At 38.0% G+C, this 72,089-nt stretch overlaps 2 protein-coding genes across 16 annotated transcripts in view; one reads left to right on the top strand and one right to left on the bottom strand.

Annotated features, from left to right (window-relative positions):
* ABLIM2 (actin binding LIM protein family member 2) overlaps window positions 1-345 on the bottom strand; it is a 142,343-nt gene extending 141,998 nt beyond the window's left edge. For all 13 annotated transcript variants that reach the window (XM_027686346.1, XM_027686351.1, XM_027686348.1 and 10 more), the window contains exon 1: window positions 255-345. In XM_027686346.1, coding sequence (XP_027542147.1) covers window positions 255-270 — 16 coding nt within the window. In that variant the 5' untranslated portion in view covers window positions 271-345. The remainder of the gene's footprint in view (window positions 1-254) is intronic.
* Window positions 346-15,586: 15,241 nt separating this feature from the next.
* On the top strand, window positions 15,587-47,385 carry SH3TC1 (SH3 domain and tetratricopeptide repeats 1). 3 transcript variants are annotated; one of them, XM_027686637.1, is made up of 18 exons: window positions 15,587-15,687; window positions 21,322-21,573; window positions 23,995-24,069; window positions 26,324-26,451; window positions 28,965-29,070; window positions 30,735-30,878; window positions 31,521-31,698; window positions 32,438-32,511; window positions 33,367-33,562; window positions 34,460-34,587; window positions 36,866-36,907; window positions 38,454-40,142; window positions 40,513-40,693; window positions 42,961-43,111; window positions 45,062-45,184; window positions 45,480-45,630; window positions 46,461-46,657; window positions 46,890-47,385. In XM_027686637.1, exons 2-18 carry the CDS (start codon window positions 21,366-21,368, stop codon window positions 47,118-47,120), a joined length of 4,002 nt encoding a protein of 1,333 aa, XP_027542438.1. In that variant the 5' UTR covers window positions 15,587-15,687; window positions 21,322-21,365; the 3' UTR covers window positions 47,121-47,385. The 3 variants fall into 3 exon arrangements, with proteins under 3 accessions (XP_027542438.1, XP_027542439.1, XP_027542440.1); XM_027686638.1 differs by lacking the exons at window positions 15,587-15,687; window positions 21,322-21,573; window positions 23,995-24,069 and adding an exon at window positions 24,408-24,496; XM_027686639.1 differs by lacking the exons at window positions 15,587-15,687; window positions 21,322-21,573; window positions 23,995-24,069; window positions 28,965-29,070 and having other exon boundaries at window positions 26,385-26,451.
* Window positions 47,386-72,089: the final 24,704 nt, after the last annotated feature.

Genomic DNA, 72,089 nt, shown 5'->3' with positions numbered 1-72,089 from the left:
CGCGGCAGCCGCAGCCCCTCCCGCCGGGCAGCGCCCGAGGCTGCCGCAGCGGCAGCTCCCCCCAGCCACACACACACATATTCGCATATTTTCGGGATTTTTTTTATTTTTAGGTGAGTAATTCCCGCCCGGCTGCCCCTGCCCGCGCCCCGGCGCGCAGCCGCGCGGCAACGTGACGGACCCCAGCCGGGCAGCGGCCACGACCCCTTCCCAAACACCGGGGGGTCTCGGCTGTTTCCCCCGCGCCCGCCTACCTGTGCCGGTGCTCATGGCGCGCAGGAGGGGCCGCTCCACGCCGCTGCCGCCGCCGCCGCCCGTCCCCGCCGCCCGTCACGGCGCCCCCGCGGGCGGCACCGGCACCGTCCCCGCCCGCCGCGCAGCGGGGCCCGCACCGCGCTCCGCCCCCGCCGGCAGGTGCCGGCACCCGCAGTCCCGCCGCGGCTCGGCTCGGCCCGGCTCGGCGGGCACCTTGGGAAGTGTAGGCAGCCCCGCGCCGCCGCCCGCGGACTACATCCCCCTCCGTGCCTTGCTGCGGCCGGGGGCGGCTCCCGCCCCGCCGCTTCTGCGGGCAGAGCTGCGGCAGCACCCCCACCCACCCAGCCGAAATTCCCCCCACCCGTTCTCACTTGCCGGCCGCCGCCGCTCCGTTCACCCTGCGGGTGAGACCTTCCGCTGTGTTTTCCTGTCCCGCTTGCGCTCGGTCCGTGAGATGCCCGAGCAAAGCAATGAGGTGCACAGGTGCTTCAGCACGTCCCCGAAGCGCCCGGGGAGTGACGATGAAGGTGTTTGCTCGTGAGGCTGCACCGCACGGAAGGTGTTGGCATCAAGTCTCGGCTTTCAGGAGGGGAAGGGCAGTGCTGTCTGGAGCAGGTGAACTCTTGCTGATCCTTCGGATTTGAAAGCGCAAGGGCACACAGTTATTATTAAAGCCATTTATTTATTAAATACTGATTTATTCAGTATGTCATCAATCTGAAAATCTATTATAGTTCTGCGAGAATATTTTAAAAAACACAAACATCTGTTTTAGCAAACACAAAAGCAGCTAGTGTAGTTGCATAAGCATGTTTTACTGCACAGCTCCTCTGAGGCTGATTTCAGACTGGGTTCAGGGCATCTTGGAGTTACAGTAATAATGTGAGGAAACGGGTGAAGACTCATTTTGTATTTTGATCAGTGTGCTGATTACACTCTGTTCCACTGACAGTTGTCTGAAGGTTAAAATTTAACTAACAGTTGTAACCATAAAAACCTACACAGCTTTCCCATCCTACACCAGTAATTGATGTGAGAAATTCTACTCTGCTGCTCTGTAGCAGTGCTTACATGTCCTGATTTGATAGGGTATCAAGAGCCTTGACCCTGTGTAAGTGTAGCAGTACCTATGGCTCTCATGTCATTTATCTGATAAGAATGGGGAACCCTTGAAGATAATCGCTGCCATCGGGAAGAATGTGGACCAGCACTCAGAGCAGCCATACAGGAACAGACAATCCAAACCAGTATCCCATTCCTGACAGCCATCAGCAGTGGGTATCTGCTGAGGGGACTTCCTGAGCCAGATGTGTGTTCTTTGTTTTGAAGAACCTTCTATGGATTTTCTTCTGTTACCTTGTCCAGTTGTAGTTTGAACCCAGGCATGCTTCAAACAGCCTCCTGTGCAGGGAATTTTTCAGCTGAATTATGTCTGGTGCAAAGAATTATCTGCCGTTGTTTTGAACCTGCTGTTTGCATTCTTTACTTGATACCCACTCATTCTTGTAGTAGAGGAGATAGCAAACATCTAATTCCCTATTCACTTTCTCTGTGTCACTCATGAATTCATACTGTTCAGATTCCACCCTTCACTCCTACTCTAGTTAGTCATTCCTTAAAACAGGTGACTCGTAACTTCAGTACCATGCTACTTTCTGTCACTTTCTGTCATTTGTTTTGGAGTTTGATTGTTTCATTGTTTGACATCAATTCCTGTTTTTAATCATGAACTGTCTTTGCATAGAATAACCATCTGAGTGATGTTAGCAACCCTGTTGCTATGTATAAGTGTTGCTCTAAAAGCTAAATTAGACTTAACTTGTATTGAAGGTGGTGGGTGTACAATTCATATCAGATGTAATGAAGAGGAAACTGCCTTGGGCTTTAAGGCTGCTAAAAGACAGTTTGACCCTTCTGCTGGGCAGCAGTGTGAAAGGAGAATGAATGTGTATTAAAGCCTATGCAAATTCATTGCAGTGAGAACCCCCAGGGCCACAAGAGGATTTTGGAAGTTCTCTCTACCAGTCATAGAGACAACTGAAAGGTCCAGGTTGCTACACAAATGCTCTAAGTGCCTACATGGTGCCAGACTTTGGGGAACACTGTGAGAAACAGATCATGGACTTCAAAGTTCTCCTTGTTTAGGGCAATGCCATCTGCCACAAACTTGATTAGGAACTCCCATGACCCAATGGAAAAGTCATGGTCTTGCACAGATAAGACCCCATAACTCCAACCAATGTACCAGGAAGTAATTGCTGCTTTCAAGGTCTATCATGTAAAAAAGATCTTCAAGCTTATCCAGGAGACAACAGGTAAGAAAAGCCCTACCTCAATGACTTTTGAAGATAGTTCAGTATCATGGATGGCACAGATGACACAAGAATTACTTGGGAAGAGGTCACAATTAGGTGTATGAGTGGTCTATGGCAAAAATAGTTGCCAGAGTTTATTCTTAACTCTGTTGGATTTGATGTTATCCTTGCTCTACAGAAAGACATTGTCTTTTTTGCTAAGGACGTTGGCTTTGAAAGAGTTGATAGCAAAAGTGTGGTGGAATTGTTGGCTTTGTGGTCAAAGGGGAATCATCCAGAAAGGGTTGGCAAGAAGGCTTATACTAAATTTAAAGTTAGCATCCAGTCTCACAGATGAAATAGCTGAGATATTTCAGGACAGTGGTCCATCCTGAGAACGGGCAGATAGACTCTTTGGGGCACTGTAACATTCAATCTCTTGTTACCAGTCTCAGGATAGTGGGCAGTCATAGAATCATAGAATCAGCCGAGTTGGAAGGGACCTCTGAGATCATCAGGTCCAACCCTTGATCCACTACCACCATGGTTACTAGACCATGGCAGTAAGTGCCACATCCAGTCTCATCTTAAAAACCTCCAGGGACGGAGAATCCACCACTTCCCTGGGCAGCCCATTCCAATGCCTGATTACCCTCTCTGTAAACAATTTCTTCCTGATATCTAACCTAAACCTCCCCTGGCAGAGCTTAAGACCATGCCCTCTTGTCTTACTGATCGCTGCCTGGGAGAAGAGACCAACACCCACCTGGCTACGACCTCCTTTCAGGAAATTGTAGAGAGTGATGAGGTCTCCCCTGAGCCTCCTCTTCTTCAGGCTAAACAACCCCAGCTCCCTCAGCCTCTCCTCAGAGGACTTGTGCTCGAGTCCCTTCACCAGCCTCGTTGCTCTTCTCTGGACCTGCTCCAGCACCTCAACATCCTTCCTGAACTGAGGGTCCCAGAACTGGACACAGTACTCCAGGTACTGAGTCCAGGGGAAGAATCACTTCCTTGGACTTGTTGACTACACTGTTCCTGATCCAGGCCAGGATGCCATTGGCCTTCTTGGCCACCTGGGCACACTGCTGGCTCATGTTCAGCTTTCTGTCAATCCAAACTCCCAGGTCCCTCTCTGCCTTGCTGCTCTCAGCCTGTCCCCAGCCTGTAGCACTGCAGGGGTTGTTGTGGCCAAAGTGCAGGACCCGACACTTGGCCTTGTTGAACCTCATCCTGTTGGAATCAGCCCAACTCTCCAGACTGTCCAGGTCCCTCTGAAGAGCCCTCCTGCCCTCCAGCTGATCAACACTCCCCCCCAACTTAGTGTCATCTGCAAATTTGCTGATGATGGACTCAATCCCCTCATCTAAATCATCGATAAAGATATTAAACAGAATTGGGCCCAACACTGATCCTTGGGGGACACCACTAGTGATTGGCCGCCAACTGGATACAGCCCCGTTCACTGCCACCAGCTCTCCAGCCAGTTCCTAACCCAGCACAGAGTTCCCCTGTCCAAGCTGTGGGCTGCCAACTTTTCCAGGAATATGCTGTGGGAGACGGTGTCAAAGGCTTTGCTGAAGTCCAGATGGACCACATCCACAGCCTTCCCCTCATCCACCAGGTGGGTCACCTGATCATAAAAGGAGATCAGGTTGGTCAGACAGGACCTGCCCTTCCTAAACCCGTGCTGGCTGGGTCTGATCCCTTGTCCATCCTGTAGGTGCTGTGTGATTGCACTTAGGATAATCTGCTCCATAACCTTGCCAGGCACTGAGGTCAGGCTGACAGGCCTGTAGTTTCCCGACTCCTCCTTCCAGCCCTTTTTGTGGATTGGCGTGACATTCGCCAACTTCCAGTCATCTGGGACCTCCCCAGTGAGCCAGGACTGTTTGTAGATGATGGAGAGTGGCTTGGGAAGCTCTTCTACCAGCTCCCTCATCACCCTTGGGTGGATCCCATCTGGTCCCATAGACTTGTGGGGATCCAAGTGGCTCAGCAGCTCACTGACTGTTTCCTCCTGAATTACAGGGTGGCTATTCAGATTCTTATCTCTTTCTACAAGCTCTGGAAGCCAGCTGTCCTCAGGACAACCTGTCTTACTGTTGAAAACTGAGGTAAAGAAGGTGTTAAATACCTCAGCCTTTTCCTCATCTTTGATAACTATATTCCTGCCCATGTCCAACAAAGTATGGAGGTTTTCCTTGCCTCTCCTTTTGCGATTGATGTATCTGTAGAAGGACTTTTTGTTATCCTTCACAGAAGTGGCGAGATTAAGTTCAAGTTGTGCCTTCGTCTCTCTAATTTTCTTTCTACATGACCTAACTATATTCCTAAACTCTTCCTGAGTAGCCAGCCCTTTTTTCCATAATGGATAGGCTTTCTTTTTTACCCTAGTTTCCTTCAAAATCTCCCTGTTCAGCCAGACCGGTCGTCTTCCCTGCCGGCTTGCCTTTCGGCACAGTGGGACAGCCTGCTCCTGTGCTTTCAAGACTGCCTTCTTGAAGCGTGTCCATCCCTCCTGGACCCCTTTGTTTTCAAGGGTTGTTTCCCAGGGTAAACTCAGAACTAGTCTTCTGAATAGGCCGAAATCTGCCCTCTGGAAGTCCAGCATAGAGGTTTTATTGATGGCCCTCCTTGCATCCCTGAGTATTGAAAACTCTATTATTTCATGGTCACTGTGCCCCAGACAGCCTCCAACCACCACATCTCTTGATTTTCATTTTTAAAAGCAATCAGCTTGTCCAGCTACTTCAAAGAAGGCTGAAAAGTCATCCTCTAACCTGTCAGCACTTTGCACCATTTCTGTCATTACTGAGAATTGAATTGGCACTTGGCAAACCTGATGATCCACATCCTCAGTCATCCTGAATTCTTTTAAGAGCTTTTATTTTTTTTTTTTTTGAAAGAGCTTAAAAAACACTATATGAGGCAAAAGAATTTTGCTTTTTAGTATACAAATGTTTTGTAGTATTTCTCCACTAATATTATTTGGACAGTGTTATGGAAGAACTTATATTGCATTTCACTGTCCCTGTGTGTTTAAACTGTTGGTGTTTCTGAAGTACATTCACAAATCTTGCTCTATTTTATTAGCTGTATTAGAAAAAAATCTTCACTATCAATTGAATTCCTAATCATCCCGGCTATCAGAAATGCATCCTCATCAAGGAAGGGAATGTATCTATATGTGTCTTCCCTCAGAAAGTCTTCATGTGAAGGAAAAAAGAGTAAGCATTGTAAATGTAAACCAAAACAGAGTAATCAATATAGTGTATTTTCATTAATAGATACTAGCATTACATTTGACTTTGTGCTTCTCTGCAGATTTATGGACTGACAAAATACACATTCTTGCAGAAGCTGGTATAGCTCAAGCAGACGGAAATTTTTTTTTTTTAATCCCCTATGAAGTAAGTTTAATCATATCACAAAGTATTTCACTTTCTTAATTTTTTTTTCCTTTTATTACCTTCACAATTCAGGGAATCCAATTGGGGTAATATTCAATTAATAATAATGGTATTTTAAAATTCAGTTTCACAGCAAAGTTGTGAAACATACAATATTTTTATATAGTACTTTTCTTAAAAAAAGGTCCAGAAGAAGCAAGGGGAAAGGATTGCTTCTAATATTTATGAACTTTCCAACAATGGGATGGTCATGGGCTTCCAGGACAATAAAATTATTACTTTTATTTGATTATTTGTCTGCAAAATTTTTTAGGTCACTGCCATATGAAAGGGGTCATATTTTAAAAGTATCTCAGTGACAGAGGTTCCAGCAAGAGGGAGAGGAACTAGAACTTCTGCACTGGGAGTGAAGCAGAACATTTGTCTCTTCAGAAAAAAAAACAAACAAACCCGAAAAAAACCAAAAACCCAAACAAAACCAAACCCAAACAAAACAAAACAAAAACTTGTGAAAAAAACATTATCCAGCCAGTTGCCAGAAGTGATTTAGATGCTAATCCAGACCATAAAAGACCACAAATCCAAGTAGCTGTTTAACCTGATTAAGTTTACCCTTGGCTTCATGTTCAAAGCTGACATAGTATCACAAGATTTTCAGGTCAAATAGCAACTGGGAGTGAAACTTAAAAGAACAATTAGTTTGTGCCAGCTATACTATTAGTTGTTCAAACTCTTCTGAAAATGTCCTAAATGGATATCACATGGGGGAAAAAAAATCAGAAAAAACCCCACATAAATTAGACCTCCTGTTGTAAATTTTACTGTACAGTTCTGTATTTCATGCCATTAAATTCTATTAGATAGTTCTGGAAACTAAGCTTAAGCTCCTAAGAAACTTTGGTATTTTTTACTTTTCAACCTGCAATCTACTTTTTAGGCTGATTTTCACTCCAAGGTGCTGTCTTTTGACAGCTATTATATCTTCTGGAAGACAAAATGGAATCTTACAATTTATAGTAATGTATTTTGAAGTGCTTATGTTTTAAATGACAAATTATCCCTCAAATGCGTTCTATAAATTTCCAGAAATGTGTCATTTTCCTATTAATTTAAAAATAGCAATTCTATTGTATGACAGAAGATTAAGAACCTGACATGACATGCTGTCATGACCACTCTTTTGCTTTTTACTGATTCTTTTTTGTGTGAAGAGAGCTCCCTAAACATCTGTGTGTTCAAAACATTTCCACTTTTATTTGTCCTGTGTCGTATGTCTCTCGGAAATTTGGGGCTGGACTAGTTTGCCTGGGTTACAGTCATGGAACTAGACTTGAACTACTCTAATTTTAAGACTAATCCCAAATCTAAGTTATGCATTTTTTGTCATTAAAACTACTGTATCAGGGAATTACAGGTGCTGGGGCAGTTGCCAAAATAAGCCACACTTGTGTTTGTAACCTGCTTGTATCAGTGACAGTAGTTGCCTCTCTATCACCTTACTGTGTTAGTTGTATTGAAATGACATTGATAGTAAATAAAATGTAAGGCAAGTCTGAAGTTTCAGAAGAGTAACAGACTGGGATCTTAAAATGAGATTCTGAGTATGGAAATAAATTGCCAACTACTCACTGAGCCATAAGCACACGTGTTTATAAATAATGAATTAGCATGAAGCAGCTGTAATGAAATAATAACATAGCATTATATTAAGATGTCTCCATTGAACTATCAAGATGTCAGTAATAACTTTTGTACAAAGCTCCTCGCACACCGTGGGCAGAATATAAACACTGCATCAGCAGTTATAACTTAGACATCAATTACCCATTGCAAACCTAAATGCATTATGATCAGATAATCAGTGGGTCAAATAAAACTCCCAGGCAAACTTTGAAAACAGAAAGCATGAAATAACATCAAAGGGAACAATGGCTGAGGATGAAAGAAATCTTTGTTACAGTGAGACAATCAAGGACTGTTCTCTCATGTCAGCAGTCAGCTTTTGGAAAGTTGTTCGGAACAAATAACTTTTAGTATGGCAGGGTGCTGCACATGACAGGAAGCCTGGCAGGTAATGATGAGTATCAATATAGAATTCATACACGAGAAAGACAAACAGCCAGGTTACAGCAATGAAATGTGCAGAAACAAAAATGCAGAGGAGGCTTTGGGGACGAGCCAAAACAAAGCATGAATAATATAAAAGTCACTAAACTTGCAAAAAACATTGGCAAAAATTTAATTTTAATTTCAGAACAGCAGATGAAGCTTGCAAGGATTTCAGTGCTATGTTACACAGCGTGTAACCACTGATATCAGTGCTCCTGACTGTAAACATGTAAATAATGTTGTGCTTTTGTAGTAAACAATGAGAAGCATAGTATGGTCCATTTTGTGCCTGATGCAGAGAGGTTAACGCTTATTAAGCATATTGTGATCCCTTGCAAATGTGACTCCTTGGAAAACTTTATGTGAAGCTACAGCTTGTCACTTGAAGTAGATAATATTACAATCCATTGGCCCTGAGTCAGTTTAACTCTGTTTTGCAGTCCAGGCTGATGCATGCTGATTTCCTGTCCCTTATCCTACGTTGCATATCTAACACTGTTCTTATGTTAAAAAAAAACCCAAACAAGCCAGCGTCGTGGTAGCAGAATATAGACTCTTCCTATGTGATAAAATTCTCATGTAGCACTGTCTGTAAGTGAGGCTTTGCCTGGTAAGATGTGTGACAGTTTATGGGAACTTTCAGCACACGCTGGCAGTGAACATACCCGGACTGGCAGATACCAGAGCCTAGAAAAAAGCAGCTGTGATCGATACTTCTGTCTGTGTCCTCAGCTGCATCAAAGCTGTCCTGTACTATCAGTGTTGCTTTCCGGGCTTCATGTTACCAGGTGAAGGTCCCAGTCTATATGAAATAGCTAGGACCAAGTGTACCCAAAAGAGAACTGAAAATGTAGATGAGGTTTGTGGATAGCATATGCACAGATGTCAACTAGAAAATAAAAAGGAATGGAAATATAATTTTTTTTTTTTCAAACATGAGAAAAATTGAAAAAAATACTACTGAATATAAATGAATGAACATGACATATACTGTGCATTTAATGGAGTGAGTCCAGATTGTGTTAATGCTTATAATTTTGGGGTTTAGCTGCATACCCTTAAACTCAATAAGAATCTTTTTATAGCATGCCCCAAACATTCACACTTTAACATCATTATTGCCTGTGATGGCAAGTGAAAGTATATTTGATTTAATCAAAAGTCCATAAATGGAAATGTAAGATGGTTCCAAGGCCAGACTGAAGACTGGAAGCACCTAGAGTTTTGATGATTTTCAGATCCATATTGACAAAAGCTGCTTTGCTTCTGATCTTCTCTTATAAATAGAACATCTCATATTCCTCATATTTTTCAAGACTGTTGGTTGCATTATACCATTTAAAGATTTTATTCTTCTTCTAAGAAATACTGCCTCAAGCATGCAAGGCTGGATACTTAAGCAGAAAGTGTTGTACTTGTTATGTTTATAACCACCTTTGAATATATTCAGTTGGGGTGGCTGTGGCCAAATGGTCCAAAACAATTAACATAAGAGGATAGAAGTTACTGGAAGTTATAACTTAGATCTACATATAAAGCTGCAAAAAAAATGGACTCCTTTTTGCACATTTGAGCCTTTCTTCAGGTCTCAACTAGAGGGCAGCAGTAATTGGAAAAATTCCAAATATTTTGCTAGTGTTACACAGAGGCAGACTTTTATAGCTGTTTGAAGTCAAAATTATCACTATAGGATTTTCTATACTGTAGACATTTTGGTGGCTGGAGATGTTAATCCCAAACTATGGGAAGATCATATTTTGAGCCATGTTGCAGCTAGTGAATGGAACAGATCTTATAGGATGATAAACCAAAATTCTGTGATTGTTTCTAGCCTGGTGGCTATCTATTTTTTGCGTCTTCCAGGTATTCCTTCAGGCATGTTCTTCCACAGAGCAGCAGCAGAGGCAAAAGCGGGCCTTCATTTATACTGAATCCATATGGAAATATCTTTCCTTCACTTTGGATGCCTCAGGAAGTAAAAATTTACTTTCTCAATGCCAAAACTAGCTCACAAGAAATCTGTATTCCATGTACATTCAAGCTCCCATAAATAAATTTCCCTCGCCTGCATTTTCTAGCACTAAGCAGAATCACCAAGCAGATGGGTAAAATTTCAGTTCTGCAAATTAAGTGTTTCAGTGTACAGCTAAGGGTTGTAAATGCTTCTGTCTTGAAAGTCTTTTTATCCATCCCAGAAGTGCTCTAGCATGCTAGTAAAAAAAAAAAAGAGTGTGAATATGTATATAGAAATATAAAAATACATTTCAAATAGTATACATTTATGCAAATCCTCAGAAGAAAGAAGGATTGAAGCAGAGCTAAATATTCATTGCCACTGCTCCTCCCCCTTCTTTTTTAAGATCAAGGAGCTATGGCTTTCTACTCCACTCCTCACAATAAACAATTTTAGATATACTGACATAGTTTTCTCTGCTTTAAAAAATGGCAGAAAAGCTGCGACAACCTAAGTGAGAAATCTCATTTGGGGAAAAAACTTTGATTAGTGCCCTTTTCTAAATGCTTAACGTGGGACTAGATGATCCTGAAGGTCTCTTCCAACCTTGATGATCATGTGATTTTGTGAAAAGATTTCTCTGAAGGAAAAGAGATATCAAATCTATTTGAACAACATAATAAATAATAATAAATAATTATAAATAATCTCTACTCAAAATATCATCTATGAGAAGGTTCCCTTAAGAATATACTCTTATTTCTAGCTGTAAACTTCAAGCACCTGAAAATAGTTAACCTTTAATTAAAAATCAGTTCACCTGATTATAAAAGGAAGTACCTATTTTTCATTTAAATGTTTGCAATGCTGTAAAAGATGGGGATTTAGCCTGCTGAAGGGTAAATTTTTTTTTTTTTTTAAAAAAGGTGTTCTATGGGAGTTTAAGGTTAACTTGAATGGCATGTGTTTTCTTTTTTTTTTTTTCCTTTTAAGATTTGGAGGTTTGTAGAAGACTAGAATTACTGCTTCCATGTCAACATGTATTTCCTAAATTCTTGAGGCCTGGTTGAATGATTTAGAGGCCCTATTTACCAAGTGGTTTGTTAATCCTAGTAGACAATCCTAGTTTTTTAATCCTTGTAGACAAGACAAGATATAAGGACTTTAATTCTACTTTCAAAATGAAAGAAAAATAGGGAAAACTCATTTCCTATGCTGAAGCTTGTGAGTACAAACTCTCTAAATGTATTTGGTTTGGGGTCATTGAGAAGTAAAAGCTTTCAGTGCTGTATGCAACTCAAAAGTTCGTGTTTAATTTAGAGAGGCTGTTATCCTTGTAGGGCAGAAAATTAATCCTGCTGAACTAGAGAATAGGGGAATGACATGATTAATCTAAGTGGTAAGTGTTAATTGCAATTTTTTTTCTGAGCTGATGAAACTGTTTTAGAAGGTTTATCTTTCTCTAACATGTGAAGCCCTATGATCCATGTCATGCCTGAGATGGAACCGTGAATCCAGCCATGATTGCATCTCTTCTTGTCTGCTGGCATTTGGAGTCCAGCCCAAATTGCTTCCTTGGTAGGAACATGTTGGCTTTTTGGTCCACAGCTAAAAATGTCCTCAAGTGACTAACAGTGTTTCTTGGGAGCTGCTGAATTTAGGAGGAAGTTCTGTTAGGTGTGTACCATGTTTTTGCTTGTACTGAGGAATAACAAGCTCAGTAACATCTATTATTAGCATTTGTAAGTCAACTTAGCTATTATGTAGTGGGCTGTGTAAATAACTTAGGAACTGTGTAAGTGGTGTAACAGCTGGATGTTTTGACTCAGCATTTTCCTGCAGACTACAAGGCGACAGCATTTCCGTGCAGATGGATGGCAGTGTATTTTTCTTTTCATGTTTTCTGTTTTTCCTTTCTGAACCAGGCTATGGAGCTGGGGTGGTGTTTTTTCAAGACCTGGGGGAAGTAAAGCTATCTGGGTTCCAAGCAGGCAGATGCAAAGATGACAGGACTCCACAAGAAAACACTTTAACTCTCTAGCTAATTCTGTATGCAGTTACTGTGGAAAGATAACACCCTAATCAAAAGGAAACATATGGCTAAACCTATTTCTGTGGAAGTTGTGTGTAAGTATAGCGTGAACATGATAACACAACTAATATCCATGCATGCTTATAATCCAGCTAAAGTTAATATAATTATTTGCGTAAGTTTGCTAAGTAAAAGGTTGCCACTGTGAATTAGCACTTCAAGCTGAATGGATTTCACATCTAGGGGCTCAATTTATATTTCTTTGTGAACTTTGCAGTACAGATTGTATTACATTACATTTCTTTCTAAGTGGGTGTGCCTCCATCACTGGATGAAAGAGGAACCAATAGAGACTAATTTAGCCAAGAAAGCAGTATCTTATGTGATTTCAAATTTGTCATGTTAGCTGTAAATAGTGAAGAATACTAATTTCAGCAAAACATGGAACAAGGAGTATCTTTTTATGATAGGTTCCAGCAAGGGGAATTAAGCTTTGTAACATTTCTTAGACTTGAGATGAAAGAGATCAGACAGGAATTTAGTAAAGTGGATAGGAATATCCCTTCCTGCCTAAATCTGTTATTTCTATCAGCTATCAGTGAATAGTCAAATGAGTTACACTTCAATCTGCTTACCCCTTAAAGTTAGTCCCTTTGGCAGTGGACTGTTCCTTCATAGGTATGTCTCCAGCTGTGATGGAATAATAGTTATACCGGAAGGTACAAGTTGGCCTTAATACTAAAATGTGCTGTTTTTCCTAAAACAAGCTGGTGTAGTGAAAAGCAGTCAGGCAAACATGCAGCTGCAGAAGAGCAGACAAACAGGATGATGAAAAGCAATGCCTGAGAGAGACAATCAGAGGAAGTGTCTTGTATCAACACACAATGTCCTCCCCAGCCTCCTGTCAGCTTCTTTTAATAATCCTGAAAAGATCAGGGACAATCCAACATAAAGAGGGCCATCAAATCTTCATGTAATTTTATAAGTTAAAGAATTATTTAGAATGAACAGTTTAGAACCCTATTTTTTTTTACCAAAAGGAAACCTGAAAAAGGTAACACAATTTACAGTTACTAAAATGTAATATAAGGGATGTAATTATTAATATGGAAACCAATCTGTGCTACCTCTGGTTTTTTCCTGTTTGCTGCAATATATTGGTCTCTGGAGTTATTTCATGAGAGCAGCTGTCCAATAATGTTATTCAATTATATTTCTGTAATGCAGGTTGGTACTGTTTCAATAAGACAATAGAAAGTCTGGGGCCAACTTTTTATGTCATTACCCTGAAGCTGGAAACTTTGTTTTCCTTGCTTCTGCTTAAACTACATGTCAATATACACCACCAAGAATTGAAGTACTGTGATGAAATACCATGGAGGATTACTCACTTCAGAGTAAAATCATGGAGGAAGCTGAAAATTCCTATCTAGTTGAAGATGCCCTGCTCATTGCAGGAGGGAGTTGGACTAGATGACTTTTAAATGTCCCTTCCGACCCAAACTATTCCATGAGGCTAAGCAGGTATGGAAAAGGGAGTTAAGGAGCCTTGGTGCTATTTTGTTACGTTTCCTGAAGTGAGTTGCATCTCTCCTAATTTCAGTGCTCTAAAATAAAAATTAGTTGAATCTTTTGAGATTTTAGGGACACACTAATCAGTGGTAGATTCTACAATGATTGGGACCTAGAAATAGGGAATGAAATATTGGTATTCATTGGGAAAAATGTAGGCTTAGGTGGCGTTCTTGTTGGTTTGTTTTTTGGTTTGTTTGTTTGGGTTTTTGTTTGTTTGTTTTTTGTTTGTTTGGTTGGTTTTTTTGGTTTGGTTTTTTTGTTGTTTTTTTTTCCCCCCAAACTACCTTGAATACACATAAAAGAAGAGGAATACCATTGAAAAACTGAGGTTATAAAATTTAACCAAAGATTATCCTTAAGTATATGTATAAATAAATGTGATTTAAAAGATTTAGACTTTTATGGAAGTCATAGAAAATTAGCCAGTAAAATAGCGACAGAAATGTTGTATTTCATGCTGTTGTCATAGTTACTACATAAATCAGTGAAACCTGAAGTGGTATGCTTTGTGTACTGCATTACAGTGAAATATCAAATTATTTCCCCCTGGGATGATTGGTTAGTTGTGATTTATACAATTACTGGAATACTTTCAACTTCATGATTTCTGGAGACATGGAGAGTTCCCAAGCACACTGCGGGGACAGATTGGCCGATCAGCATGAAGTAGCATTTATAATTCATATTAACATGGTGTGATGGGATGAAGTAAGGTAAATGAGAGTATAATTTGTAATTAATACCTAATTTATAATGTTTAAAAACAGCTTTTAAGTGCATGTTCCTTGAGACGGATTGGCAGGAGTCATAACTAAGTTCTCAAAGGCATCTGAAGGGTCTGTTTTTCTATTCCCCCTGGCAAGAGGTATATGAGGGCAGCAGTGCAGCGTGGGACAGCCCATCACCTCAAACCCCATTCTCCAGGTGCTGCCCAATCCCACAGGCTCTCTCTGACTGTTTGCTGTGTTTTGGAACAGCACCCACCCTGCCAACACACAGGCAACTGGTCAATAGCCTGATATCCCAAACATTGTGATGTTGCCAACTGGAGATGCCTGAGGTAACTAACAGATGTGTGCATGGTTTTGGAGTGGACACTGTCTGTCTGTTCTGTTCCCATGTAGTCCCTGCTGCAATGCAGCCCACACTGATGGCATGTGAGGCACTTGATGTTTACCTGTAGGACTAGCATAACTGTGCCTAACTGTGTGTGAAATCTGTGGTGTGTTAGGGAGGAATAGAACATAAAAACATCTCAAGGTGTGAAGGACAAAACCCAAGCAGATTTGAAATAGGATGGATTATTTTCAGTTTTTCTCAGCCTTGCCTTTTTGGGTCATTAAGGATATGGCACCTGGATCAATGGTAGTTTTGTTACACAGAAGACAAGTTCTGCATTACGTTCCACAACAGTCTTGCTGAACTCCAAACTGCTGCATCTGATATTTAATGATGCATGGTGCATGATAGATCTGCTAAACCATACACTTGATTTAGACCTGAGCATATCACTCTAAATTTGCTGTCAAACAGTTTATCATCAGTGTTTTTTGTAGCTGGAATGATAGGAAGAAATCTAATTTTGTGATCAAAAGCAAAGAGGCACCAAAGCCCTGTACTCCACCTGAAGGACTCTTTGTTACTTTTGTCTGAACAATGCTCTCTTAGTACAATGGCCTGGATGTGTCCCTTGGAGCCTTCTAGCCACCAATGCAAAATGCCACAATGAATTATTGCTTTGAAAAGCAAGAGTGTGCGAATGAACCTTCCAGCACACTTGGTACATGTCTGGTTTGCATAATGAATTTTAGTAGCTCAGCTCCATGCTCAGGAATGTTTCTTTTTTTTTTTTTAAAAAAAAGCTTTTGAATTAACAGTATCTGTTAATAGACAACTTTTTTGTACTTGCCACATTCAAGCTGGGCTGTGCAATCAACAGGAAAGATAAGAAGGTCAAACAGGAAGAGCTGTGCTGGAGTCAGTTTTGAGCAGAGCTGAGGAAAGCACAGTTCTGCAGGCTCTTTACCAACATGTTATAGGGAATCAGACCTGGAAAAGGTAGGAGAAGTCCTGTGCTCTATGTTCCTCTTTTGCTCTGTTTTAGGTACTATTCATCTGGTATTTGACTGTAGGTTTATTGTCAATGTGTTAGTATTGCAGCCAGTTAAGCAGGGGTAATTTCAGTAGTGTTCAGTGCTTTGGTGTGTCCATAATGAAATGACTGGAAAATATGTGTAAATGTGATCTGTCACGGTTCTGACTTTGGAGTTCTGCTAGGAGTTCCTGTGCTGCTCTGTCTTCCCTCTTCCAGGTAGTGTTGTGTGAGCTGAGCTGCTGCTCAGTAGCAGCAGCTCCTACTTTATTCTTCTGCATTAGCTGCCACAGGCCAAATTCTGTCATATCTAGCACTCAAACAAGTGTTGAGGTTCACAGATACCTTTTTTAGTTTTATAACAGTGATCTGATTATTTTTTTTTTAAAGAACCCTAGAGTTTATGCTTGGTTTTAAGCAAATATAAGATTGTGGATTTTAGTATCCAGTTTTCCATATCTAAGATTGGAAATTTGGACTTATGGTGCTTTCATAGCTGGATTGAGGGTACAAGGTATATTTCAGTGCTACTGAGATATGAAGAAAATTAATTGTAAGGGAGGGTTAAAACTTTTAAAGGAATCTGTTATATCTCTGAAGCTTGCAGGGCTTTTTTGTTTATAGACTAGCCTGAACAATGATACTGCTTGCAACATTGTTTACTGAGGTTTGCTAACTAACCTAAAGCTACTTCAGTGATAAAGGAGTCAATCTTCCATTTCCGGAGAGTACTCAGATTCCTAAGTCTCTATACTCTAACTATAGATTTGCTGTACCTTTCTGTGTAATACATAAAAATTGTTTTCTATACAGAATCTAATATGATTTTTTTTAATATATTCATGCCTGTGACTGAATTTCATAGAGATCAAGGCTGTGATTTACTCTCTCTGAGGACAAAGTTTATCATGATCTTGGCTTTAAGATGTTTGTAGAAAAGGTGCAAAACAAATGTGAGTTGAAACTGGGAAGAAGGAATAATAAAATAACTAATCTAGCATCAGTTTGGAAAAATGACCTAGATTAACTGAGGGCAGTACAGTGGCAACATTGAGGTATTGTACAACATTTAGGATGTACAGGAGATGAGGCAGAGCAGATGATCAAGTATGTACACACAGCCAAATGTGCTTTACATGAAAACAATGCAGGATTCACTAGCTGTCTCTGGTGGTTTGGAACACTGGAGGAACATAATACACCACAAGAGATGAGTAAAAATTTGGGGGCTACCAGAGTGCAGATCCATCAGGAGCTCAGGTGAGATGAGGGGAGAAACAAACATTGTTACTGCTCATTTTCTCTGGGTAAGATAGAAACTGGTGTACACAGGGGCAGTAACATTGTACCATCCAGGATGTTTATAATGTGTGAATAATCCTCTTGGAGTAAATTATTTCAACCTTACATTCAGCTCTGAACTTCTCCAGCACTTGTGCATGACTGCAAATAATCTGTCTTGATTGCAACCTCTGTAAAACTGGAATAATTATAGTTGCCACTGCCATTGATTACTCGAAGCCAGTCATTAGTAAGTTGTCCTGAGCCTCCTAGAGGGAAGATGATGAATTAAAGAAATACTGTATTGCATGCAGGTTTTAGGCAACTGGTTCAAATATAGCCCATCTTTATATACGGGGTCCTAGTTTCGTACTTAGAAACATGCCTTTAAAGGGAGAGAGAGAATCTGTTCAGTGGATGTTATTGGTTTCCTCCTTCAACACCCCTTAAATGGAAAGGAATTGGTGGGAGAGTGTTCCTGTCATCCACAACACCTCTTAAAACAATAATAAAAGGCAAGGGGAAAAAACAACCCTCAACCTACAAAGTTAGGGAAATGGAAAATGTCAAGCTGTATGTGTTTTGGGTTTTTTTTTCCCTGCGTAGCTGTGCTTTGAAAGCATTCAGTAAAAAGGAAGCAACAACACAGGGAAAAGCATGATAGAGGAATTGTTCTATTCAACTTCCAATAGGAGAAAGTCTTATTTTCACCTCATGTTCAACAGCTGTTTAATACAGACCTTTCCTGCCTGCTGTGCCCTGTGAGAAGTGAAGGGGAAGGGAGAGGGACCTTCTGAGGTTCACAAACTTGGACAGGTGCTGCCAGTGGCTCTGTGTGGGGCAGCACACAGAGCCATTGGACACATTCCCTGTGTCCAGGGAGCTCACACCACAGGAAAGGAGGATACCTGTGCAGTGTCTGCCTCTCTTCTCTCTGCTCATCCCCAGTGCGAGTGCCTGCCTCAGAAACTGAGGGTCCCCCAGAGCAGTGGGGAGTGCCACATCCTGCCTGCATGGCTCTTATTTTGGAAGAACAGGGATATCATTAACTTTTATGGCCAACATCCTGCACCAAATAGGAATATCTTGGTCAAGTCTGAAAGAGCACAAGAAAAATAACTTTGTGTAAATTATAAATGAAGCGCTTAGTCAGTGCACATAAATGTAGATTGTAAGAACAGGTTATAGAAGACAAACTTTATATGGTGAGTGGAAGATCTGAAATCTTGAAGATCTTAATGTTGTATTTGTTGCTATCAACAAATGGTTAGTTGCTAACTTAGCATTATACTTACTAGCATTATAGGTTTATGAAAAAATCTCTAATAATGAGAATGACTCAAGCACTGCAGTTTAATATTCTGTAAAGCTGTTTTATATTGGAAGAATATTTTCTCTGGTTTTGTGCCATTGAATCTGCTTTAATTTGCGCTGGAACAGTTTAATAATTGATGAGAAAACATCAACATAATAAATAGGGTGATTATACTGTAGCATTGCTTATGTGTTATGGTTTTGCTCCTTGGGGTACATACATGATAAAGGTAAATAGTGAAAGTATAGAGATGTGTAAAGTTCTGTGAAATCTTTGTCACTTGGGATCAAATTAGTGTCATCTAGGATACATTTAGATGCTAAAAAAACATTCAAAAGAACCTAGGTAGGCTAGTGCCTAGCTACAGGGAAGTTATTTACTGTCTTGTTCTCAGTACTTACACAGAGCCACATGGGTTGACATTTGATAGTTAAGGCAAACATTAAAAATGGAAAAGGAATCTACAGAGGAGAGCATGACTGTTAAAAGTGTAAGATTTGAGGGTTTTTTTTGTGCATCTTGGAAGAGCCAAGTGAAAACATGCAAAGAACATACCTGTTTTGCTTTTCTTTCATTCACTCTGATTTATTTTTTCCCCCCTTGGCTTAGGCTCTGGCATACTATGACTGAATCTTCTTAAACAGATTATATCCATTTTGATTTGTTCAGATGTCCTACTTGCTCTTGCAGCACCAAGCTTTATAAGTTCATTCACAGCCCTGCATATATGTTACTCTTACCAACATAAAACTGATGCAGAAGACATGAGAAGTTAATCAATGTCTCTTCTCCAACTCAAGTGAACTCTAGTAATTCAGGACAGAGTATATTTGTTTTCCTAAAATCTGTGAAGGATGATGTTTTTGCTTGTGGATAGGAGCTTATGGAAAAAATTAATAATCTGAACACTGAATTTCATTTCTGGGATTAGGGGTAATCCGGATCTAAAAATAACAACTGGCTTTGGATTCATAGAACTATGCAATTTAAATAACCACCTTTGGAATTAAATTATCATTGATACCACAATATTTACATCTTTTTAAACAGGAGATACCACTATTTACAAAATATATGTAGAAGAATATTTAATTCCTAAGTGTGAAAATTGGAATGCATTACATATAATCTTGGTACAGTATTGAAAAGAATAGTGTTAGCTACTGTCATTACTTTAAGGAAAAGATCAGCTATATAAATGGAAAGCCTGTCCCTCTCAAAGTGAGTTTGGCTTCTGGCAGACCTGTATTTTTAATAATTTATAACTAGGTAATCATGTCTGATAGGCAGTTTTTCGGGGAAGTTAGTGAGAGAAATGCATCTAAAGTCAGAATGACAATGTTAACCAAATATGTTAGTGAAAATGTTCTTTTCTGAGAGAAGGCATAAAAATTACTTGTGTTTCAGTTACTACCTATGTTTCATAGATGTATATGAATATATACACATAGCTTAATACGGAGAACTGCAATGCAGCACAAAAAGCATCTTTTGAAAAACAGCAAAGTGGGACAATGAACACAGCAAAACAACATCCAGCCTAGATTTCTTTATACTTCATTAATTTATGGTCTGGTGGTAGATATGGTTATGGTTTAATTCCCTGAGCTGGTCATACCATGTGTAACTATACCTCATTAATTTCTTATAATTGCATAACTTGCCTCTGTCTATATATAATTTACTGTTTTTTCAAGAAGTGCTCATTTGGGGTAAAGGTTTCAATGACTGCAAAGCAGTATATAAGTTGTCAGACAGATCCTGCCTTGTCCTGTATCCCTGTCTGCCATGGCAGGCAGCTGGGAACTGTTGTGCTGTTCAAGTGGTTTGCTCAGGTTTAGGGATCCATGACATGAAGCTTGGAGCACAAGAAGGGTTGGAAGGCAGGGATGTGTAGAAGCAAGCCAGAACAATGTGCTTTGGACACCCCAATGCATGGTAAATGGAGAAGGGAGAAACTTCCAGACCAGTCTGAAGGCAGGTCATAAGGGAATAGCAGGTGACCAGGCATTAGTCTGAGGTTCTAGCAGAGCAAAAGTAATCTTTCATCTACAGCTTTAGATTTAACCAAATTCTGCTGGAAAACAAATGAGAGAGGAATTTCATGAAGATTATAAGTTTCCATACTCATAATGAGTATAGCTGATTAATGGACTGGAGTAAACATAGAGGAATTTGGATTAAGTCCAAATGACAGGACTAAATCAAAATCTATCCTGTGGCTTTATGCAATCCCCCAGAGACATGTTAAAGCCCACTGAGGAAAAGGGTCTAAATATCAGTGGGCATGTGCTCACATGGGCTATGTGAGTCACATCCATTGTGGATACATTGGCTGATGGCTTGGCTGTGTCTTCCTGAAGCTGAAGTAGCTTGTGCCCAAGAAAAGGAATTGCAGCATGTCTCATGCCAGTGCCTAGAGGAAGCAGTGAAGCTTGCAACTACTTGTGCTCTATTTCTATTTCAATTCATTTTCCTGATGTTCATGCCAATAACAGTCTTGCTGCCAGTATCAGCCTCTAGCTTCATTCTTCTGCTTTACTGCAAAGTAATATTTAGATCCTTGCATGCAAACCTTCCTTGTTGTTTGAATTAAGCATGCAGTACCCGTTCCACTCTTGTCGCCTTTAGAAAATGATGTTTTTCCCCTGCAATGCCTCTGTTAATGTGAATGATGCTATCCCTTGGAGGCTCTGCTTTAAAGCTGGCCAAGAAAGAATAATTAGCAGTGGGCACAAGTACATTTCACTTCGGGCCTTGGATTTCGCTATTACCAAGTGTATTGCTTTGTTGCTAAAGTAGTGACGCCACCTGGTTGCAGGAGCTTTTTCTGGGATGAATTTGGGTGTTACACAACCATTGCTCTGAAAGAAGTCTAAAGCAAGTTCTTTAATCCATGTTACAATTAAAAATAACTCCTGCAGGAAGGGGATGGCTCTTGAATGTGTGCATTTATTCTGACTGTTAGAAAAAAATATTACTGTTCTCTTTTTTTCCCCCTCAGATTGTTGATAATATTAGTTGCATCACTGTGAGGAACTTCAAATTATGGAGAGTTCAGCAGTGGGAGAGAGCGCATCCATGCTCAGTGCTAATGCCACCTTCCCTGATCTGGAGGGAAAGCAAGACAAGAAATTGGAGAGGAAAGAAATGGAGCAGAGAAGATGCAGGTCTGACTGCAAATATTTGGAGGGCAATGCGACCATCAGCACTGTCAGGGATGGAGTTGGGATGGACACATTGCAAGAACAAATGGGTAAGACTTCTGTTTAATATAGCCCAGTTGCTCTGTTCTTGACTTCTCTTTGCATTTAAATTACTTTAAACTGTGCACAAGCTGAGAACTGTCATGTGTTTTTCCAGCTGAGCCTTTTTTTTTGAAATACAACAAGTGGCTATATTTCCTCCATGGCAATACTGCATAGATTGGACTATTGAACAATCTGTATTGAAATTCACTTTGGGCAGACAAATGGATTATCCATTAGTAAGATAAGAGGAGATGGAAGTCACCAGAACAAAAGAGCCAGAATACTGAAATGTAACTTCTTTGTCTAGCACTTTTTGCTATATCTTTAAGATTCAGAAGCTAAGTTAGATTGTGTTTCTATTGTTATAAAATTTTTTAACTTTCTTTTCTAATCAAAAGATGTAATACTATATTTATATTTGTGCAAATGGAAACATACATCTTGCAATAAAATCATGCAAGTCAGAAGCACCTTTTGAGTGGAAGGGTGTAGTGGCATAGGTAGGTGGCCATGGCCAGGCTCTTACTTTACTAGGTTCAAGGGCTTTCTGAATGTGAAAATACTTCAAACAATCATGGCAAAACTATTTCATTTAAAATTTTATGTTCTGTGATTTACACAATGTTTTTCTGTTCACAACTGCAACTCTTCTGACATCAAATACCAGGTTCAAGCATCTCAGAGCAGTATAAAGTTTATCTTCAGCTTGCCAAGAAGTATGCAAGTCATTCCATTAAGTTGGGATGGGGATGGAGTTCATTTTGAGTTTTGGAATCTAATTATAGCACTTTAAACAGTTTAAACACATTTAAACTGTATTTATAGTAACTCTCATACTTTTACTCAAATTTAATAGCAAACTATTATTTTAAATTGAACTATGAGTAATAAAAATTCTTGCTCATAGATTTTGCTTTAAACCTTATTTCTGTGACTTAGGAAAGTTTTAAAGAAAATATTACCTGATGGATGTTAATGTCTTGATAAATACCTTTCAAAGGAAGTTATATCTGGTAATATCAAAACAATAGTGATGGCAAGTTCACATACCAAAAATATATGCTAATTTGTTGTCCTAATCAACTATTAAGTGATTATCAAAGCCATTGATAACATGTTGTCAAAGTTTTGACAATTGCTTTGTTAATACTTCTAAAACATGAAAAAGCAGAACTACAACCAAGTAAGCTCTGGGGAACTTAAATTTAGAATGCTTCTTAGATACAGTCAACCTACACTGCAGTGAGTGCACTATCAAGTTTCTATTTAAAAGCAAATATCATTGAGTAGAGATTAAAAAAACCACCACCACCGAACAAACAAAACACCAAACAAAATCCCAATGGTCCTGTCAAACATCCAACCAAAACCCTACAAAAACAGAAGTGTTTGGGGACTGCAGTCTCTAGTTCTAGTATTCACTAGTAATAGGACTTAAAGATTTGTTTTTTACTGCTTACTTCCTTCTTTTTTGGGGGGGGGTAAGAAGACTGTTTTTGTATATCCTTATTTATTTGCATAACTTTGTTCATGTAACATCAAGAGATGCACTTGAGGGAAGATGCAAAAGACTTGGAAATTACCATATCCTACTATATTACAGGGACTTTTTTCTTAAAAGCAGAGGAAAATGTCTTGGGATACACAAAAATTGCCTCAGAAGTTTTCTTCTAAAAATGAAAGATCTATTTCTCCCTCTCCTATTCTTAGAAATATTAAGTCTTATCTTCACCGATTTTTGCCAAGAAAACCTTGAGAAAATGAAATTGATTGGAGTGGGTGTTTCTTCAGCATGAAAATATATAATTCCCAAAAGGACTGGAAGAAATATGGGCTAAAAGAAAAAAAGCAGATTACTCTTAACATAAAGTATACCTGATTTTTGTTATTTTTCTAAAACTTTAAATCATTAGATTTTTACAGTACCTTCTCCAAAGTATTAAGCTCTTAACAAATAGAGAAGGATTAGTTCTCCATGTATGAATTGGTACAAGACACACATATCATTGCCAGTTTATACTACTGAAGCACCAGGGGAGGCCACTTTTTAGTATAGGTGTAAGGAAAGAGAAAATGAAGTCTGACCCTTGCTGCATCTTGAAGGGGAATTCAGTTTCCTGAGAGCCTGTTTTTCCACCAACTCTCCATCTTGAACCTTTGCATAAAAATGAGGAAATCAAGATGTAACTTCCCCTGCTCCAGTAGGAGAGAAATGGTCTGCAGATACTTTTTGAGGGTTTTGGGAATTATACAGCAGGAAGGGGAGAAAATAATTATTTTCTCCTAGTAATTATCTGATGCATTGGAATATAAATTGGAATATAAAATGCTTTGGAAGTGGGGGGCATTTTAGGGGTTTTTTTGTGTGTGTGAGTTATATAGACTTAGAAAATGCACATAACCATTCCTTTCATTTATCATAATAGGGTGTTCTCAAAGTGAAAAATGCATGAATGTCAGTTCAAGGATCCTTCCAAATCAGGCAGAGAATTTTCCAACTGGTAAGACATTTTTTCCCATGATATCTTATAGATATAATGCTTTTCTCATTACTTACTTTTTCTTTTTTTTTAAATTGAGGCAGCTCAACTATGTCAACATTTGCAGTCATCACTTGTGTAAAGTTTATAATGTCCTTCATGGCAGATGTGAAGCGTCCAACTTCTACATAAGATTTGTTGAGAATTTCTCATAAAAAGAGGGAATAACTGCTATAAAAGCCAGAGATAATTTATGGACTATATTGTAATGGCTAAGAAAAAAAAAAGCAAATGAGAAGTTCATTGCTTATTTGACATATGGGTTTCAATCCTTCCAATGTCTTTTTTTTTTTTTCCTGTTTGTGGCCTTTCCAAGTCTCAATTTTTATTTTTTTTCTTTAATGCTGTATTTTCAATGAAGTGGCAATTAAGTGCAGTTCTTCAGTAAATAACTACAGTAGGCTTCCCCTCTGGAGGGCTCATGGCAGGCTCTGTGCATTGAGGGTCTTGGCCTATTTCCCTTCTCTTGCTTGTGGAGGAAGAGAAATAGCCATGAAAAAACGCTGGGATGAGCTCTGATTTCTGGATTGATCTGACAAATCACGTCAGTGGTAGACAGTGTTCCCCAGGCATGTGGTTATTTGCACTTAATTTATTTGTGCTTATGTACCTGCTTGTCTCACTCTGTACAGAATCTGAGCTCTTCGTTACTGGGGGTATGGATCAGAGCTCACAGAAGCAGATGGGAAGATTACTGTAGGGTTTTTGGACCATATTTCATTTCTATAAGCCACTAATAGGTGTTTTTTTGACAGAAGCAGCCATATTTCTGTTGTCTTCATTCAAATTCAGTATTATTTCAGTAACAATAACTTTATGTAAAATTTAAATTGTGTTTCTGCAATTACATACTTAACTCGGTATCAATCTGACTATGTAAAACAAAAATACAAATTAACTAATAGTCTTGTGTCATTATTTTTTATGTCTTCAGGTAAAATGAAAAGGTCAACAATTCTGTTTCCTAATAGTGATCTGAATAACATTCAAATACACTAGTTTGTGTTCTTTGTACTAACATTGACTGTATGACCACAGCTTAAACAGAGAGGTCTTGTAATTCAGTAGCAGTGCTTTATATTTCTGAACCACTCTTCTTGACCTTGAAGTAATGAGTAATTTAGGTGCAAGTCATGGTAAAACTCCTGAAAACATACATAGGAAACCCTCTCAAAACAGATTAAGATGCATTATATTAAACTAAAATGTGAAAAATATCTATTTTACCTGACTAAAAGGTGAAACTCGGAGGAGGTGGAATATTTTAGTATGCACAACAGTCCCATTTATTGCTGGAAATGTGACCTATTTACACACTTTGCAGCTGGGACTCTTCCTGAGTGGGTATTATTGGCTTATGTACCCATCTGTGTATCTGAAAACTTATGATTTACTGTTATTGAGCTAAATTAATGAATTAATGCAGAATGAAAGCAGCTTTATCAAAGATCCTCTTTATCTGAGAGAAGCTAGCTGAAACTATACACTTAGCTTCAATAAAAGCTTCTCATAAATAGATGTCAAGAGCTGAGAACAGGTATCTAGCTGCTTTCAGATGTGCTGGGAAAATCGTGTATGTGAGCTTTTAGTTGGATCATTTAATTTGGTTGGTACTGTTCAACCAGCTTAGTTGAGAAAAAGCTTTTTCAATGTTCAGTTTTTAAAAGCCTTCTGAAGTACTGGGGGTGACATGTCAGATAACTATGAATTTAAGATTAGCATAAAGAATTGTTGGAACATGCTGAACTATCTGTAGTTTTTGTTGTTCAGTTCTGGGTGGGGTTTTTTTGGTGATGGCTGTATCTATTTGCCTTGATTTTTTTTTTTTTTTTAAATATGCATGGGATATTTGAAAATCTGGGCATGTTCACAATGTCCGTAGAGCTGTCTAATTTGACAAATTACCAACTGCTTGCTTTTTTCCTATTTTCCATCCATAAGTGTCAGTTGTCTCCCAAAATTTCTATAGACCTGCTTATCATGCTCCTTTGTATAACTGTAGGCTTTATTATGAAAAATTGTTTCATGCTAGGCTCCTATGTCTACTGCATAATAAAAATGTAAAAGGAACATGCAGTGGACGAATTTCTGTGTGCCTGTCTCTGAAGCTGAAAAAATATGTTTTAATGTGTATTCTATGATTTTGAGGGATTTTCTGGTTCTCCAAAGCTGAGTTACAGAACTTGTAGCACTGAAAATGGATATCATTCTCCAGATATCTCCTTGAAGTTAACAATGGTAAGACGAAAGAGTGGATGTGCTGATCCCAGACTCCAAAGACAGCTCAGAGGGCAGCTTCGTCTTCTTGAAAATGACAGTAGGGAGGTGATGGCAGCTTTCAGTGTAAGTCAATTGCTTGGAAATTGTTTTATTTATTCAGAGAACATACCATGTGCTACTGAAACAGTCTGAAAGGTATTGGGGTTCCATTTCCATCTACGTGCTGCATGCTTGATTTTGAGTGACCAGTGTTTCCCATTGCCCAAAACCACATAGGGACTTTAGAAATATTAAACTACTGAAAAAGACTGGAAAATTGATGTACAATAAATAAACCCAGCTTAAGACATTGAAGGGTTTTATTTTAAAAACATTCTGCTTTGATTTACAAATCAAATACAAAAGGAAATAAGAGTGTTGTTTTTTGTTTGTTTGTTTGTATTTTTTTTTTTGTTTTTTGTTTTTTTTTTTAATTTGCCCTCACATTGACTCTTCAGTTTTCAGTCACTTGGAGTTATTTGGCATGCAAGTGACCTGGGAAGCTCACTGCTAAGCCAAAGAGGAAGTCTGAAGGAGAATAGCCTAAATATTGGACTTCCTAAGGCTAAATAGACATACCTTTAAATAGCACACAAGAGTTGGCCAATTTTTATTACGGTCTTCAATTTGTTTGTATTTAGGAAACCTGTCCTCTACAACCAATGAGGTTTTCTTTGAATACAAGTTAGTCTCCTCTTCCCTCTTGATAAAAGAGCAGAATGGTACTATTTGACCTCTGGTGTCCCTTTTTGTCTGAGCCATGACTTCCAGCCTTCACTAGCAAACCAAACCACTGAAATCTTACTTAATTAAGGCTTTGACTGCCTTGGATGCACATTTCTACACCAATTTCCTTTCATGTGTTGTGAAGCCTCCTGATTCTGTGGCTGTGAAAAGAGTCTATACTTGGGCTGCTCTCCTCTGGATTTTGTTTCGAGGGGAAAGGGTGATGGGATCAGGAGGCAAAGGAACAGAGCCATACGAGTAGACTAGATTTGTGGCCTTATTAGAAACAGACTGGGAAAAGACTTTGAAGGAAACAAGATTGATAATGATAAATTTCCTTAGAATGTTGTTTTGATATTTGGCAGCACATAAAGCCCCTGAGGCTGACATAGTTTAGCATGTGTTGGTAATTTATTAATAGATTTCAGGCTCTCATTAATATATAATCTAGTGTAGAAAGGGGCATGCAGAAGATCAAAGCAGTGATGAGGCATGTCTGCTGAAGAGGCCTAGGTTAGACTTTTGTATTTTAATCTGTTCAGGTTGTGTGAATGGAAAATACGGAAGTTGAACAGAATTAATTCAAAGACATTTTAAAATTGTGATGTAACAGTCATAAAATCGGTGGATCAGTTCCATCTTGCTCCTATTACAGAAAAGGTTGGAGAGACAATTTCTTCCCTCCCTGCCTTGAATTAGAATCAGTTCCTTGATCAGTCCTTAAATTGTTTTAAGCTGCATTTCAATTTTGATGTAATGGGAGCAAGGGTGCAAAGATGGGAAATGTTAGCTTGTGTTATATATAAACATATATACCTGTTATACATGTGACTTATTCTCTGAGACAGTGGTTCAGATACTTGTCTTATAAATTACCACAGTTTTTTGTACTTCCCTGAAAGACTGTAGCCAGCATCATTGGAGAACCCTTTTTTAATCTACTAACTGAAGTGCAAACACTCTCTATTACAAGTCTTTGGTTAGAATCCATCAAAATGTACATATTTTTCACTTATTTGAAGGGTTTTGTAGTTGCTCCTTTAAGCATTTCTAAAATTTCTTAAAATCCATTACTGTTTGCAATAATCATTGCTAATCTTTGTTAAAAGTGTAATCTGTTGCTATCCTAGCAATGTGAACCCATATGAATGAGGATAAAAGGATATTCATGCACTTTTTTTTAATAATACTTCAGTATATTTAATTGTTTTAATCATGGAAAGAGTAAACTCAGGAATGACTATTCAGTATTTCTTCTGGACTGAAGATATCTGGAATTGGGTTCAAAGTTGCATCAAAGGAGCTTCATTTTCATGTGTGTACAGAGCTCTGAGGATAATCTACAGCAGAAGGTTGTAGGTCCAAAAAATTCACAATGGTTCAAGTGACCTAGAGAAATCTTAAGTCAAAAAACCCCAAAGCAGCTCCTTTCCATTATTTAATATTAATACTCATGTGTCTGACAAAGGCACTTCCCAAGCTGTAAATTGCTCTGTGCTAGGAGTGTATTCTTGGAAAGAACTACTAGATGCTTGCCTGGCTTTGACATTCTCTTTAGAGGACACTGGTCACCATACATAGACATTTCTGAACTAGACAAACCTTTAGTCTCCATGTGGCTAGGGAGCTCTATTTCTTCTGTAAATTAACCTCACTGAAACTGTTGGTATAACTGTTAAGCAAAAGTCAGATTAAAACTGGGCTCACTCTATCTTGTAGGTATATGTTAAAGAACAGATATCTCATATAGGTAAAATCCTGCATGATTTTTTTTTATCCTTCTTTATTGCATAGCATTTTAGCTATGCATTAGTGACAAATTGTGCTTGAGTACAGTATAATTGTAATAAAATATTGTTTTTGATTTTTAGGAGCTCTCTGCCAGACTCCTGTCTATTCACAGTGATCAAGATCTGATAGTGGTGACGTTTAAAACTTTCGAGGAAATATGGAAGTTTCTAACCTACCACTCACTGGGTAAAGTTGTTTAACCATGCAGCAGTTCAATATGATTTTTGTACTCATCTGCAGACAATGTCTGATTGGACAAGGCTCTCAGACAAGTGATGGGATTTTTGGGGTGGTCCTCTGCAGGGCCTGGAGTTGAACTTCTATGATCCTTGTGGGTTGCTTCTAACTCAGGTTCTTCTATGATTCTATGACTGGGAATTTGTTGAACACAATTTTGAGATTAGATTTATTAACTCTTAATAGCAGTAAGTAATTTTCCTGACCTGAATACTAGTGATTGGGCTGCAGAGATGCTCCAGCCTCTAGGAAAACCTGCCTTTGTCTCAAAGCAAATAACAGCTATTGGTCCTGGCAGATGTCTTGCCTAAGTTAGATACTCCAGGGCCAGATGATATCATATTTCTAAGCAGTCTAAGCAATCCAGGTGGTTTTGTCCTAAAGTCTAACCTGTGCTGCAATTTAAATGATTTTGCAGCTTTTTCTGCTCACTGTTGACATGTTGAAGTTACTTTGCATGCTTCAGTTTTGTTTCCACATCTAAAGATGCCACTGATTTGAGTTCCACTTTCAATATCATACAACTTTTCTGAGAGAATAGTGGTCCTTTTCAAAGAATAGCATTTGAATCAGACCTTTGTCTCCATTTTGTTCACCTGATTTTTTTTTTTCTGTGTATAGGAAGCTTGTGTGCATTATGATTGAATTTGCCTGTTTCCATCAGAGAAATTTTAAATAATGAATTTTATTTTTAATTTTGTGTTTGATATTTACTTGCTAATTTGTATTTTTAAATGCTCCTTAGAGAAGTAGAAAAAGGACCATTCCAATCCAATTTTGCAGATAGAACATAGGAAAAAGAAGCTGCTTCTTGGGAAAGGCTGCGGCTAACAGGGAATTCATTCAGCATCTTCAAAATAGCAAAGTAGCACCTTAATCACTGTCTACCATTCCTCTCCATCATTACTTTTTGCACAAGGATTTGCTAGTGTATTAATGTTGGTCCTTTAAGTAGTAATCTACTATCTGTACCATGGTGATTATGATGAGCCAATCCAGATCTCCCTGTGACTATCATTACTCCCTGTAACACCTCTGAAAGCCCTAAATGCTGATGTGAGGAGTCCCACCTTCCAAGATCAAGCACTATCTTCTGATTTATATGATCCTGGTATGCAGCATCATCTCTGTCTTAAAGAAATTCCAGGAATCTGATACCCAGGCACAGTGTCTCCATACGTTGGCATACCTGAATCAGGCAACAGGAGTTTATAAAGAGATTATTTTTTGACATTATTTCCACTCAGCTGTTTTTGATGCTAAGGTGATACTAAGCACCTGGTGCTCAAAGCTTGCTGGTGGTTATCTTTCAGACTCCAAGCCTTTCTAAACTACAAGGAACCTTTGTAAGGGGAGGACATAGTCTGCTTTTTCAGCAGTATTAGGCACAGAAACGTTTTGAGTCTTTTAGGTGTAGTTTGTGAGAGCTGAGCATGAAAAGTATCTGTAATGCATGTGACTTAATGAATGTAATTTTACAACTATTATGTAGTAAAATTAGTTATAAACTATGCATTAATTAATAATTGAGAAGTCTCTGAGTTCCTCAAAGTTTTTCTTTTTGTATAACACTGTAAAATGGCAAAGAAAACAAGTTGGATTTTTTTTCCTAGGTTTTATAAATCATTGCATGGAGAATTTATTCCTAGATCAGTCTTTCTGGCTATATTCTCAAGAGGAGGAAGAAATAGGCATTGAAGTTTGTATAAATGAAAAATCATTAAATTTGATGTGCAGAAGTCTGCTACTACAGGAAGGTAAGTAAGACTGCACATGCTAAGGCTAAATTTAGAGAAGCACCTTTTTTTTAAAATCCGCAAATCAAATATTAAGATCTATTAAAAAACTTAATGAAGTTGAAATTTGAATTTATTCACTCCAAATGCACCAGAAAGAGAAGAGGAAGGAACAAGCACAGATTAGGTTAAGTAGGATCATAAAGGGATTAGAGAAATTCATGTGCAACTGGTCCGTAAATGGATACCAAAAGGATTAGGGGTGGATGTACATTCCAACTTGCCTAATATTATTGCAGATTCTGGAGATGTGCAGGAGAGGGATTATGGATAGTTGCCAGGCTCATGTACTTCTCCTAAATAGCATCACCTGCTTTTGCAGTCAGACACAATGATGGGGTAGACGGATTGATTACTGCAATAGGAATATTGAAAATGCTGCAACAGAAGGCTCTACACTTCATTTAAGAGCTCAGCTCAGCATTTTTTTAATGAAAGAAAAACTAGACAGAAATATGTGAATATCTGACAATTGGAGAGAAAAGTCTTGAAAAATCTGACTTTTTAATTTAATATTACTGATACTCTTCAAGCAAGTTTTAAGGATTGCATGACACTAAAACATTACATAAAATGACATCTGCTCCACTGCTTTTGTTTTAGGATCACTTTTTGTTTTATGTCCTGACAATCTGATAAGAAAGATAATGGCTACAGACAATGAAATAAAAGCTTATTTTGAGACTGGGGATTTCACTGAAGATGTAACAGGTGGATCTGTGGATAGCAATGCGTCTGTGTTGTCTAAGGCTTTCCTGGAGCCATTGAATCCTTTCCATCAGTAGGTACCTGACTCTACCTACCTATTTCATATGCATCTGTCTCATATATGCACACCTCTGCTTAGGCAGAGATGTCTCTAAAGGGCAGCTTGTTGTGGAACATCCATCTTCATTGACACTGAGAAAAAGATGCTCTACCTGCTTTCATACCACCCAACTGAAATTAATCCAGCTGGCTGCAGAGCCACCTTTAGAGATGGTTTGCCATCTTGTGAGTTGGATATTGCTTTTCTTCCTGACTCTGACAAAAAGTCCATTAACATTTTTTTTTAGTAATGTAAAGTGAAAATTTTCAATTTTCAGGATACTTGGAAACGTGGATGTTAACAGGCTAGCGGTGTTTTTACTTTACATTGCCAGGAGCTACTCACCTCCTTAATGCAGTTTCTCAAGTTCAGTTCAAGCCCACAACCAAAATGACATCAAAGGACTCACTTTAGAAATCACCATGAAACCACTAATTCTTTGTGCTCTTAGTACTTAAAACTGGAATGACCTGGGGCAAGGAGAAATAGCATGACTTTCTCAGTTTGGTTTGTTTGCCTGAAGTAAGAGGACTTTTACTACTAATATTAATCAAAACATAACTGTCTGAAGTGTACGGGCTGTGCTGAAATTGAAAACTAGTTGTGGGAGTGGTGCATTAGTTTCCAAATGGATTTAAAATATCACTGTTATTGTCACAGCACTCAGTGAACTGCTCTACACACTAACTTCAATTTCTTTTTCTACTTTCAGATGGTTTCTTAAAGGGTATTCTAATCCTATTGATTTTTCATGCCAAACTGAATCTAAATCCATCAGAAAAGTCGGTAAGAAACTCCATTCAAACATCAACATTAAAATAACCCCAAACATATTCTATACTTTTGCTAGGACAGACACTAAAGGGTTTTCAATTACTTTTTTTCCATTTTATTAGGATGGGAAAACAGCTTTCAAAATTACATTGCAGTAAAATTAATGTGAGAGTAAATCTCTGCCTAATTTGAGTTAAACTCTAAAGGTTTATCTTTCCCCCTTTCCCTCCTAAATACTATATTAAGAAGATGCACAAAGTAATAGAGTAATTGAGTTGAGGATGCCTCTGTAGCTTTGACAATCTTTAAAATTAGAAAATGCTCCAGTGTAATTATTGTGGATCTTTCATATGTGTATTGCTTTATCTAATAGTGCCGGGGAAATAAAACTTATACAGATGCTCTGAGGTTAGAGAGAAAAATGGCTTATTTTCTACCATGCATCTTCATTTTAATAATGTATTGACTGCTATATCACTGCATATTTATCCAATAGGGATTGTTTTAGTTTGGTTCGAACATTTTACTCTGACCCAAGTTCAAAGCCCTTTGTAAGAGATAAAGTAAGGACTTAAACCATTTTTTTTCTGCTTTGTGATGGAATTTGCTAGAATTTTGAAAACATTTTAGACTTTGCTTTCTAATGACTGAGAAATGAGAATTTTTTTATCCTATTTACAATTCTAATCACTCAAACCAAACTGGGGTTTGCATGCTTTAAATCTTACAAGAGCAGATATGCAACTCACGAGTTCCAGGAATGTATCTTGCTAAATATATTCTTCTGCTGAGTTGCTTTTTTATTAAGTGCATTTCTATTGTTAAGTTACTTTATCTGCAAATATTATTTATCTCCCTATTACACAGCAATGGGATCCTGTCTAGCTGTGATGAATTATGCAAGTATTGTGCCAGAAGAACTGAGTTTCCAGGAGGAGGACAAAATTGAGATCCTTGGCTACTTCATTGAATGCATGGAATGGTTTCTTGGAAGACATGTTTTTACTGGCCAAATAGGTTTTGTAAAGACAAGTCACGTGAAACTGGACTTATCTGGAAATAAGTGAGTGACACGTATTTATCTTATAAACAAAAAGGGGCTTTGTCTCTTAAGCTTTAAAACAGTGAATGGTAAATCCAGGGTTTTTTTTTTGTTTTGGTTTGGTTTTTTGGTGTTATATTTTTGTTTTAATGAGAATTGTTGTAGCATGTATCAATCAAAACAAATGCAAAGAAATTGGAATATGAAGTCTGATTAAATGTTGGAAAATATCCATTTGTAGCTGAGCTTCTTACTGGGCAAAGAAGCTGTTGGATTTGTTATATTGTTCAGTTTCTCTTCTTTGGATCACAAGATCCGAGAAGCTTTACCCTTGTGGAAGGTTCCATTTTTGCAAGTCTCTGAAGGTCTGTGTTAAAGCATCTGAGTTCTGTTTTTGCTCGTACCCTCAATTACAGGCCTTAACTTGCTTCAATGGGACCTTTACAAATAGTTGCTAATAATTCAGACTGAAACCTCTAAAAAGTGTGTATGTCTGCATGCATTGGCACTGTGTAATTAGACTGCTCTTACTAATATGCCTGAACTGTTTTCATGCTGAAACAAGGAGTTCTAAAATGTTATTTGCACACCCATTTGATATGTAACTCTAAGCTTATGTTAGAAAATCAATGCCATAATGTCCTTAAAGACTTGTCCTTCTAATAAATACTCTCAAAAAATGCTCTACCATGACACTGACATAAAGCTTACTCTGATATGGCAGAAACTGTTAGGTGCAAGTGTAGCTACTATCAGTTTATATGCATATTTATAAATGTGACTAAAACTCATTTTGAACACAGCACAACCTGTAATGGAAAGATTGTATTAGTTTCTCTAACAAGTTCCAATCTGACTGATGCTCCTTGAGCCAACTCTGCTTTCAAGCACCTTCAAAGTTATTCCTTTCCTTGTTAGAACACAAGATCTGGATTTTCTTGAAGCAGAAGAGCTATCTTTTTTTTCAAAAGAAAAAAAATTGGAAGAAGTAATACATTTGTTGAAACAAACCTCCATCACAGATGTTTGCTCTGTGTACAGAATAGGTAAGTGTGAGTTTTACTCCTTTTTGCTGCACAAGATATGTTTGCAATTTCTATATCTCTGTTATAACTGGTTTTGGTGTTGTGTTTTTGTTTTGGGTTTGTGGTTTTTTTCTTTTTTTTTGTTTGGTTGTTTTTTTGGGGGTTTTTGGTTTTTTGTTTATTTGTTTGTTTGTTTTTAAATTTCAATGAGATTCCAGCCTTTATACCTACTTCAAAATATCTTGGTATTCAGTTGGTTTTTAGATGTGGCATGTATAAATACTTTATATCATCTTTGCTACTTTACTGCTGTTGCAAGACTTTTCCCAGCAGTGCATTTACAAATCTTCTTTTACCCTTTGTCTTTTTTTTTTTTTGAGTGAATTTAAACAGCAGGCTTTTAAAAACTCTATTACCAAGCTGAACAGATCTCCAAGCTTTTACATGTCTGCATTATGAATTATAATTTCACATGGCTGCACTATAAAAGGCAGTATGTTCACCCAAATACTGCTGGCTTTTCATTCATCTTGGGAAAGGTGGCATAATAATAACTGACAGCTAATGCAAACATATGCCTCTTCACGCTTGATTTAACTTTCAAAGGTATGGAAAAATAGCAAGATCTAGTCATATAAACATTATCTCTGATACAGATGTTATTTCTCTATGTGCTCAGGCTTTACATAAACCATTAGGGGTAACTGGGGTTTCACCTTTATAGACTTACTGTAAGGCAAGGTAATGTAATTGTCTTGCTGAACTGAACAGAGGCAGCAAATTTCTTATTCCACCACAGGCTGTTGGTGATGCATATGCTTGTCAGATATCTAACAAAGTTTTATCTCCATTAGTGTCATCCCAAGAGACAGGCCTGTAGCTCCAGTTTGATAGCAGCCGCTGTGTACCTTTGACTTGGGTGCATTGGTTTAATTCTACAAATCAGTCTCTGTGTGTGAACAATAACTGAGGCATGTCAGGCCTGAGCTGCAAAATGCAACTCATGTAAAAGTGCAAAATGACTCCACAGCTCACCTTCCTTGCTCAAATGAAAAGCCTGGAAACAAAAGCTCAGACCTCTGCAGTATTAAAACAATGTCATGGACATGCTGCTATTTTTGCCTGTTGCACGTTTTTCACATCTTGCCTTCTCCTTAACCTTAAGTGCTGACTTCTTTTCACATCTTCCCCATCTCACGTCTTTACCACTTCTCTTAAACAGCACAATTGGTCAACATAACTCCACTTATCCAGAGCAAGCATTTTTCAATATTCACTTGATGTATTGTTGTATGATCTGAATAAGTGGGTTTTTGATTCCTTACATCTAAATCACTGTACTGAGAAGTGTTTATTTATGTGCACTTCCCTGATTAGATATTCAGAGCATTAAGTTACAATTACTCTAAACATCTGTGGCATTCATCCACCAAAGTCAGGAAAGCATTTAAAGAAATGAGATCCAGAAGTAAACAGTCAGTGAGAGTTCATTCTTAAAGGCTAGTAAAGTAGCTTTGCATCAGCTTAAACAGAGCTTGAATAGGTCTGTGAGCCTCTGTGTTTTTTTTTTTTTAATATATCCTTCAGCACCACTTCTATTGCGTCTAGTGTATGAAAGACAGTTAATGTAATCCTGAAATGCAGCATGACAACTGAAATGCCTTGAGAAATATCTGCTACACAAAAATAGTAATTCTTAAATGTTCTACAGATGTGCTATGATAAAAATTTAAAGCCAGACCTATAGTAATAATGTCTACAGAATTAAAAGATACATCTTTTAAAATAAAAGATGGAGTGATTTTTTTCACCTGCATGCTACCGGAATGGGCACAAAAGTCTGACACTCTAATCCTCACAAAAATTTCCCCTCCCTCCATTGCCCTGGGAATGACACTAAAGATATTAATGGCTTCTTGTTACCTCATTTTGGAGTGGGTTGTGGAGAATGGTCATATCTTTGCTGCCCATTTGTATTTTAAGGCAGCAGAAATGCATCCGTCAGGCAGGACAGATTGGCTTTAATTCTGAGATATGCAGTTGTCTCCCCACTTTACTGAGCAGAAGTAGGTGCATGATGATAACCATGTAGAAGCAGTGAATTGTGTCAGCAGGAGGGTAAGTCCCTCGTATCTGTTAGCGTTGTGTCTGACTTAAAAATTTCTTGTCTTTTAAATTTCCAGGACACATCAAATTCTCCTGACAGAGAATTATCAACTCAAAAATTTTCTATTTTAGGAGATTTAAAACTGAAAGAACACAGATACCATAGCTAACATGAGTGTTTTCTTTCTTACAGATGAATTAGAAGAACCAGAATTTCAGAAAGCTCATGAATATGGTAATAATTCATATGCATAAAGTTTTTACATAAAATTCTGATTTTTTTTTTGTGTATTTACTGACTTTTCTTCTTCTAATGTCTCTTCAAATTCTAATTTTCTTCTCTCATTGTTTGCTTTCTGAGGTTTTGCTGTAACCCCTTCTCACTAAGTTTTGCTGTACAACATTGTGGGTTTTCACTGATATCAGATGTCTTTCTTGGAACTTGCTATCCAATTGCAGACTGTATGACTTATTTTTACTGCTGTGACACACATATGCACTACCTCCCAACTCCTGCACATTGTTTATCAGGGCAAAATAATGTTTATAGGACACCTGGCAAGTCCTGATTAGAATTCCAGCAGGTTTTTCATCTGCTAGAAAACTTCATCTCATAAATAGATTTCCCAAAGGAGGTATTTTGATGAAGATACAGAATTATTTCCCTTTTACATTTTGTTGGCAAGCTGTCACTATAATTATTTTTATTGTATTATTTCTCTAAACACCAATTTTTATATTTGCTTCTGCTGTAGAGTTTCAGAAATGAGATTCTAAGGTAATGGAGCTCTAAATCTGCAACTTCAACAAGCTCCTGTTCATCTGCAGCTGTAAGCTTAAGCACTGACTATGACTGCAAATTACATCCCTAATCCCTGCCCTATTAAATGGGCTGGATAACAGTGGGCAGACTAAGAATTGATGCCATATCTGTCTTCATTATATTTGTAAGATATTCAACAATATTGTCACCAGGAGAACTTAGATCAATGACAACATCAGTCACCACAAACTTGAGAAAGAGAATCAGGGCTGGTATTTGACTGAAAGAAGAAATCCTATTACACATTGTATAGGCCAGGGAGGCCACACCTGGACAGGAGAATAGAAACTTTGCAGGCACACTCGCAGCAGCCCTGTGAGACTTCAGCAACTCAAATATCACAATCTTGCTTCCTGCCCTGGTTAACCTGCCTTAGCATGCTCTCAGGACATACCCTTACTCAGCTTGCATGCTTGGTTCACATTTCCCTTATACCTTAAGTCCAACCTGTATCCATACCCTGACCTAGGGCCCTTTTTCCAGCCTCCAGTTCAGACTTTGGGTCTTCTTAGATTCTTGTCTTCTCCTGCTTACTAATTAGACTGAACTGTAATTCACTGGCAGATCTCTCTTGCTCATATAGAATATATAGAGTGTATTTTTGAGTGTACACAGACACAAAGCAATTTGAATTAATACTGAACTTCAGTTGGATTAGGGTTGGATCAGGCACAGGGTCTGGCTAGACAAGTATATGGATCCCTAACATGCTTACATGTGGCAAGTCCTGTTTCTTCCCACTCCTCCAGTCTCCCACACTTGTTCCTCCATGATCCTTCTTAGTATCTCTTTTTACATCTTTTCTTGTCTCTTAGCCATACTGTTAGGAAATCACAGTATGTTTACATAATGTTTTCTTAAAAGCATCTTTTACTGAGAAATGTTTTGATTGGTCTATGAAAGGTCTGTGTGCATGCATAGAGGAAGTTATGATCTGTACCTTATTTTTAAATTTCAGAAATTCCATGCTCCCATTCTAGTGCAGGATCCACTAGCAAGAATGGCAAGATAGAAGAACTGCTGAAGAACTTCAAGAATTTGGAGGCCACTCAGGCAGGAGAGCCAGCTACAGAAGGAAAGGAGTCTGGTAGCTCTTCAAAGACTGAAATCTTTCCTCCACCTGAAGGACCTTGCTTCCACATATGTCAAGATGATGTTCAAGCATTTGACATCCCTGAGTCTCTGCTACTCTTCTTAAATAGGAAAGAGTATGAGAGCAACTTCAAAAGCCTGTATGATTTCTCTTACTCATTTACCAATACCTTATTTTATGGATTTTCAGAAGAAGAAGAACTGGTTAGTTTTTTAAGATTAGCAAGGGAAGCAGCAAAGAAAGCAGGTATGTCCTGGGCACTAGCAAGGCTATGCTTTCTCTTAGGTAGGCTTAGTGTTAAAAAGCTGAAGTTTTCCCAAGCTCGTGTGTATTTTGAGGAGGCACTGAGAGCAGTAGCTGGAGTGTTTAATGATTTGTACTTCGTGATTGCTCTTTATACAAATCTAACAGTCATCTACCTGACACAGAAGAACAAAGAAAAGTGTGCTCAGGTTTTTGACAAGGCTACATCTCTTCTCATGGGAATTCCCAACTACATTTGCAGTGCTGACCTGGAGTCAGATATACTGAAGTATGCTCTGAAGAGGACAGTTTTGAGCCAGAACAAACATGCAGAGGCAAGGGCATGCTTTCTACTGGCAAAACATTACAGCGCACGCAAACAACACGACGAGGCCCTGCCATTCTTGGAAAGGTTTCAACTCTTGCTCAATGACCTGGGTTTACAAAACAACTTATCCAACAACTGTTATTTCAAACTAGCAGAGTCTTACAGTGAAAAGTGTTTGCCACACATTGTATTAAGTTGCATAAAGGTTACCTCTCCCCAGAGCTCCAGTACTTTAATGGATTCCCTGAAAAGGATTGATTTAATCATCAAAAATGCTCCCAAACTCTACGGCCTGAGGAAGCTCAGACAAATATTCCCATCCCAAATTGCACCTTACCTCATACAAGCACTTTCGTCTGTGTTTACTGATGAGCAGCAAGGACTGTGCAGCACCATCTATCTTCACTTAGCAAAGCTGTACAGCCACCACAAACGGTATGGAAAAGCCATTGCTTACATGATGAAAGCACTGGACTCTGATGCTTCTGCTAAACCAGAGGAAACTATTAACTACTTGGTTTCACTTGCTTGGTTATATATTCTTTACAAGCAATATGATGTGGCTTTAGCCATTTTAAATACTGTTGTAGGCTCTTCATGGAGCAGTTCTCACCAACTAGGCATTGCTTATAATATGCTTGCTATTGCTTTGAAAAGGACAAACAATACAAAAGAAGCTGCTGAGAGCTACTACAAAGCACTGCGTCTTTCAGAAGAGGCTGAGATGACCCATAACCAAGCTATAGCCCTGGCTAATTTTGGGGCACTCTGCCTGCATGCAGCAGCCAGCAAGCTTGCAGAACATTATTTTATCAAGGCAGTTAAGCTATTCTCCAAGCTTCCAAGTATGGACTGTGGTCAAGACTTTATCCAAGTCCTCCTTCAACTGGGATGTTACTATGTTGGTAGAACTGAAAGGGAAAAAGGAAGGTTTTACTATGAATGGGCTTTTTTAGTTGCAATGGAGACAAGTCATCTGGAGAGTAAGTATATCTTTTTTTCTCTCAAGTTATAAAATGTACCCTCTCTGGGAATTTCTGTTATAGGTATGTTAGAGCTGCATTTAGAAAAGATATATCTTATTTTCTTTATTCTTGCTACCATGATTAAGGAGCTTATGCAGGTAAGGTAATTGTGTTACTATTTTATTTTGGAGATGAAGTTTGAAGTAACCTCTAGCCTTTAACTCTGGGGGTGAATGAAATGGCAGTGGGATCTTCTTATTACGACTTTTATGTTTTTCATTGACTGTACTGTGATTTGTGAAATGGTGAGAATTAATAATTTTAAAACTAATTTAGCTTTCATTTTAAAACAGAGATTCATGTTAGTATTTCCAATCTATTCTCCTAGGTCAACTGCAAACGATTAAACTGCTGTGTCAGTTTTACAGTACAGTTGTTCCCAATGAGGCTCAGTGTGTCATCTACAATGAATATCAACTATCTTTAGCTAGAAAGATGTCCAACAAAGTTCTGGAGGGACAAATTTTGGAAACTATTAGTCAGCTCTATTTGTCTTTAGGAACAGAAAGGTAAGACATGCTAAATGACTTTTCATTCTGATTTTAACTTTTCTGTTATGGAACTCAGTTTGTGCAAAAGCTGAATATGATGAATTTTTTTTCTCTCTCCGCTTTGCTAATACACTTTATCAGAATTGAAGGGTCCAATGCTAGTGGAGATTTCTCTTGTTTCTTTTTGAGTAACTATAATATCTCAAGGGAGACAAGATGTTCAGCAGGAATGAGCAGCATTTGAAGAACCAATTTATTTTTAAAATCTATATAAATACATTTTAAACATTATTATGCAACTCTTGACAACCGCTATATCAGGTGACTTGTTTGCAATGATTTTTGCAAGACTTTCTTTTTAAAAAAAACCCAAATTATGTATTCTGAACAGGTCAGGCATTAAATTGTCACTATGTAAGTGCTTCTCTTTGAGGAAGGGCTTTTTGCAAAACTTATACAAGTATAAAGCCTATGTGCAAAACTGGATAGCTTTAGTCTCCAGCAATTTCTATATTGCTCTTATTTTCAGAATACCAATTTTTTGCTTTCCACTATTGAAAAAACAGATTGCACAAGTTAAATCATAGTAACTAACAGGTGCTGGAGAAACTTACAGGTTTCTCTAACAATGTTTAAAGTACCTTTAAAGGCTTTTTTTTTTTTCTCCTTACTGTACTTCAGGGAGTCACTTTGGATTCAGGTATTTTCAAGCATGCTTCAGTAAGAATTAAAAAAAGTATTCTCAGTTGTGGAAAGAGAACAGATGCCTATTATAGCTTTAAGTGGTTGCAGTCCAAGCATCTAACTTTGCTAGTAGATCACCCAATTTATTTTGCTTTGGTCATTGCTTTTTAATGAAATAGTTGGTGACCATTCTCTGGACAGACTGAAGAGAAAGGGGTTGGTTAAGATTTCAAGCTACCTGGAATTTGCGGAAGGATTTTACTAGCTGGAGAAGCTGCTGCTTTGTGTGCTTGTAATACACAAAATTTAGGTTTCCTAGGAGCCTGGCTCCCAGGCTATATAACCTTAGCAGGCTACCAGAAAATAACACATACTCAATGTGGTATTAGACCATAGTATCATAGTATTCTTTGAGTTAACAGCCCTGAGTAACAGGGCACATATGTCTGTGATGAAGTAACAAAAAACTACTGTGTACATGCCAGCGGACCAGCCCGACCTGTTCCAGCTGCTGTGCTGGGTTATGAATTAGCAGATGCTTCTATCCACTGTAAAAGCAAAGAGTCTGATGGAGGGATGGAAGTAGCATTCAATAATTGGGCTGAGTTGGACTAGTTCAACTATCTTGCCCTTCCTTAGCAGCTTGTTAGCAGAGCAGACTGAAATGCCAGGCTTGTTCAGTGAATCTTTACTTCCTCTCATGATTATAAAATGAGTGACAGGTCTCTTCAATCTCTTTAAGAATCAGAAAGTGATAAAACCAATTTTTTTCCCTCAGATGAAATATCTTGTTGAGATAGAACTGAAATCTTGATAGTGTGAAGTACAAGGGAGGGTATTACTCTAAAATTTGGTTTGGTTCTCTTTGGAGCTCTAAGTGTGTTGTTCTGAAGATGCACTCTGTAAGGGTTCACTGTAACTATGCATGTCATGTTATATTTTAATTTGTTTGTGCCTTGTGCATGGAAGGAAATGCAACAGGTCAGGGTGATGGGAATACAGCACAAGACAGATTTAATGAGTCCAGAGGTTCTATATCTGGTATAAAACATTGTAAAGTCAATAAATCTGATATCTTTCCTTACACTTAAAGAAAATTGCACTGTCTAATGATCTGATAATTAAGGTGCTTCTAAAACTGATCATGTCATGTTCCTATTCTCCTCACCTACCACCGCTCCTCCCTACCACCCCCCTCCCCATTTTCCCTGTTTTTTTCTACAATTGCTGATTAGTCTGAATTGTGCTTAAGTCACATGGCCTAGGTGACTAAAATAAGAGATTACAGATGCAATTTCTTTCTGAAGTTTTTAGGAAAAATACATTAATGATAGAAGAGTCAAAGATGAGGAAAGATTTTTCTACCTCTCAGTTTGAGGTAGAGAAAGGACACATCAAACTATCTAGCAGGAAACATAGATGGAACAAAAAAAGGAAGAGGAAAAAGACTGAGTTCTCTAGTCAATAGTGTAATGTAGCTGTGCACTAAGTAGGGGAAACAGATTGTCTTTTATATTAGCATAAAACTTTTCTCACTATGAAGAAGACCATTTGCAAATCTGAAGAAACTGTTCAGTGATTAGCAGTTCTCCCTGTTTCAGGGCCTACAGGTCAGCTCTGGAATATACCAAAAGAAGTCTTGGAATATTTATAGATCTCCAGAAAAAAGAGAAAGAGGCATATGCTTGGCTACGGGCAGGAAAGATATATTATGTACTGAGGCAGAATGAGCTTGTGGATCTTTATATTCAGGTATGCTGTCAACATGGTGCAGGTGGCATGGTAAGGGTAAGTAATTCAACATAGCGATCCCAGAGATTTTGCTAATAGATGTTCTGAACATATAGTGACACTATTTATGTAATGCTCAAAAGCACTTTCCATTGGTGCTTCATTTTAATCTGTTGCTTGACTCTGGAAAGATTCTAGGCAGTGACCTTTCTTAGTTCCTGCTCTGCTGTAAAAATACTTTTCTCCCATTGTAAAGGGGAGTGCTGCCTTATACTCCAGGATCCATACAGGGCTTGAGTCTTGACTGCTGTATGAGTAGTACCAAAATGTGATCTCTAAATAAAATAACCAGGCACCTGTTGTTAAGATGTTTAGAAAAGAAATCAACAAAACATGAAGATATAGGAAAAAAGTTCATATTAAAATGTCCTGAGGCACAATATGTGGTGCTACTGAAATGAGTTTTCCTCTCAATTAGGTTACATTTTTGGATACTTAAAAGCAAAACTGAATGCATATGTTTACAAGAAGGACCTGTTCTATACCCCTGTTATTTCTTTCTTTTACAAAATGATTTTAGCTGATAGCCCCCAAGTCAGTCACCTTGTGGTACAACAGCAAAATCAGCACGTGGGATAATTTTCTCTATCTGCTTGGTTTTCTCCAAGAGGAGGAGTGTGTCAGGCACATGCATGTGTATTTCATACTGTGCATGTATGGAACGTGGAATTTAGAGCAGAGTGTCAGTGCCTATCCATGAGGAAAGTTTACGGTAGATGATTGGGATGGGGGAGATCCTTCAGGCCTCGTTCAGTCCATTACCTGGAAGGAGTATGCCCTTCCACCCTGCCCCCCACCACGTGGCCCTGGGACCCCAAGACGGAGCACTCACCAGACCACCAGGGGAGAGAGGACGAAAGAGAAAGTTTATTGTGGGAGGGGGCTTATATAGGCCTTGGGGACCAATCACAGGTGAGGGGTCACAATCAAGGTAAGGGGTTTACAGCCAATAAGGAAGGGGTTAACAAAGGACCAATGAGAACACCTTGGGACATCTTCCCAGGACACTCCTGCCCGAGAGATAAGGGATTTACAGGGGAGGTATAGGGGAAAATGCAGTGGCTCTGTAAAGAGCCCTCTTAACATGAGTTTAAACAACATTAAAAACTTCTGATTCATCAGTCCACCTTTGGCAGGACTCTTTCCAAACATCCATTGCCACAGAAAGTCTCAAAACAGGAATCTGCCCACTAAAAATTTGACCACTATGATTTATGCTAGTAACTTGTGCAAATCATCACATCTTAACTTGCCTGTAAAACACAGACTCCACAATGTGAGGCAATAGAGTCCTTAGGCACCTGAAGCCAGAACAGGTGGAAAAGAATTGCTGCCTATGTGCTTAAGTAAAGAGAATGTACTTTTTCATTACTATTTATCCTATCAATAACTGAGTATCCTGGTATTCTTGCCTTGAGGAAGATGCCTGCTGCCTTTCATTAAATCCTTTTTGTTAACAAGGCATGTATTCATCCAGGAGAACAGGGTAGTGGATCTGAATTTATTTACAAAATTCACTTAACAGGCTTTTAAAGCTGCAGTTAACAATACCTACCTTAAAATTGAAACATTTCTATGATATGTTTTGATCTATTTCAAATTTAGTATGTTTCAGCTATCAAATACACTAGTGATTTTAAAGTGCCATGTGCTGACAGAGGTAGCAGGATACCATTGCGAGAAGAAGGGAAAACCAGGCTTTGTTTCTTCTTCAGTAGCTGCTGTTGGCTTGCTCAAAAACAGGTTATCACAAAAGAGCATGTTCTCATCAAATGTAGCCTTTCCTATCATTATAATAAGAGAAGCCTTAGGGATCTTTTTTTCCAATTGCTTGTACTTATTATGTTCTACCATGAAGTAACCAAGATTTTTTTTTTCCCTTTCCTTCCCCATTCCTTATTTTCATTTCAGGTTGCTCAGGATGCTGCTCTTTGCACAGGAGATCCAAATTTAGGAATGGAATTGTTTGAATCTGCTGGAGACATATTTTTCAATGGTACTTGGGAAAAGGAGAAAGCAGTGACTTTCTACAGGGTTTGTGCAATTTTTTTACTGCATTGATAGTTATGTACCTCCACTCACAGGAGGTATTCTACAAATGCTGAACCAAAAGCTGATCCTCTCAGCAAAGAGTTTATAAGCTATTGCGGCTGAGTACTTTGTCATGGTGTTGGTAGATATCTCCTGTTTCAAATTCTCTTCTGGTTGCAAGTTGTGTTATAAGCAAAGAGCAAAATGAAATCAGAATAACTTGATTTGACATAAACGAGAACCTGTCAGTGCACATCTTGGGGTCCAGCCATACATAAGATGCTGTTATGTGTTTCAGGACAGGGCTCTTCCACTTGCTGTTCAGACTGGCAACAAAACCACTGAACTCAGATTATGCAATAAACTGGTGGAATTGCTGATGAATCTGAAGGCCTATGAGGAAAGTCTGGAATATGCGAGAGCAGCTCTTATGCTCAGTGTAAATTTAGGTAAGACCAATTTCTATTATAGCTGAATATGAATGATACCTCTAAAAATACAGCAGAACTCTAAAGCTTTATTCCATTTAATTCATCAGGTTTCTTGCTAGGATTTCATAACAATACTATAATTGCTATTTTTTGCCTCTGGTCAAGAATGAACAACTTTATTGATGCCTCTTCTAGCTCTACGTTCATAATGGAAAACCTTTGATCGAGTGTAGAATTAAACCTGGGATTTCAAGTCCAAACTGAGTATGCTTCTAACAGCTAAGATGTTATGCTGATGAACAATATTGTCCCAAGAGGCTTTTGAGTGTCATATGCTTTCAGATTTGCTCATAGCCCTGCTGGTGAACCAACAGAGGATGAAGTAATCAAAAACGATAGGGCTAGTTTTAAAATTACTGTTCAAGCTTGGGAGCTCTTCAACTGATTAAGAACCCTCTCACCCCTCTTTACAAGAACAGACAGGTGATTTTGAGCAGTCTGAAAATCATCTTTTTGTCTTTAATCCTGCTAGTTTTCTGTCTGTCATTCCTTTCATAATAATCTACTTGTATTCTATGTAAGTATGCACAGGGTGTATATATATACATGAGAGATTAATATAGCTATTTCTTAATCCTGGACACTGTCAAATCCTACAGCAGGAAATTCAGAAATTTCATGAGATTTTTCTTAAAGGGCATGTATCTCTTAAGCAAAAGTAATTTTATGCAATAAAGGCTCAGCAAATTCAATACAGAAATTTAAAAAAAATAGTGTAGATGTATTCTGATTTGAGACTGATTACTTTATCTCTTTGGTTTTATCTTATTCATATGTCATCTCATTAGGAAATCAGCTAAATGAACGAATAGCTTACCATCGTCTGGCTTCCATCCATCACCATTTGGGTCACTGTGAACTAGCTGAACATTTCTATTTAAAGGCCTTGTCCCTCTGTTCCTCTCCTCTGGAGTTCGAGGAGGAAACACTATATTATGTCAAGGTGTACTTGATCTTAGGAGATATTATATTCTATGACCTTAAGGTAAGAAATTATAATAACTGCTACAGAAAATTGTTACATTGATTAATATTTCATAGAATCAAGTTTTGCTGTGTTCTGGTTTTGTGTGTTTGAAATGTAAATAATAAAGTGGAAAAACCTACTGAAGTTTAGAATCTATATTACTTTTGTTAGATATCTACAAGCCTGAGCTTGGCAGTTGTCTTACACTAGTTGTACTATAGAGGTACTATTTTTGTGTCCCTTATTGCAGGATCCCTTTGATGCAGCAGGTTATTACCATTTGGCACTTGCTGCTGCCATGGACCTGGGCAATAAAAAAGCTCAACTGAAGATTTACACCAGACTTGCAGTAATCTACCATAACTTCCTTGTGGATCGGGAAATGTCTCTCTTCTTCTACCAAAAGGCAAGAACCTTTGCAACAGAGCTGAACGTTAGGAGAATAAATCTAGCTCCTGATCAGTATTGCAAGAGATCATAAGCATCTTTGGAAAATTCAGTCTAACTGCTACAAAAGTACCTAGAGAAATACTGCACTGGCTCTGTGGGAAGATGCATTCAGTGTTTCATTATGCATGTGCTGTAAGCCAGAGCTCAGCAACCCAGACCATATTACCAGTTTATGTGACAGTGAATTACATTTCATTGTCTTTAAGATATACAGTCTTGTACTTGTTTAAGGATGTGAACCAAAACCCAACAGTTTTGTTTTGGTTTTTTTTGTTGTTGGTTTGTTGTTTTTTTTTAAACTGCAGTTTTCTTTGCTATATGTTTCTGCCTTGCTGGATACTAGAAAATGATTAAATGCAATGAAAAATATTTAATAAAGTGTTATAGAGGAAAAAAACACTCAGTACGAATTGTGGCTTTCTTTCCATGACCCAGCTCTATTACTTTTTTCATATCAAGTAAATACATTTGCACAAGCATGTGAGGTGGGGTTGAGAATTGTTTTGATCGAGTTCCCCAGACATCACCCCTCGTTTTCTGTCAAATTCATCTACTGTAGTACTAGTTAAGCTTTTTCTTCTAGTTCCAGAAAACTAGAAGAAATAATATGTAATAACTATATAATGTAATAACTATATAAGCTTTCTGGTTTCCAGAACTGAAAGCTCTAGTACTATGTGAGTTTTTGTGGATTTCAGTTGTCATATGTTTGGTCTTTTTCCCTATTTTCAAAGACTTTCTTTTTTTTAATCAACCCTTTTCAGAACTGTCAGTATTGCCTACAATGACTTATTACAGCATTTCCTACTGTGTTGCATATAGCTAAATTTTGTTCAGAAAAATGTATTATTTCACTTCAGTTGCAAAAAAATCTAGATTGTTAATTTTGGTTTTGCTAAGTCTTTGTGCTTCAAAACATTTCCATACCAAAGCTATGGCAAAAATGACATACTAGATCAGGCTGCATATTTTGAGAAGGAATGTAAGTGTCTTAAAGTATGGTAATATTACAATTAAATATTCAGATACATTATGAGATGATGCCTTTTCTTCGAAGAACTTCCTGCAGAAACTGCTGGTTTATTTCACGCTTCAGAGGCATGACAAAGAATGGAAACATGGAAGTGTTTTTTAGAATTTGCACACATAGGAGCTGTTGGCTACGTAATACATTTGTTTGTACTGTCAAACCTGGGGAAAGGTGCAAACCACCTTTTTTGCTAATCTGTGTCTATGTAATCTCATGGCTTTGTTTTTTTGCCTAAGAATTTTCTTTTTCTAAAATCTGTCATTCAGAGCATGTTTTGAATTCTTTCCATATGTACATTTCGGTATCTGACTATTTTTGTTGTCTTTTTGACCTTGTGAATTCTTTGTCAGTTTTTTTACTTCTTCCCTACAGGAAGTAAGGATACATATATATATGTATGTATGTATGTTATATGTGTATTATACATGTATGCATTTGTATGTATGTATATATATATTATATTTTTAATATATATTTATAAAATTGAGATAGACCGACACTTAAGATACTCTCCAGGAAGCAGGAAGTGCATCTTTTTTCTTGGTCTTCCCATAGTCTATACAACAGATAATTGTCACTACCATGATAACCGTGACCTGTTACCTTGAAGAGATTTAATGACTTAGGTAGACAAGGTAACTCTCTCCATTCCTGCTCTTAGCTCAAGGTCCAGAAAGTGAAGTGGCCCTTTAGCACTGTACCTTTGAGCTTATAGACTTTGTATTTGCTATTTCTAGAAGGCTTTTTACACAAAAAGCATTGTAAGCATTTCATTTGTTTTTTCTTTTGACACTGTGAAGTTGAAAGTTTTACTGTTTGGGTGCATTAGGAACTTACCTTGAAGACTCAGATTCATGCTGGTGCCATACTGTTCCACTAAGCATGGGAAATTAATTATCCCATATTCACGTCATTTTTTTGACCTGAAAACTCAACAGAAGTCCTGTGTGATCTCTGCAGAGCTGTGAAAATTGTGGATGTTGCTCTCTGTTCATTAACTTGCTTTTCAGTGCTTGACAGACTATTTTCCATTTCATTTGGTTTTCAGACTAGACAAATTTATAACCTCTTGCTGGTTCTGATTGTTGCATTCATAGGCAGTCTCTTTGTATTCTAGGAGGGGAAGTTGCAATTCCTTATCTGGAATTCAATTTTGCTGACAAGACTTGTCTTCTTTTTTTAATGGCTACTTCATCTTGTTGTATTCATTCCACAGAATTTTTGCTTTCATATCAGTTTAGTTCTATATTGTTAATTCACCCTTTAATATTAAATTAAGCTTTAGCACTGTATAGTACATGGAATTTCTTGGACTTTCCCTTGAAGCCAGTTGAACAGCATATAAAAATGTATAGCTTTTCAAAAAGCAGGATCTGAATTTTCTCCTTGCTCCGATGACATGGGAATTCTGTGTTTTTTCTACTCAGTGTGGTTAAAGTGCATCATGGACATAGGATTTCAAAGGACTGCATTTGTATTATATATATAAATGGCATTTTTTTATTTTTAAAAACTTGTTCAAAACCTGGTAGGTCTTTAAATGCATCTTTTTCTCGAAGAAGCACAACACTATTTTATGATTCTGTAATAACAAATGCAACCAATGCATTTGGACAGCAAAGTTGGAATTTACAACTTCTGGGAGGAACTGAATCTGGGCTAAAGGATTTTGCTGTTAAGTCCTTTTAATCCAATCAGGAGAAGTAGGATTTATTTTCCCTTCAGGAGACATCTGTTAGATGACCCTACTCTCTTTAGCAGGAGAGAATGGTCAACTGCCTACAATGTAGAATCCCATATGTGGGTGGGATGAATCTTACCTGGTGAGCTTCCTGGTGCAAGTCTTTATAAATGGAAGTCTGATTTTCTTGAGGTATTCTAAAATTCTGTTTTCCCATAACTGTTATGTAAATAATCAATTTTGTCTAGATAACTGGTAGAACATTCTCCCAGGTTAATGAAGCAAAAAAGCTGAACACCAGGGAGTCTAGCTGCCTCCTAGATGGGGTATAGAAAGCATACCTCTGCAGAGTCTGTTTGTTAGAAAAGACAGTGAGGGATGGAATGTTTGAATGATAAATGAAAAACAGACACAGTAAACACATGAAGATTCAGAGGAGTTCTAACCAGAATAAGTTATGTAAATGATCAGTAGCAATCAGTTTGATACTCTCAATGAGCCAAAAAGTCCTGCTGAGCTGTTAAAAGCTCTGCAGGCACTGACACACTGTAGGTATTTCTGCTTGATTTGAAATAACAAGGTTCTGCTTCCAGGAAGCCATGAACTGGTGCCTGGGAGCAGCTCCATGTCTAGAACTTTGTCAGAGACAGAACCAGATACTTGTGGTACTTTCTCATCCAGGAATGACCTATTTATGGTGCTTTCTCATCAAGCAATGATGCCAAGTGTCACCACTTCATTTTTGAAATGGGATTACAGAGAAAGAAATTTTAATGATGCTTTCATGGTATGGAATACTTAATTATTGGAAAGCAGTTTCCACCTAGAGAAGGTCACATTTCTAAAGAGAAAAATACAGAGTATTGTACTCAGTAGTCCAGGGGTCTGTCCTTCTCTCCTGGTTCGATAAAAAGACATGCTTTGTGTGTGTACAAGGGAGTGAAGCCCTGTCCTCTCCTGGCTAAGCAGTTCCCTTTGGACTAATGGATGGCTGGGCTCCATCACCCACACTCCGAAAGTCTTGCATTATGGACCTCTGCACAAAATGATTTCTTGAGTGGAAATTGGTGCACAGCATTCCTGGTTGCTTGGTGTCCCGTTAGTCTCTTTACGAGATCAAGAACTTCACTGCTTTCTCATGTCCCCATTTTTTCAATTTTAACCTCCTTAGTGAAGTCAAGCCTGCTTCATGATGGCTTTTTCAGGACCCTAATCCATTCAGTCAGAACTTACATTTTTTTGCAGGACCAAGCTATTGCGTTAGTCAGCCAAGAGAGTCTCTAACCACGCGGTGGCACTCTCTAGCTTTGCATCAGTGCCCTCCAGCCCATAAGGTTAAGAAAGGAATTCAGAAACCTCAAAAAAGTAGCACTTTCTCCATTGCCCTTCCCGTGGAGCTAAAAATCTCTTAAAAAAACCACACAAACGAGCAAACAAAAAACCAAACCAACGCAAACAAAAGCACAACCTATTAAAATACCCCACAAAACCCCTTAAAAACTGATGAGCTAAAATCACTTTTTTTTTTTTTTCAAATCACTTTACCAGGGCAAGAAAAACATAGATCTTCCGCCAGACAGCACCTGTCATGAAGGAAATACGCTCCAAGAAAGCAACAGAGCGCTTGCAGGCAATAAAAATAATTGAAGATGATAATTCTAAGCTACTTTGAAATGCTCTAAGTGACTTGTCCACAGACAGCCTAGAGAAAGTTGGCTGTTCTGAAGTAGTATGCAGATTATTTTGTAATAGGAAAACTGCTGTGCAAGTACAGAATGTTGTGTTAGAGAAGAAACCTACTGAATGAGTTTGGATGCAGGCACATGCTGAAAACTGTTGGTATCATTTTCAAATAGTCAACTTTTAGCTTCTACTTGTTTTGACAAGAGCAATGCCCCATGAATTGTTTTGTGTGAGTCAAGACCTACAGTATTCCAGGCAGTGACATTCACAACACTTTAACTAAAGAACAAAGAACTTTTCCTGAGAATGTACCAAAGATATTACAGAGTTAGTAGCTGTTTTCCTACTCAAAGCTGCCTGCCTGGTGTTACCCTGCTGAAGTGCTAAGGAGATGTTCCTCAACATATTTTGCTCCTAATGTTTTCCTGCCTTCATTTGGCCATTTCAGATAATGAAGATAAGAAAAATACTTCGTTTCCCAGAATATCTATTTCAATCTGGCACTTGAAACACTGGGTGGAAGGATACATTGCCTTTGCTGTGCAATGACATACTAAATGGATTGTATCTTTGCATGAAAAGACAAACTAAACACAATTTCTCTGACTTACAATATTATAAAACTTATATGCCATTTAGATTTTGAATGGCTCTCGAGAGTTATGTGCTGGGAAACTCTTGAAAATTGTCAGCAGGTGTTTTTCCTGATGTAGCAGATGTACAAAATCTGTTCACAGTAGCCTTTCTTTGCCAAGACAACAGAAGGGAATTTCACCATCGCGTGGAAAATATTTAATTTTTTGGAAGTTGGAATGAGCATGATAAATGGAACATTTTTGCTTTTCTAAAAATAGCATTGATTCTTTCTGAATCTTTCCTGAAATATATCTAACACTATGGGCTGGTGTTAGATACTTGTGTTCTATCAGTCTGGTTATATGCTGGGGGAGACAGAAACTTCTTAGAAGCCAACCCATTCCAAAGATGGGGAAAGACTTATGAAGAACCACAGACCATTATCCACCTGCTCATATTGTGCCTAAGGTGAAAATACATTTCTGTGTGCCTGCCTTTGCTGATATATGCCATAGTTGCACGTTTGAGATGCAACACACTTGTTTCTTTCTCTCCCTTGAGAAGAAGATTTAACCCAGTACCAGTGCAAGTGGGTGCTTTTAGTAATACCAGAAAGCAAGAGCATGTGGGTGTTTGTTAGGAGATACAAGTGAGCACCTAAGAAGTGACTGAAAGTGAACTTGAACCTTAATGTTGCTTCCTCTTCTGGAGTTCTAGTACATTTTGGTCTTTAGCCATGAATATTTGAGGGGGTGTGTGCTTTTAGGAGAACTGAGGACTTAGGTCTAGTGATATACAAAACCCCCAAGTTATTTTCTGCATTTTTCTATCATTTCTCTTTAGCAATTCTCATGCATTTAATAACACACAAAAATTTCCCAATACAGATATACTGTTCTTCAGTGGCAATGCAGCAAAGCATCTATATTTCTTGAAATTCAAATGTAAATTAATTACTTTTAGTCTACATTCCTTTTAAAAAAGTATCTTCAGCCTTGATCAACCTATTGTTTATCGTGGCAATTTTTTCTCAATTCACAGAGTCCCAGAATTGTTAGGCTTGGAAGGGACCTCTGGAGATCATCTAGTCCAACCCCCCTGCCAAGGCAGGGTCATTTAGAGCAGGTGACACAGAAACGTGTCCAGGTGGGTTTGGGAACATCTCCAGAGAGGGAGACTCCAGTCCCTCCCTGGGCAGCCTGTTCCAGTGCTCTGTCATCCTCAACGTAAAGAAGTTCTTCCTTGTGTTGAGCTGAAACTTCTTGTGTTTTAGTTTATGGCCATTGCTCCTCATCCTGTCGCTGGGTACCGCTACTCCTTGAATTTTTAATTCTTGGCATAAATCTGTACTTATTTCTTTGCATTTAACCTACTAATTTTCTTTCAATCTTAGGTCTTTATCTCATATTGGTCAAGACTTACGCAGTATAAAGACTTGGTTAAAAATCATGCATTCTTATACCGATGAATTGAACTCCAGAGAAAACACTTGTAAATTGCTTACTAAGTAATTTGAAAAGTGTTTTTCTTTTATGCTCTGCTGTAGGTCTGTCAATTATACACTGTATAAAAGTTTTTTTTCTGTTCTTCCTGCATGCCAGAGAGAACATCAGTCTTCCATTCAAACATACAGCTGAGTAAATAAGTTGTTCACCATGCAATAAAGATAATTAGATGACTAAAATATTACTCCTTCTTTATTATCCAAGATAGCACATTTTTTTAAACTTATAACTACAGGTTTCTTAAGGGCTTGAAAGATTTGTAACTACAGGAAGTTTCAAGAAAATTGAGGTGTGTGTCAGCAAGCATCTTAGCCTAAAAATCTGTCCTTTACTAACAAATTTTAATTGATGTCTTTGTTTCTGACATATTTTTACTTCTTTCACAGTGAATTTTTTGCATAGAATCCCTTCATTATTATGTATTTCCTTTTTCTGCAAAACAATTGATCAATGCGTATAAATTTGCATCTGTGACTTTCTAGGTCATCAAAAAGATGACAACACTTTCTTATTAAATCAGAGAAAAGTTGCCCTTATTGCATGTTTTGCCAATTATGTTTGCTCTATTGCTTTCCTTTTTTAGGCATCATTTTTACTTTGGTTTAGGTCTGCCAGGCTTTTCATCACCCTTGCTGGATCCTGGGTGTCTGCCACATACCAGTTAATGTTGGAAAAAAATCAAACCTATTTCTAAGAATGAGTCTAGAGAAAAGTGTACTAATTGGTCAATGTTTATTTCAGACTAAATGAAATCTGTTTACCTGCTCACTACTAAGCTTTAGTGACTAGGAACACTGATTTACTAGCAAAGTGAGATTGCTTTAACAATGTACTTTCTCCTATCAAAAATTATTCCTGTCATAAGGTTTTAAAAAATTTTAACTTGTGTAGGACCAGTGTTTTGAAGCACACTACCAAATCCTCTGCCTACTGAGAAAGCTTCATCTACTTGCATGGGGTGAGCAGGCTCTGCCATGTGTACGCTTCGTGCTGTAATGAGGGTGAAGCAAATAAACCTACTAGGCTTCCAACAGAAAGTAAGAAAATAGCTTTGAGAAGTATGAACAAAGCTTATCCACTGCTCAAAACAAGGAAGAATGCAATGGGAGCTACTTTTGAAGATGTTGCTACATCATATCCAGCCTCCCATACTCACAGCAATCCTATATTAGAAGCTTCAGAATTCTCTGTTGCTTTTTGTTAAGCAGTCTGAAACACATCCTTTTTAATTGGCAAGAGGTAAAACTTAAAACAGGGCACTGAGTATATTTCTATATGGTTTTAGTCTTTGTTAATGTGCAAATATCTGCAGTTTTGCAAGCTGCTTTTTTAGTGCTTCTGAACTTCACTTTAAAATCTATACCTGGATTACCCAAATGTATTTGTTAATCTTTTCTGAACTCTCTTCTATTTTTAATTATTTTTTTTATAAACTAATCCTGTGTTAAATATGCTGGATATGGTTTATAATAAGTTAAATCTAATATAAACGTAGATTGAGCATTTAGAAATATTTACATTGCTGCCTTTGGACCTCTGTGTTCACAAGTGAAGGTTTTATTTCACCCAGTTGCTGAGACATGGAATTCTGATTTGGACAATAGGCTACATTCTCAGTTCACATAAATCAGCTAAGCTCCATTAAATAAAGCCCCAGATCTGGGTCAAATTAAGAATCTGAGTTTTGGCTGAAGGTCTATATCTAGCACGACATTCCCTTGCCACAGGAGATAAAAGCTAAGAGCTGAGGTCCTGCATAAAGGCTCAAGTTGAATGGACTCATGGAAACAGAGTGTGAATGTGGGCTGAGAGACTGAATCTTCCATCTGGGAGCTGCTGAGCAGCTCTGATGTGTGTGTGTTTTCCCGTGTGAGAGTCTGGAGAAGTGGATTATGTGGGCAGGGATGAACTGGAGAGACTTCCTCAGTGTTGTGTTTGCAGTAAACTGCGAGGAGCACTTCTGCACAGGATGTAGAAACTTTGGCATATTCCTACACATCCTTCTTTTTGTTTGTCCTCTCAGTGACCTTCCTCTCCTCTTTACTGTTCTACAAAATATTAACACTTCTACTGGAAAGTGGGCTGCAGAGTGGGACACATTTTACAGGATTTGGTTTATAAGACCCATTAGAGAGGTCTGATTCTGGAAGAGCATCACAAGTGCGTACTTTAAAACCAGTAACCAGTCTCTAACTTTCCTTATAGTTCAAGATCTTGCAGATTTTTTTCTCTCCTGAAAAAAATCTATAATCCTTTATTGGCTGATTCATATTTCTGTAATTAGAATCTTCTCCCATTCCACAATTCCAAAGCCAAGTTACTGTCTGCTTTGTTTACACTTTCATGAAGATAATATTTGGATGATTTTACTGGAGTGTGATTTTGACAATTTCTGCTTGGATTCTTCCTTACTTCTTTTGTCATCTTATGCAGAAACCTTCCACAGTTAGCCTATCAGTTAGACTGCATGAGAGACTATCAATGAGAGGATAATTTTATTCTTCATTCGATTTTGAATATTAGGGAGTCAGGAAATTGTAAAACTGAGCCTTCAGTTCTCCTGAATTAAGAGAAAATATAAGGGAAACTATGAATGATTTTTATTTCTCAAAAAGTGTAGCAAGCTATATTTTCAAATATTCTTTTGTAATTTCAGAAATTTTAACTTAAATATGAAACAGCTTAATGTAAAGGTTCAGATTAAGCAAGCACATGTATTTTCAATATCACTCAGCTAGTTTAAAATACTCTTGTGAGCACCTAATAGAATCTGCATCTGGGGTTTCATTAAAGTAACAATGCGTGTGGGATATTCCACAGTATTTTTCCACTGTGATCAAAGTAGTTTGGAGACTTACAACCTAGCAAAACCAGTTTCATGATACTTCTAGATCCTCCTCCCTTTGTTTTTTTTCTGGAGTTTTTTGGGGTTTTTTATCTGGTTTTGTATAGTAATACAGTGTTACTACCCTGCTTTTAATGACTTTATTTCTACTTCACAAAAAATCCAAGCATAAATTATCCTAGAGCATCCTAGAAAGCATCCTAGAATAAATTATGCAAACAGTATTTTTGGAGTACAGAAAAAAAATAAAACTGTGCATCAGACAAGTACAGGGCAGCACTGAATCTTTAATATCTTCATTACATCTTCAAAAGTAGTATAATATTTTGTCATAGTATTGGTTAGTTATGCCATAGCAACTAAAGTTGCTAAACTCACTCCTGTGTTAGTGGTAGTAACACAGTTTATGCAAAGGGATTTAAACTGGTGACTGGAGAATGTGCTTGCCAATAAGATTCAAGCATTCATTAGATACATTCACATAGGAAGTTCTTGGTAAAAAAAATCCCACAAACAAAAAAAGAAACAACAAAAAAAAACCACCACCAAAAAAAATTTATGAAAAAAGGTACAAAATGTACAAGAAAAGATACCAAAAAAATTACAAAAGGATGGAAGATTGCAAAGTTAAGATTTGGTATAATATGTCTGTTTTCCAGATCTATAGTAGTTTTATTCCTTTACTCCAGCTCGGAGTAAATATCTATATCTTTTGCAAACATACAACTGATATTAAGATTTTAGCCCTATTTTTATTTTGCTTAAAGTGACTGCAATACTTACTTTCATACAATAGAAGGAGGATTAAGACACTATGAAAGATACATGAAAACAAAGATAGTAGTTACACCTCATGGAATAAAGTACTGAAGTTATAACCCTTGAGTTGCCCAGGCCTACAGGTTCTGTCAGCCGAGTCTAAATGTCTCAGATATGTACACAATCTTGGCCAATGTCTGAATTCAGGCATAATAAAGGAGAATGTGGTAATTTTTACTATCATGTTTAGTTGTATTACAGGGTGTGGTGGAATATCAGTGTGTAAAATCATCCGTATCTTGAGGCAATACTTCTGAGTAAATGGTAGGAAACAGAATGGATTACGTTCATCCAACCTTTAGAAAACATCTGAAAACAACCTGAAGGTATTTTCTTCCTTTCAAATACTTAATCCATTAAGGGGAGGTGGCTCTCCATTGCTGGGTGGAGTAAAGTATCACATTTCATCTGGTCTATACTCTTCTGTACATGAAAATCATGTTCATTCTTTAAATTCATCTTTCATGAATCAAAACAAACTAATAAAAGTCTCTGGAACAAATCATCATGCAAATAAAATGGTAGAGGCTTAAATCATCACTTAGGAATATGTTTATGTATTTGTAATTGAACTTATTAAAATAAAAGATCTTGTAACAGATTTATTTCACACATCCTTTCCCAAAGAACATACAAATCTTGTTCAATCCCAAGAGCTTACTCTTGGATGGAATTTTTTGTTATTATAGAGTCTAGCAGAAAAGCATAAAGTCTCTGCAGTTTGGATTTGACAACAACATTGCAATTCTTGGATTACTGTTGTCCTTTGAATTTGTAAAACCTGGGGCAGTCATTCAGGTAGCCATCTTTCCTCTGGAACTCCAAGGATCTCAGAAGTGGGATTTAATAAAAGAAAGCCATAATATTCACCACTCGCCTAAGACTGGTAGTAGGAAATACCAAGATGATGGAAAACTGTCTTTGTGCTCATTTCCAGAGTTTTCCAGGATAAGTACTTTAATGGGACAGTGGATGAAGGTGAAGTAATAAAAGCCAAATTTTATAAAAGAGTGTCACATCGTACATCCTCTTGTACAAGAACATGTAATGTAAATATGTAATTTATATAAAGTTGAAAACAAGCAGTTGGGACTTCATACTATCAACATGGAAAGGGTTTCAAACATCAGCCTTCAGAGGGATATTTTTGGGCCTGTTTAGATGTTTTAAAGAAATCCAAATGTCTATAATTTGCCTTTAATGGCAAATTGAAAGGGGCTAAATGCACTACTGAGGGTAGGATCAGAATTCAAATCTCTGAGAAAGGAAACTAGTGTTAAAGTCCTGTGTTATGGAAAATAGATGTGGAATGGAGAACGGCTGACTGGGTATCAGAAGCAGATGGAGGATTGTAGTGGGTGACAAGTCAGACATGAACAAACATTTTGGCTGTAGTACAAAAATGGCAAGCGTCGAATCAGTAGAAGTGTCACAGACAACAAAGAGAAATTTGTTCTCTGTCCAGTGAGATCTTTTAACTGTATCAGTTTAGGCACAATACAACACAAGAAAGATGCTGACAAATTAGAGTACAAAGAGGAACAATAAAACTGATAAGAAGTTTAAAAAATATAAACTTTGAGGAAGACTTGAAGGAACAATGTTTGTTTAGTCTAGAACAGACCGAGGGCAGATATAACACACTTCACAATGTAAAAGCCTTTTAGGAAGAAGTCTCTTCTCATCTGCAGGGGAAAGGAAAATAAGATTTATATTGTATATTTTGAGTGCTTCATTAAAGTAGCAACATCTATCACATAAGGAGGGTCTCATTCATTGCAACTTTTTAAAAAGAAATTAGATAATTTTTTTTTTAATATTTAGTGTCCTGGTTGTAGTTATTTCTGCCTCAGAGTTGCACTAGCTCCCCAGGGATCCTTCTGATCCCTTGTATTTGCATACTTTCAGGGTTTAATTTGACAAAACGGAACAGCTTAACCTGTGGAGGGATCAAAAGACTTCCATCTGTAAGTGTTGCAGAGCCTAATGGATACAAGCCAAAGGAGATGGTGATTCAGACTCTTTCATGTCTAGCTGTCCAACCACTAACTAAAAAGGCATTATTTCCCTTGGTTATGTTCTGTAGGGACAAACTATGCTTACATAACTAGAGCGAGAGATATGGGAAATCTGTTTTCTTTCAGGTTTTTGAGGGTATAGCCATATCTTTGGCACTGTCAGTGCTGATGTGCATGTGACCAGTAACAAAGCTGTAAGCATACATGGGATTTAATCAGGTTGAAGAGTTCAGAAGAGATTTTGAATGGTGGTTATACCAAAACACCGGATGGATACTTAGTAGAGAAATCCCATATCCTACAGTGACTGGATGGGCTTTGATATACCCAAGCTAAACAATTAAAAATATTTTTGGAAGATTTAGCTTTTTCATTTTATTATTCTTGTGCTCAGACAAGCTTAGTGCTTGTGAATGAAAGTAGATATGACAACAAAAGAGACAGACATCATTTCTTTATCTGCACAGGCACAGTACAGGCACAGTGTGAAATACATGATGCTAAAAGCTTTTCTCAGTTTATGGGAGGATAGTTTAGTCTCCAGGCTGATGCAGAAACTATTACTTAACAAGACTGATGATTCTGATATGGGTGCCTGTCCACTAGGAAATGAGATTGAGAGAAGAGTGTAGACTAATGAACAGCTGTCACTAACATCTTGGACCTCAAACCAATAATTTAGAACAGAAGTGTTACATTTATTGCATGTTACTGGTCTGTTCAGCAATTAATTTCCACTACTAAAACTTTTTTATAGGCAGAATTGGCTTATATGCACATTTTTATTTCAGCTGAATGTAAGACTCCTTAATTTTAACTGAAAAATGAAGCTACTTGCAAAATTTTACAATATTTATCAGGAAGAATCAGATGTAATGGTGAGTGAAGCATGACACATAATCTTTAGCAATAATTTTTCTTGTTATTTATTTCTGCTGGCTTACATCTCTTTTCCATCCATCATCCTCCATGAAAATACATCAAAGTATTATTGTGTGGGCTAGACAGATGAATGGTCAGATATTCAGCACCTGACACCAAAGCTCCAGTCCTCCAAACTCATGCTTATCAGCTGCTTCAAGCAATCTGAAGTCCATAGGCACTTATAATTCTGGTTACTGGATTCTTTTGACTAGAGGTTCTTCCTGTGGTATAACCATGGTTCCTACATCATGAGTAGCTCAAAGCTCAAATCTAAGTCCCATCAAGGTCTGCTAATGAGATATTCCTTTGCTTATTTTGACTAACACCTCACTCCAGAAAGGAAACTTGCTTAATAAATCAGTCTTTTAAAAATAACAGAAAGAGGTTGCTCTCCCTACCCATCAGGCACTGTTAATTTTGGGAAAAGATAGCAGAAAATGGAGGAAGTTCTATCAGTATGTTCCAAATAGGCCAATAAGACTGTGAAATCACAAGGAGCCTTTCTGGCTTTGTGGTTTACCACAAACTGATGGACACCACTTCTGAATATCTTAGTACTTATCCTAAGGTCCCATGTAATCATATGTGGGCCTTGCAGTTCGAAAAGCAGATTCTCATCAGAATAAAAGTTTCCTTTTGGAAGAGGACGTCACACCAGTAAAACAATGGGGCAATTGCCATATGCCTGCCTTTGCTGGGTCTCAGTTGTATGTAAAGTACAATGATGTCAGTGTTGGAAACTTCCATTACACATCCACTTGACTTTGTTGATTGGACTATGCTGGCCTTTCAGCTTTGGGCACTGTGGTCTGAAGTTGACGAAAACTCAGGCAAAACCCCTGAAGACTAAAAGACAACTTGCTTTTTTAGTGGCTACAGTATTTCTCCAGTAACACAGTGAATTTTACAAAGATACAATCAAACATTCCATGGTATCAAATCAATAATATGTGCAATAAATTATTTGTATCACTCCATAACTCAAAAAATCTAGATTAATGAAAGCTTTGTTGTTGTTTAATTGGCAGAGTTCATGCTACTGTGCTAATTTTGTCACCTAAGAGATTTGTTGTCATTGAGTTTGGTGTCCTATTTCAGGTATAAACCAAGAAACATACCCTAGAAAGTACACCATATTTAGCCACTGAGTTTATCACTTTCCTTGCCAAGGAAAATATTTTCAAAATTGAAAAACATGCAGGCTTTCTTTTCATACTTGTTGAAAAAAAATTTCCACTGCTACACAAACACAAATACAACCTGTGAGCACAAATCCTCAGTGAGGTAATGGCAGAGCTCAGAAGAAAGTCTGCAAGAAATGAGACTTGCTTATGTGAACAAAAATATTAAATTTATAGGCTGGGTGCTGACTGCTGTCTTCCACAGGTGCTAGACATAATTTAGTGATAGAATTTTTTTAATTACAGCATACATTTTTTTATTTCTGTTTGCTATTATTTATAGAATACACCTGTCAGAAGACTTTGATCCTAATTACTATCTCCTGATTACTATTACTGAGCTCTTTTAATTTTAATGGATATCCATATTTGTTCCTGAGACTAGTGGACTGAAAAGACAACACTAAGGCTATGGTTTCCATCATGTTTATCCTTATGTGCCATAAGGGAGGATGTGGTCTTGGTTGTGTTATTGAGAATAGCCAGCCCGTTACTGTAAGTAGTACAGATATGAAATGATTTGTAAATATTTTTTAAAATTAAGAATTACTTTCCTTTTGGTGAGAAAATAAAGTATATAAAATACTGAGAAAATAAAATATTTAGCATAAATTTTAATTTTAGAAAAGTGCAGAATTTTTTTCCTTTCTATAGGACCAGTGACTTAGTGAGGAAAGAAGAGTGAGATCAATAAATTCCTTTATTATTAAATTTTAACTTGAAAATCCAACAATTCCAAATGCACTCGCAGGCAAAATGGCTATTACCATGCATATGAAAGGAGATGACTTCAAGAATATTTTGCCTGTGGTTTTCATAAAAACAGATTTCTGAGGTAAATTTGATCTCTCACCAATGGAAAATTTCTGTGGACTTATGAGCCATTTTGAGTTATGAAATTATACCAGTCCTGATTGTATTTGTCCATGGAAAATCTTGACCTATGTCATGAGGACTGAAGCAAAGCAAAACAAACCCCATTTTCTGTGAAAGAGAACTATGAAGCTGGTTGGGAGAATAACAGCTTGTGTAAATGAATTTCTAACCTCCCACATAAACAGCTTCTGGAATCTCTACCAGTATTACCCAGAATGTAACAGAGCAGATACCACAGAGAACAAATATTCTCAAAGCCTGTAAAGAAAATCAAAAATTTCCCCTAGGAGGTCTGGAAAGAAATTCCTTGACACAGATGTCTACATACTCTCATGTGTGTCCACAAAATTATCTCTGTAGAATGAAAACCATAACCCACTTCCCTAAATTGTTATAGTCTAATAGAAAAGGTGACAGAAGTACTAAGAATCAGAAACAACAGCTAATTATAGATGTGGGCCACAGAAAAAGTCACACTATACTGAAACTTCTAAATGGGTAAAGAACACACTAAAAAAACCCCAAACAACCCCCCCCCAAAACCTCAAACTCTCCCCCCTTGACAAATGACCACCATAAGTACCATAGCATGGACTGCAGAAATCACTCTTTCACGGAAATTTTCTGGCTACAGAAATTCAGAGCTTTGTTCTGTCCTTCCATTCAACAATCTGGACGTCTTTGACCCAAGTTATACATAAGGCATTTCTTCAGGAGCTATTTGGAAAGGAAGACACAGGCAGTCTCTTTCCCTGAGACCTTACACAGTGATGTCTTAAAATGCTTACTTTGAACAAAGTTTTCACCTCCTATGGTTCCTTGGGAAATGAAATACATTACAGTATAAGAGTCTGGGATGTATTGCCATGTAATCATGTCTGATTGGTTTTCTATCTACAGGAAAACAAGATACATATTAACTTAGATACGTGTTGATGAAAGGTAACACAGTCCTAAGCCTAGCTGGGTGCTGCTTTATCAATCTCTGAGAAATGAAGAACACATAGCTAGTAAGTTAAGGATAATGTAATTTCATTTTTTTTAAAGATAGTCTCTGCCTGCCTATGAAATCTGTAGTGATAGCACTGGACTAAGGGATAATGATATGAAAAAAATAGAAAGCATACTGAAAAAAAGCTGCTTGAGCTTATTTAAAACGTATACAATCAAAAAATGGTAACAATTTATCTGTCTATAGCATGTCAGATAATTTCTAGGTCAAAACCAAAATGAAAGACCAGAATTCCTACTACAGCAGAATTTTCCGCTGTAATTACGTAGTAATTTTTTTGAATTATTGTTGCATAGAGTATTCTCCTATCTATCAGGGTTTCAAACTCATCGTTGAAGAGGCCTGACCCAATGCCAAATGGAAGCAGTGTAAAAACTACAACAGACTTGAGTGAAAGTTAAAAGTTTATGGAGGAGGAAGCCTGTTGTAAATAAAGTTGCTCGCTTACGGCATGGCTTTCCTTGAATGGAAGCATATTTCCACAATTAGAATTGTTTTCATTAACTTCTGCAGGCCTTAATGTAGCAAACGAGCTGAAGGTCCTATATTACTTCTTTGCTTTGTGGCAAAAGTATGGTTGCTAAATCTCAAGTAATCTACTCACAACTACTTCTTGAAGGACTTTTAGTAACATTCTTGAAAGAAACAGAGAGAATGGAACCAACAAATATTTAGAATTAAAATGTATAATTTGAATATCAAACTCAGATATTAAGGAGAAAGTTGGCAAAAATATTGCAAATCTTGCTAGTATTTTCTACAGTAGAGAGATCAGAACAGTTCAAGGTCCTTAGTTTCATGTATATACACTGAAATAATTTTAGGTTCTTTCTGTCTGAAATTATACTTTATTCCATCCCACAATCCAATTGGTATCATCAGTTTGGTACTGGTGCAGTTGAATGGAATTGATGACACAGAAGGATCCTTGCCCAACCCAAACGAGTCTATGTAATCAGTTTTTAGCTAACACAGATTTTCCTGCCTCTCTGCTAATCCTTGCAATGCAGGATATGTTCCTTTCTTAAGGGAAGAGATATTCCTTACATTTAAAATAACACAACACTTTGAATGCAAATAAAATGACTAATGCTTCTTTAAGCTCATACTGGTTCCATGCAGTAACTTAAATGAGAGGCTGTTAGTTCATCTGTGACTGAAAACCAAAACCAGACAGATTAGCTTGTTAGAGTTCTCACAACACATAGCTTTGAGTTATGATCATGGTGGGGAATACATTTCTTTTTCAGTTGCCTTCTTTTAAGCTCCTATTTCAGCTGTTTCATTATATTGGGATTTTAGAAAATGGTTGCCTCTAATGTCTTTCTAAAAAAGTCTTATTGAGTAAGAGGGAAGGAGCTGATGTTATTTTCAAATGTGAAAATCTAGCTAAAAAGATGAAACACGAGTTTGCTAGGGACAATTCTTAAGCCCCACATGGTCTTCTACTCCCTCTTCTGTCAAAGGGAAGCCAAATTTGAAAACCAGCTACAACAAGAAAAAGATATATTGGTCTCCTTATTATTCTTTTCGAGTCTTTTCATGAATTTAGGATTAATGAGTTAATGTGAAGTGCCTGCTGTTCACTGATTTCTGGGTGTACATGAACATCCTGGTGAAACAAATTCATAAATGGAATTTGGCATTAAGATACCAACAGTGTGAGATGTAAGGGGCTTTATTAGGAAATAGCCAGCTAGATATCCAGCTTGGTCAGGACAGGACAATTGTATCCAAGCCAAGAAACAAAACTTTATGTGTGTAAGGAAGTTTTAAAAAGAAAATGACATGTATTGCGTTTCAACTCATAAATGCACTTTTTTTACTGTAAAGAGCTTCTGCTCTGAGAGTTCTGGCAGTGGAAGTGTGCTGTGAGTCCCACTGCTGTTGACTCCCGAGTCAGCTGGAATGCCTCCACTGCTGTCAGTGAGAGAGTGGGTAAGCTGGATTGTCCAGAATGTTTTAAGAGTGTTCTAGACACCCCACAAATTTCTTTAACTGATAAGCAGTGTGGATGCTCAGTGCCTGACAGAAATTCCTGAAAATGTTCATCAGGACTCATAATACCAACATCTTTCCACTCTACAATATGCCTCAATTGTAACTGTTGGGGTGACTGCCCTGCCTTAACCCCCAGCTGTTAGGGCAAGTGCCAGACCTGTATGGTCTTTGCTTGGACAACCAAGTACAGAACTTTGGAGCTCACAAGCTGAATCAAACTTCATTTGTTGTATTATAAAATCTGAGTCTTGGATACATATCTGGTATCAACTTCATTGGTTTTATCAGGGATGCAGGACTGACATAAAAAAACTGCAGGACCGACTATCTACAGGACTGACATAAAAAAACAGCCTTTAGATGAGTGTAAGTTTTGATTCTGACTAGCTTTGCTTTTATTTAAAATTAAATAATGCAGTCTGGATAGTGTCAGTTTGGAGGGCTATTCAGTCTCCTTTGTTGCACGCAGCTGATCTGATTCCCACCTAAACCTGGGGAAAGACTGACGGTGTCTTCTGTGAAAGATGAACTAAATCCTTTCCAAGCTTTCAAATGAAACAAGACACAACGCATGTGATTCCTCTCACATTATTCTTGATGGTCTGAATTCAACTGTCTAAGTAGCAGTGCAGATGGTGATTTTTAAACATTTTAATGTGTTCAAGATATTCTCAAAGGGCTGCCAGGAAAAATGGGGCATATGGGAGACCTAAGCCCTTCCAGAGCATCAGTGCCCTTCTGCAGACCAGATAGAACGCAGCTCAAATTGCAATAGATCCATATGTGTGTGACTGGATTGAGTCATAAGTAGTTGCAATGTACATGTCCACATGCAATTTAAGTGTCCAGGCTAATCTTAATATTAGTAGAGTTAATATATCAGTAAAATACTGATTTCTCTGATCTGAAAGTAGACACCCACATTTGATGAAATGAATTGCACCTTAAATTCCATTGAGGATTGTTATGAAATGAACCAAATGCTTTGCTTGTCTTGAAGAGCCTTTGCTTGTGGCTGATAACCAACACTGTGCTGAAGTTTTCATTTCTCTGCCAGTGCCTCCAGACTGATACATTAGGGTTTTCTCTCCTCAGGGAAGTGTAGTGGCTCTTCAGCTCATATGATTTCCTGTATCTCTTGCAAATTGAGTAAAGCTGTTTCATTTTAACCACAGAGTTAGATATATAAGAGGAAGCTGTCGGACTGAAGAGACAGACTTTGCAATAAGACACCTAAGTTCCCAATACATTTTGCCTTTTCACCAGCTAACTCAGTTTGATCTCTCTAATTGTGTCTTGAAAGCTGTATTTGTATTGTGGAAGTTGTGCGTATTCTGGAAATTTTAGCCTGCTTGTATAGTAAAGAACCTAGTTATCAGCTGTTCATTTCAAGGTTTCTTAAACTGTATCTTCAAGTCAAACACTACACAAACTTAGGTTATGATCTCTCCGGATGTTGTAAAGCAATGCAGGCTCAGTGGCTAAAATCTTAATGGAAGATGTGATCTCGAAGAACTGACGGATGCTGCAGTGAAAGGGTGGTAGTGCTTCAGGAGATGACAGTCTTCCCTCCAAGTCAGCATCAAACCAGTGCCTGATGCACTTCAAAGAGGCACCGTACTGCTGAGAAAGACAAACATGACTCTTGATGGCTTGTGGTCAATTAAAGATGCCATGGAACATTTCACAAGGGAAAAGACATTAACCTCAGGGTCCTGGCCAGATTATACATTATTATTAAAAACAAGTTTAGAACATTTTGGGTCTAGTTTTGTGGAGTTTGGTGCCAGGATCTCTTCTGGTGCCCTCTGAATTCACATAAGCTCTACCAACGAAAAGCTGCATTGCACTTGGCCCTAGGTTCAACTCCCTTCTAGATTTGCTGTCAGCTGTGCATTGGGAAACCTGCAGCAGATGGGTTTTTGTTCTGGTTTGGTTTTGATGCTGTCAGGTGAGTGGGAGTTATTTGAACTCTGAAGACAGAAGTGGAAATCAAAAAGCAACCCAAATCCCAAGTGATTCTGTCCACAAGCAGATGTTTTTAGACCACTACTATTAAAAAGTCTTTATAAGAAAACATCAACTACAATAGAAAAACACATTGTTGGCACTTAGAAAAGAGCATTACAAAAATGGGGAAAAAAACGTTTTAGTGTTGCTAAATCATATTTACTTACTAAATATTGATACCAGATGAGTTGCTATTTGTTGATAAAAACATTTCAACATAATAAATGCTTTCATCTAAAAGTTTTTTTGAAACATATTATAAGATGGGAAATACTTAACAGGAGAAAAAATAGGAAGGACAGGTTGATTTACATATGAAGAAGTGAAATTTTTAAAAATATCTTGAGTATGATATGCAGGGAGAAATACTATCACAATTCACTGGGTTGGTTGTATCCCGTGGACTGGGTACAACAGAGAGACTTGATTGTCTGCAGTCCCAATCACAAATACAGGCTGGGCAGAGAACAGATTGAGAGCAGACCTAGGGGAAAAGATTTATGGGTGTTGGTGTATCAAAAGCTCAACATGACCCAGCAATGTGCACTGAGAGCCCAGAAAGCCAATTGTATCTTGGGTTGCATCAGAAACAGTGTGGGCAGCACGGGGAGACAGGTGAGTCCCCACCTCTGCTCCGCTCTTGTGAGACCCCACCTGGAGTGCAGCATCCAGCTCTGGGATGCCCAACAAAGGAAGGACATCAACCTATTGGAGCAAGTCCAGAGGAGGGCCATGAAGATGATCAGAGGGCTGGAGCACCTCTCATATGAAGACAGGCTGAGAGAGCTGGGGTTGTTCAGCTTGGAGAAGAGAAGGCTCTGGAGAGACCTTCTGTCACCTTCCAGTATGTAAAGGGGAGCTGGAGAGGGACTTTTTACAAGGATATGTATAGTGACAGGACACTGTATATAGTGATAGGACAAGGAATAATGGCTTCAAACTGACAGAGGGCAGGTCTAGGTTAGATATTAGGAAGAAATTCTTTACTGTGAAGGTGGGGAGATGCTGGAACAGGTTGCCCAGAGAAGATGGGCATCCAGAGAAGATGCCTCATCCCTGGAAGTGTTTAGGGCCAGGTTCTGTGGGGGTCTGAGTAACCTGGTCTAGTGGAAGTTGTCCCTGGGCATGGTAGGGGGGTGGCACTAGATGATCTTCAAGGTCCTTTCCAACTCAAACCATTCCGTGATTCTGTGATTACTGATTAGTTTGCCAAGCTAAAATTTTGGGATATTTGCAAGAAGCATCCGAGATAGCAGTGTGAATTTGCACTGAAATGCACAACTTCTCCCTAGGCTACCTGACGTACACCTTTAGCAGCATTTCAATATTCAATATTCCATTGAATATTTTGCCATTCAAAAAGCTTTTCAGCCTGACATGAAACTGTATAAAATGATATCCTTACAGAGAATCCTTGGCAAAGTTAGCTATATGTTGAAAACGGACTGATTTAACTTCGACAAATTATATAATTTATATGAATGAAGTTCATTGCATCCAGATCTGACATCTGGGATAAGAGTCACCTCTTTAAATGTGGGGGAGGAAGGATGCAGGGTGTGAATGGAGGACAGGAGGAGAGAGATTCTTCAAGAAGCCAGTTGAAAAGACAAAGGTGAGATTAAACAAAGTAGTTCTGATGAGACAACCTCTCAAGAACTTGGGGAAGTCACTACTGTCAGATTAGATGAGGATCCAATAGGAGCCAGTGTGGATGAGGTGAAAAGAAATGAAAATTATTTCCAGAGACCCTTGTGCACCACTACAGATGAAATTTTTGAATCCTTGTTTTCTCTTGCAACAATGAACATCACATTATTTGTTTATTTTCAGATTTGATTTCAACTGCAAATACTGATATATTCATCTTGTTCTTTTCCATATGTAGTCACTGCTCTTTCCTAACAACTCTGAAATGCAGCTGCTCCACAACAAGTAAAGGATGAGAAAACAGGCATGCATGACTCCTTGACTAGCAAAATTTTCCAAAGACTGGGCCAAGAGCACACAGAAGTCCTGGGGATAGCAGTAAATATACATTCCCTTGGGTTCTTTGTAGTGGAGAGAAAACAAGCATCTCCTCTTTTTCCTCTCTCCCATAAAAAAAATGCCCCTAAAAATCTGCACATTTCCAAATACATTTTATGCTCCGATTTCACTGTAGCAATATTATTCAGTAATTTCATTATGCAAATTCCTCTGATTTAGAGCATCTATTATTTATTCGTCTTTTATCCAGTCACCACCAAAAAAAGCAATGATGGTTTTAACCTATTTTGATAAGGCAAATTGATAATTTGGTGAGAACACTGATTAAACCAATTTTTTTTTTTTTAATCCTGCAAAGCTGTGTGAGATTTCCTACACAAGGCAGCTCTTGGCCCTGAATGGAAGAGGAGTGTGAAGCAGACGTGAAAGAGGTACAACACCCATCTGTCTTTCAGTGTGGCTTCGATAACGATACACAGAATGTCAACGGGCATCTATGTGGAGGGGGTGGCAAGCAGAAAGCCTGGTCGTGACCACTAGTGAGTTTTCACAGATAGTCATCCGTGGAGACAAACCAGAGAAATGTGATTAACGAGCTGGAATAACACGATCTCGGCAAGTTTGTGCCACAATGTTTCTTCACACTGCACACATCTGTCACAAACAGGCTCATGAAATCATTTGCCGTTTGCTTTATCTGCAGAAACATTCTTTGTGTGCTGACATCATATGAAACGTGCCAGGGTAAGCAAATGCAACCTAATGGCAAACAGCTCGGTCTAACACGAACACCTGTCTTCTTAGCTTGCTTTGGCCAATGATTTCACAGGCCTGAGCTGATAAAAATGTCCATCGCTTGGGCGAGAGGGTCTAACAATCATCTCTGCAGTCCAGCCCTTTTGCTCAAGGCTGGTCTGAGTCACAGAGTTAGGCTGAGAGTTCCAGTTTAAAACATAGTAGTGGTGGCAGAATGTGAGAAAACTGCTGCTTCCAAATCAGCAGTACTATCTACTGTGAGAAGTGTCACTTCAGACTTCCTTTACTTTTTTCCAAGCATCTGTTTCAAGTCACCATAATTGAGAGGACCATGGCCCTTTGGACTGACCTGTGAAAGCCACACTTAACCTTCTTATCTTCTCCACACTTGACCCCATGTTCTCCTCTTTATGGTTTCCCTCATCCTACCAACCTCCCTACCCTGTTCTTCGAGTTCTGCTAGCTCTTCTCTTCTGCCATCATTCAGCCATCTCAGGGAAAACTGAAGCTGTTTTATAATTTTCCTCATCATGCTTATGTCTTTTCTTTAATTCCTCGGAAGCAGTTCTACTTACCTTTAAAGTTTTAGGCCTCTAACTTAAACCAAAATTTCCAACTCTTATAATTTTATGGCAAATCTTGAAAATATGGTGGTTTTCTTCTAACATTAACTACTGCAGTAATTTCAGAGTTTCTGTTCCATAATAAAACAATTTTCCATTTCTCATTTCACAGAGAGAGGCTCAAAAACACAACTCCCAGTCTTATAAAAAAAGACCATAAACATATCCCCCCCAAATATAGGTTATTAATTTTTAAATCCATAAATAGAAGAAAGCTCAGAAGTTTGAAAACTTGAGGCTGGCAAGAATCCTAAACCCACCTTTCTTCAGCAACATTGCTTTAGACCGATTGTTTAACTAGAAAAATTCGATGAGAAAAGCATCATATACTCTAGGCAGGCACCATTTTTATGGTAAATGCCCTAACCCTTTCCAAGTTAAATGGAACAATTTGTCCTTTAATGGATTGAATAGGCTAAAGGTTTCTTCTTAAATTTAAACTTTTAACTCAGATTTCTAGAATTAATTCTATATTTTTTTAATTCTATTAATTAATTCTACAATTCAGTCTTCCGATCCCCATCCCTCTTGGCACCCACTGTGCAGACCCTCTCACAGAAAGATTGGCTGATATCCAGTGACATCCACACTACCCTTCTACGAAGCCAAGCCACCATAAAAAGTTTCATAAAATCTGCAGGCTCCTGAACCTTCTTACTCTGCCAAAAAGGGAAAAAATGGTCACATAAAATGGGATTGTATCAAGAAGGAATGTTAGGGAAGAGATGGAAAACAGAAGGAGGTTGGTTTTGTGATGTTTGAGAAAATATACATAGTTATATAGTGAATACCTAGCAATACGAATAACGATAGTACAAATTGAGCAAGTTGAATGGAATCTTCACTTTTAAATGAGTAACTAATCTACAAGAAGTCTTTTTTTGTTGAATAGAATTTAATATAATATAGTTAGTATAGCACTATTCACAGTATATCCTCTTGGTGAGATTCTCTTATCTTGCCAATCCTTCCAGGAGATAATATATGCCATCTGGAGGAAATGTTTCTCTTTCCCCCACCCTCCCATCTGTTATATATTTCTCTTTGATCCCCCCACCCTCAGCACTTTATCCTCTGATCATCCCTAGACCTCAAACTCTGGCTGTACAACCATTTTCACTTTCAAACTCACTGTATTTCTCTTTGGGTTTTGCCTTGTGGTTTTATCACACTACTGAAACTACTGGTCTGCAATAGTCTTAACTGAAAACTTCTTCATCTCTAATTTCAGTCCATCTCTCTCTTTCTTTTATCCTGAAATTCTGAGTTAGCTTCCTGAACTCATTTAAGGACTTCTGATATCTGATTTTATACTCTTTAATCAGACAGATTGTCTGCATTAGGGTAACAAAAACAGAAATAAAGAATGGAGTTCAAGATCCTACCTATCCAAGGCAGGATCAGTTATTTCTAGAGTAATTTCTGAACAATAACTACGTAAGCTTTCTTATAAAAGTAGCCTTAAAAAACA

The sequence above is a fragment of the Neopelma chrysocephalum genome, unplaced genomic scaffold (assembly GCF_003984885.1).
Source record: "Neopelma chrysocephalum unplaced genomic scaffold, ASM398488v2 Primary Assembly neopelma1_71, whole genome shotgun sequence".
Classification (NCBI taxonomy): Eukaryota; Metazoa; Chordata; class Aves; order Passeriformes; family Pipridae; genus Neopelma; species Neopelma chrysocephalum.
The sequence above is the reverse complement of the archived record's forward strand: the minus strand, read 5'-3'. Positions and strand labels throughout refer to the sequence as shown.

Excerpts from the sequence above, each read along its gene's own strand:
- SH3TC1 (XM_027686637.1), top strand. The coding sequence starts at position 21,366 with ATGGAGAGTTCAGCAGTGGGAGAGAGCGCATCCATGCTCAGTGCTAAT. Across the intron at positions 34,588-36,865 it reads TTGCTCTGTGTACAGAATAG|ATGAATTAGAAGAACCAGAA; the intron begins GTAAGTGTGAGT and ends TCTTTCTTACAG. Across the intron at positions 36,908-38,453 it reads TCAGAAAGCTCATGAATATG|AAATTCCATGCTCCCATTCT; the intron begins GTAATAATTCAT and ends TTTAAATTTCAG.